Source organism: Salvelinus namaycush, chromosome 11, assembly GCF_016432855.1.
Source record: "Salvelinus namaycush isolate Seneca chromosome 11, SaNama_1.0, whole genome shotgun sequence".
Classification (NCBI taxonomy): Eukaryota; Metazoa; Chordata; class Actinopteri; order Salmoniformes; family Salmonidae; genus Salvelinus; species Salvelinus namaycush.
In genome coordinates this window covers 7,147,501-7,199,614 of record NC_052317.1, presented here as the reverse complement: position 1 = coordinate 7,199,614, position 52,114 = coordinate 7,147,501, and the positions used below count along the sequence as shown (strand labels likewise).

Here is a 52,114-nt window from a genome sequence, read left to right as displayed (position 1 = left end):
CACAGGGTCCCCCTATGTCAGCGGTTGATGTTACTCTTCAATAACACAGACCCCAAAGCAAATCAAGGGGAGAAAAATAGGTTTATTCAAAAGAGGACAAATCATGGATGTTATGCTGGGAAGTAGATGGTTCATTCTCCCGTCATTAGTGACTTTTTCCCTCAGTGATTCTCTCCAAAGAAGAAAGGGACAGGATGTAGTTTTATAACCCAACCCTTGTGTCACGTTCCTGACCTGTTTTCTGTTAGTTTTTGTATGTGTTAGTTGGTCAGGATGTGAGTTTGGGTGGGCAGTCTATGTTTTCTGTTTCTATGTTGGTTTTGGGTACCTGATGTGGTTCTCAATTAGAGGCAGGTGGTTTTCATCTCCTCTGATTGAGAATCATATTAAGGTAGGTGTTTTCACTTTGTTTGTCGTGGGTGGTTGTCTCCTGTGTCTGTGTATGTTACGCCACACGGGACTGTTTTCGGTTTTGTTTGTTCGTTCGTTTTGTAGTCAGTTTTCCTGTTCATGCGTTCTTCGTGTTTCATGTAAGTTCGTCGTCCAGGTCTGTCTACGTCGTTTATTGTTTTATAGTTTGTTAAAGTGTTGTCGAGTTTTTCCGTTTTGTAAATACATATTATGTCAAATCGAAACGCTGCATTTTGGTTCAATCCCTGCTCCTCCTCTTCGGATGAAGAGGAGGAGGAACGCCGTTACACCTTGCCTGTGGTTTGACCAATTAGAATTCCTTGCAATAAAACTGCGCCAATGTCCAAATAACAAGTATCATATTTCAGGCTCAACGTATAAACAATTTGGACCAATGAGAACTTGCCATGTAGCTATGAGTCCCGGTCTGAAATTCTTCCCATGTCTCTGACCCATTGATCATTAATCCCATTACAGAAAAAACACTTTCCACTGATCGTTATTACTCTATTGACCTCTCGTCCTCTGCGTTGTGTATTTCTCTTTGAAATATCCTTACACCTGCATGGATCCTACCACTGCCACCAAATGATTGCAGGTCTGGAGCCCACTGCTGCCACCAAATGATTTCATAGTAGGTGAAAGGAAGGTTTCTATTGGCTTATGTTCCTTTCACCCATCAAATCATGTCAGATCAGTGATTACGTCAAGGATGGAAGGTAGGAAGGATACATTGTGATAGTTTTGGAATGCAACCAGAGGCTTTTGAGTAGACTAGAGCAGCCTTTTTCAAACCTCTCCTCGGGGACCCCTAGACATTCTGTGTATTTGAACTATTCCAGAACTATCACACCTGGTTCAACTTATCAACTAATCATCAAGCCCTTGACTACTTGAATCAGGTGCGCTAGTTCAGGGCTACAACAAAATTGTGAAACGTTTGGGGGTCCCTGAGGAGAGGTTTGAAAAAGGCTGGACTAGAGGCTATTACCACAGTATACTTAATTTGAATTTACTGTATGTTGTTCCTTTAAAACTAAAGTGGACTGACATCCTATATGACACTAGAATTACAGAAAGGTAAGACATGAAACAATGCATAGTGTAAATTCATGCTCATTTTAATAATTTCATAAAAAAGATTTGTTGAACACAATATACAATACCTTACCATGCATTGTGTGAGACTTCTGAGAAACACATGGGAAATATCGGTACATCTTAAACAATGTAATATTTCAATAAACATACAGCTAGCTGTACAATGACCCGTCACCATACATCATATAGGTTCAATGCAGCCTTCATATGGCTCCAGATAACAGGAAAACAATGGAAACCGAGGAATTACGTTTCTGCCAACCACCTCAGTTTTCTGCCAAGTAACACAGATGTTTAAGAATGTTCTGTGGAAATCTGCAAAAACTTGAGTATTATACATTATTACAAATATTTCACTTGTTTCGACAGGTAATGGTAGTGCATATAAATTATACCAAACATACTTTTTGTGAATATGATTCTATTTACAGATCAAAGTCATAAATACACTGTTTCAAACAGTTCATGGATTGACATAGGACTAGGTGCATGGACGAGGAGATTGTGCAGCTAAATTATCCTCATACACACACACACACACACACACACACACACACACACACACACACACACACACACACACACACACACACAGTCAACAAGGGAAGTATTGTCATCTAGTGATGTTATGCTGATCTCCCCACACTGTAGAAGCTGAGTGGTGCAGCTTCCATGGCAGTACCATTTAGATGTATTGTTGACAGAGAGCAATTAGGTGCTGAGCTATCCAGCTCGTCAAAGTGCTGGACAGAAATCGTGGCTTTTTTTATTATTTTTTAAACATTTCACTTCAGTATCTCCACTTCCTACAGGGGACCTTTTAGGTGACATTAAATTAACATTGAATCAACTTTTAAAAAGATGCTATTTGTTTTTGGTTTAGTTTTATTGTGTTTGCTGCTCTGTGATTCAATGATTCAAGGTCCGTGGGGCGACGCACAATTGGCATAGCGTCGTCCGGGTTAGGGAGGGTTTGGCCGGTAGGGATATCCTTGTCTCAGTATGTAAAATGTAATGAAATGTAAAAAAAAAAATAATAAAATGTATGCACTCTACTGTAAGTCGCTCTGGATAAGAGCGTCTGCTAAATGACTAAAATGTAAAAAAAATGTAAAAATGTGATTTCTGCCAAACCTCGAGAGATGTGTTTGTTGGCGGTGGACACCTCAAGAGGGACCTGGCAACCAAAAGTATAACATCAGCTGATGTCAAATATTGTTGTATGGAGGTTTGTTTTTTGACATTGGTTGACCGTCACAAGGCTAGTCTAGGGCTTCAAAATATCATGTGACGTGGGATTTTTCTCTTTCTCTTTGGAAAGAAACCACTCAATGGTTAATTTGATGGGCCTTAATTGTCTTTAATACTGTGCATGAATTAGATTAGGAGATTCCATCTACTGGACTTCCATTCATGGAAGGAAGATACTCAAAATTAGATGTTTTTGCGAAAGAATATTAAGATATTTAATTAAGTGCTAATCAGATGTGGCACAACACCTGGACTGAGTTCCATCTGGCTGTTAAAGTGCTTTTATCAGGTCATCTTTGGAGCTTATTGGTTAGGATAGTTTACATTGACTTTCATTGGTTTTTCCCACTGGGAAAATTTGAACGATGGAGATAATTGCTTTATGGTAGGCAAATACGTAAAATAATAAGGAGCAGGTTTGCCACAGCTTTGCTGTGAATATCGAACTTATGTGGCGTTTGTTAACATTGACTTGAGATTTAAGAGATAACACGTAACGTATAACGTTGAGCGCATAGTGCTATGAGTTGGGCGTTGAAAGAATAACCTGACTCTTTAGTTGAAACACTGTTCTAACTCTCAACCCTTGCAAAAAAAAGTGCAACTTGTGCTGGGAAGTCCCACGATTTTGGAAAGTCCACAAAGCACAATTCGGGAATACACTATTGCTGAGAAGACATAAGGAAGACCGGAAGAATTTTCCTCTCATTCGAGAGACAAATAGATTAGTTGTGGGTAGAAAACAAACATTTTATAATAACGACTTAAAACTGTTAAATAAATTATAAAATGACATACAAAAGACACGGTCATAAAAAAAGGCACACAAAAGTCTTTAGACACCTGTTACAAATGGGTAAACCTTCTGTGTTACAAATACCTGTGGACCACTAGCTTGAACTTTGAACGCTACCCGGCAACATCCCATCCAATCCCGTTACAAAACAGAACATATACCCGAAAATAGTCACGAAGAACAACAATCGTTCTGAAGTGCAAGTGTTTCTCATCTTGTCCCAATTGAACACCATTGTCTCTTAGCGTAAATTAGCTTCATTTTATTTGTCAGAGCAAAGATTGTAGTATCTGGCTAAGGACCAAGATATGGTACTTCTGCCACACAGCAGTTCAACAGCACTCCTTCAAGGCATCACTCTCTTCAACTCATCATAATCTTCTTTCTGAGGGTTCCCAAAACAAGTGTTGGGGTCCCCCACCCTCTTCTGCAGGGGCCCTAAGTCAGTCAGGCCCTCGCGCACAAGCAGAGCAGCTCCAAAGAGCCAGATTGCAGGATTCCTCCACTGCAATAAAACAAGATGCCAAACACAGCGTAAAACTGGTGCTTTTATAAAGATCACGGTCAAGGCTTGTTATGTGGGGGAAGCCCCACGCATCTCCATCTCTACTCCACCCTGGTCCATTGGCGACCGTCCCCCTTCTGTCCCCCTCTCGCCCTCCTCCCTTCCTATCTGTCCATCCTCATCCTGTCCGTCATCTAGCGTCAGCTCAAACTGGAACTTGTGACCTCCTTCTCCGCCCTCTCCCTCCCCCTCTCCGTCTCCGGTGCAGAAGGGGGGAGAGGGGCTCTGGGGGATCATGCTCTGGTACCAGTTCCTGTTGTCTTCCAGGGTATCCAGGATATCCTGGGCGTCAGGGTGCACCAGGTCAGCCCACGTCTCCCACAGAGGGTGGACGATGTAGTCTATGAAGCCCACCTGGAGAGAGGGAGAAGAGAGAGGAGGGTGTAAGATTTCAGGATAGAATAGTGCGTATGAATACTGTATTAACAGCAGTAGAGAGAGTTGAGAGAGCGTGTGTGTGTGTATGCAAACAGTATGTGCACGTGTTAGATGTGTATACACGTGTGTATGTGAGCAGTGTGGGTACTGTACGTATGGGTGTGTGCGGACATACCTGTATATGTGTACATGCATTAGTAACCTACCTGGCTCTTCTCCACTGAAGCCGTATGCTTATCACACATGGGGCTGATCTCGATGCCTCTCTCCCTCTCCCGGTCTCCCTGGTGGGAGAACTCGTTCATGATGCGGTCGGTCCACTGGCGGTACAGGTCCAGGGACTTGGTCGGATTGCTCAGGTCTGCGCAGTGAACCATGTTACGCATCACCTGGAAGAGACGGGACGGAGAGAGGATTGTGTGAGTTTGTGTGTGCATGTACCTACATGCCTGTATGTGCACCTGTATGCATGCCTGTGTCCCTGTGTGTGTGTGTGTGTGTCTTTACTGCATGCGTTCCTATGCAGGAGTGTGATCTCCTACCTGTATTTTGTCTGTGTAGTTGTCCAGCAGCAACACTCCAGAGCTGGTCACCTTCTTGGTCTCCACCATGGTCTTCAGGTCAGCCAGTAGGCTCATGTGTTTGGACATGTCAGTAGCCAGTACCTGGAGGGAGAGAGAGAGCGAGCGAGATCGTTGTTAGTGATTTAGACATGTTTATGCTTCAGCAATATAGGATATAGTATAGTAAAATATACAGTATACGGAATTGAGAACTGAGACAGGGATAGAAAGATGGACCGTCGGACGGACCGGCGCACGGTCGGAGACTCATACGAATGGGACATCAGAAACAAACGACTTTGGTCAGAACCGGGACGTTCTCTCACCATGTCTATGACCATTCTCCTGAGGGACTGGCGTTGTTTTTTGGTCAGATTCTGGAAGATGTCACAGTTGTCCTCCTGCAGCAGCTTGAAGCCCACGGCCAGGTGGTGGTTCTCCAGGACCGACTCGTCGTTATACATCAGGGCTAGCTCTGAGTCTGGACAGACAGAGTGACAGAGAGACGGACTGATTAGAAGCAAAATGTCAAAAAGCATTTTCTTATGTGGTTTTTGTGACGATGGATTTCAAACTTCAATATTTTCAAATATGCCAAGAAATTATAAACGATAAGATGATAAGATAGTGTACCAAAGCAGCAGAGATTATGAATTCGGCGCTGTTGTTAAGATTTTGATGGAGAAAGTACTCACTGGTGTTAATGAGGAACTGGTTGGAGACACCAGGATGGTCCACGTCATGGATGGCTGCCGCAAAGATGGCCGCCAAGATCTCCAGATCTGTGAAGACGGCCTGTGATTGGACAGGAGAGATTTGATGAGTTTTCAACAGTGGGAGTGACGGTTTCACTGCAGTAAAAATCCTGCTTGACAAGACACAGTAACACACATTCATCTGATAATAACTCATTCTGACATAACTAGGTGGAGTGACAGTGACATATTTAGGTGAAGTGGTGTGACATTGTACATGCGTGTTTACTGATAATACTTGCTGGTATACATGATTTATAATTACTTGGGGCAGGGCCCTCCAACCCTGTTCCTGGAGAGCTACCGTCCTGTAGGTTGTCGCTCCAAACCTAAACTAGCACACCTGATTTGAATACTTAGCTGGTTGATAAGCCGAATTAAGTTACAATTAGGGTTGAAGCGAAAACCTACAGGAGGGTAGCTCTCCAGGAACATGGTTGGAGAGCCCTGACTTAGGGGTTTGCTATGTGACAGTGTTGTTAGTCACTCCTCAGAATATTCAACACGAATCAAGAAGACAAAGCAGGGGGAAATTAAGTCGAGCTGGGTCAGATCACTTACGTCCAGAGCGGGTGTGGCGAGCAGGATGTGTGTGGACTGGGCCACGTCTGCAGCGTGGAGGCTGTTGTGGTATTCTACGTCTGAGTGGTAGTGCGCTTCCAGGGTCAACATGAAGGTCACGAATGTGTCCGCAGGGATCTTGAACGTCTTCATCAAGTCTCGCTCCTGCACGGGACGCACAAAGAAACACAATGCCGTTAGCTTGATGGAAATAACGTAACCCATAACGTCTTCATTGGGTCTCGGCTCCTGCACGGGACACGCACAAACACAAGGCACCACACCGCCACTCATTAACTTAAGGAGAAATGTAACCCATTTACATGTCATACTGTATGTAACACAACAACCCATAAACACTCTCTGATGATCCTTTTAAATTTACTTCAAATTAAAATGACTTTGGTTTTTACCATTGAATTTGTCTGTTTAAATTGCAATGACTGCGTCCCCAAAAAATGCAATCACACTGCAAAAACTGCTAAGAAAAATGAATTGCTTGACTTGGCTGGCACTGTGTGTTAATGTCCACTTATCCATATAACTAGATTAGTTCCTAGACTAGTTCCTACTACAGTAGCATAAGTAATCATTCAACTACTGACCCAGAAGATGAGGACACATTATTGAGAACACCCGAGTGCTGATGTACAGTACTTTAGGCTGTGCGCTGGTGACTCACCCTGTGTGTGTGTGTGTGTGTGTGTGTGTGTGTGTGTGTGTGTGTGTGTGTGTGTGTGTGTGTGTGTCTGCAAGGCACCTCAGTCAGAGAAAACACAGCAATCTGACAGGAACGAAAGAGGAGGAAGAGGAGAATGAGGAAGAGCACTGACCTGGAAGATGGTGTACATGGTGCAAGTGAGCGGGCGGTTGTGGGAGTGCTCGGCCACCCTGAAGATGTTCAGACCCCACTTGTTGATATCCTCGAGGTCCTGAGAAAGAGAGAGACATTGTCAGGGTACGCTCTTGCAGACAGATGGCCGGAAGGTCACAATGCGTTGTAATCAGATCAGACAAATTAAATATCCAGATATTTGGATTGGAATTTAAGTTAAACAATCAGAAAGTGACGTTTGTTCGACGCTTCCATCGGTGTCCTTGTGCAGAATATGTGCGCCTTAGGTTTGGGGACATCTACGTTATAATGTTATCCGTTACCAGTTTGTCACATTAATAAAAACAAATAAGCTCATCATAAAAATGTGTTTGTCACAAGGTGATAGCCTACGTTATGGGTTTGTCTTCCTTACATTTATATTTGAGTCATTTAGCAGACTCGCTTATCCAGAGCTACTTACAGGAGCAATTAGGGGTACGTGCCTTGCTCGAGGGCACATCGGCAGATTTCGCACCTAGTCAGCTCTGGGATTCAAACCAGCAACCTTTCAGTTACTGGCCCAACGCTCTTAACCGCTAAGCTACCTGTCGCCCTGTCTTAAACCTGAATTTACCCCAACCCCTGAGAAATCAGGATCAATGAGTTAGCCAGCTAACTTGCCTAAATGTTCAGAAAAATTACTTTTACATTTTTTTAAAAATAAGATAAGCTTTAAAATGGGCATGGTCTATAGTTGACTCAACAACCAAAAACATATTTAGCTAAAAAAATAAAATAATTCTGGTTGTTTATCAAAGTTTGCTGGCGTTGTAGTATACCCTTATAAAGTAGAGACTTCCCCAGTACCTTAGACAGCAGGTCCTCCTGGTCTGTTTTGACCCCGAAGCGGCTGACGCTGCAGCCTTGGAGCACGGGGGTTTGGCTGACCTTCCTGACCCCACTGATCTGGGTCATCGTCCCTTGACCCGGAGTCTGACCCCCCTGCTGGGTCTGGTGGTGGGTTCTCTTCTTCCTCTCCCTGGTCTTGGCCATAGGGCACGGCAACTCCAACTCATTCTGCTTGTCTGGATGGAGAGAGAGATGGAGTGAGGGAGGGAGAGAGGGATGGAGAGAGAGATGGAGTGAGAGAAAAGAAAAAGGGTTAAAACTACTGCACCATAGAATGAAAACACTGAGTCGGAAAGACAGACTCACAAACAACATTTGTGGTCATTTCAATCACAGAGCAATACATACAGAATGTACATGGACACTACTCCATTTTTTTTTTTTTTTACAGTACATAACATTAATTTACATGGTAAAATGATAATTACACCGCATTGGGAGAAGAGGCTATATTGACTTGAGTGGACAATCATTCAGTCAGATGTGTATATGAGTAACTGGTCTGAACTGGTTCTCTGACCTGACCACTCAGTCCTCCTATCTACTGACAGTCATTCAACTACTCTCTCAATCTTTCAAACAATCAAGCCCTTCTCTTGTTCTCTTCTTCTTCTTCCGTCTCCTCCAGTTACAATTCACCAGGAAAGAGCCAACTGACATTGAGCATAATAAACTATTTCAATATTCAATGTAGAGGGAACACATCAAGCCATAGAAATAACACGTTAAAAACAAATATATGGCAAAAACATGCTAACGAAAAACAATGGCGGAACATTTAGGATTTATTCGTAGAAAGAGAGAAATTCCATAACATTCAATGAGGCATGAATTCTCAGTGGAGAGATTAATAGTGTTTGCAGATCAATAAAAGCTTGTCGCCAAACCATAACAACACATAGCAATGTTGGCTGCTGCTTTGTTGTTGTATTAAGGAGAAGTGTTTGGCGGATGGCTTGTGGCAGTGGAGCTGAAGCGACCTCTCTCGAGGCGCTACATGTTAGCGTCGCGGGGTGTGTGCCGCTGACCGCGTGTATCTGCAGCTAACCGTGTGTTTTTCACACACTGCCTCAGCTCTGTTCTCTATGAGGCGTAGGAAGATGATTTGCCTCGACCTGACAGGTACTAGCCGCAATGCACAACACAAACCTTAAATCACTATCCGTTCTCTCTCACTTCACCCCTCATTTCTCCACCCCGCTTCGCTTTATTCTATCAACCTTAACATCACCGTCTCTTTATATCTTATCAATTTTCCTCCCTTCTACCATCTCCCTCTCTCCATCTGCTTTTTCATCCGTGAAGAGAAAGATGGAGGCTTGTTTACGAGTCGGTGCACTGCGCAGTTTTCTCAGAGTGGCAGTTTTCTCCGTGCTGGCGGAGAAGGTGGTGGTGTGAGCTTGCTAATTGGCAGGGAGCCATGGAACGTGTCACTATTAAAAATATTTATTTTTTATTTAAGAGATGAGGCAACACCATATACAGGTAACAAACGCACTCTTTCGTTCTCTCTCCCTCGCTCTGCAGAACGACAGAGTCCAAGGGAAGAGTAGAATCGCCCTTCCCTTTTCTCCCTCTCTCTGCAGCGAGACAGAGGGAGCACTCTTGAAACTATCGCAACTATCGCACTCTTGAAACTATCGCAACCCCACTCCGCAGCGTCTCATTCTCTCTGACCCTCAACCTCTTTTCTCCTCCTGCTTAATCATTTACGATTACTATATTATTATGATTTGTTTATCTTTGTGTAAAAAACAATAATAGTTCAAACATCACCATTCAGGCAAAGGTATAGTCCATTAGCACAGCGAAAGGCAATACATGAGATTAGTTATTTTGTTTGTTTGTGAGTGTGTGTGTGTGTGTGTGTGTGTGTGTGTTTTGCGTGGAGGCGTGTATGACTTGACTTACCAAGGAAGGTGTTGGAGATGAACTCTGACACCTGGTTGCCGGAGCGACTCATCTCTGACAGGTGGGTCAGCTCCCGGTTCAACATCCTCTTGAACTGGGGAGACACAAAATGACACAACACCATGTTAGGTCGCCATTAGATAGACACTTTAGCTCACTTGGTAGAGCATGGTGCTTGCGATGCCAGGATAACGGGTTTGATTCCCGGGGACCACCCATATGTAGAACGTACTAAGTTGCTTTGGATAAAATTGTTAACCTCAGGTCAGCCATTTCCTGTTGCCAATTAGCAGTGTGAAGCATATAAACGGTTTTGTGTTGAATTGCAGTAACAGAAAATGACAACACTGTGTTAGATACACTGGGTTTGATATACTGTGTTAGATATACTGTGTTAGATACACTGTGTTAGATACACTGCATGGAGACCAACAAGACATTGAACTGGGGAAATACAAAATTACACAACACCTTACTAGATTTACTGCACGGAGACCAACAGGAAATGGCTTCCCTGGGGTAGTGGTATAACTCGTTTCCAGGGACTTTCCGTTGACGTTTAGTGATGAGCGGGTTGACTCATAAACCACATTCCCCCGCGGTGCCGGTGGGTTTAGGGTCATGAAATATTGTGTGGATAAAGGGCGGGTGGCGGGCGGGTTGAAACAATATATATATATATTTTTTTAAATCGATAAATGTATAATTCTTGTGCAATTTATATCTATAGGCTACATAGGTTTTTTTCTCTTAATTTGTAGGCTATCTGGCATTAGCGCGTACACCTCAGCTTTAGGGCCTAACATTACACGCGCTAAATAGCCTACACGCCAATCGCCAAACCCTTTTGGAAACATGCAGAAAAAATGTGTCTATTCACTGAGAAAAAAGCTGTGAAATGGAGAGTTGAAAATAAAGAAAAAGGAGGGCCAGAAAAGTAATTTTTGGGAAAGATTTGGTGAAGTGGTACAAGAGGAAGATAGCAGTGACTATGTCACGTGTGTTGATTGTGAGGCGCTATACAAATTCGACATTCACACGACAGGGATTTCAAATAGGCCTATGGCACGTCAAGAGAAAAACTGAAGCTTACTGTTCAGATGGGTTAAATGGAAACTGAAATCTGGAAACTGACTGTAGGTCTATAACTTCTCACAGTCTTAATATTAACTCCTGCAGAATTAAGCATTTCTTGCAGTAAAATGTTACACCAAATGTATATTTTGACTCGGGAACAAAATAATTATTCCTTCTTTCAGCATCTTGAGAGAATGTGAATGCGCACCTAGGGACTTCTTGTAGCAGTGCTACCTTTATCAACATCATAAAAGCTGATAGTATTTCAACCACATCAAATATGAATACAAGCTGAACTGAAATCTTATTATAAACATGTTGGGTTGTTTTCACAGCTTTCTCTTTCCTTACAGGCCTATTGCACTTTCTCCCCAGTCCCTAAACTTCTTTCCCCCAAGCAGAGATGACAGAGAGAACTTTTACCTATGTCAACTAGATTGAAGCATTAATTTATGACATTCTGGTGAGCATGGGTTAATTTAGTCTTCTTGGGCAACATATAATGAGAGAAGAGAAGCTGCATGTATCTAATTATAGGCAAGTTGACTAACAAATAGCCTACCAAAATGTCGGAAATTATAAGCAGAAACATATCTAAATTAGGCAACAAAATAAATTCCTGTAACCTCTGTCAAAAAATCATTCCTCCGTCTCTGTAGCCTACAGGGCATTTGCTACTGTATATTTGCGGATTAGGGTCGGATGCAGTCCTCAGATTTCCCCTTTATCACATAGTCGGGTGATTGCGGATGGGTTTTTAGCGATTGCGGATGGGTTTTTAGCGATTGTGGGCGGGTGCAGGCGAACAAACAGCTGACCCGCACACCACTAATGTGGAGTATTGGAGCCCAAGGGAATAGGCTTGTTTGTTTGATACCATATAAGGAGTTTGCGTGTCTTTATACAGTATAGGCTATTTGAGTGTCCTGTTTTGAGATATTTAGTAAACTAATCAAAGATGTCTGTATTTCTGGATAAATATGTACAGCATAGGGTCAGAATCAACCAAATTTCTGCAGTAGCTTTTCAACCAAACATTTACCCGCACACACATCTTATTCTGTTTAGAAGCTCATGCATAACATCTTTGTTGTGAGATGGATTCAGTTGCGATCATGGGCTGTAGTGCCCAATCAATCTGATGCAATACTCAAATAAATACTAGAACGTGCTACAAGTATACACATATGACCCCCCCCCCCCCCCCCCCCCCCCCCCCCCCCCCGACAAAACAACCTTTCTCTCCCCACGAACACACATTTGCCCCCAGTCCCCCACAGACCTTGATGTACCCCCAGGAGACACAGAGCATGGTGTTGGCTTCAGGCATGGTGCTGTACTGTAGCTGTATATCCTGTAGCTGTCACCCCTGGCTGTCCTCAGCAGAAGCCCTGTCTGAATAGGCAAAACCAAGGCTTTCTTTCCTCAACAACCAACGACCATGTCTCCATCTCTTCTATCTTGGTCTTTTAGCCTCTTTGGTGGTTCTTCACAGAGTCACAGATGACAGATCAACGATAACCCCCACCAAGACGAGCACCTAGACCCCCGCCGTGGGCTCTTCCTCATTTCTGTAATCTCCCAGTGATATCTTCCCCAGTCACAGCAGCTAGTTTGATAGCGACTGTATTTCCTTCAGCAGTAGACGGTATTCCCCTGAACAGCAGTATATATATATATATATATATGTAGGTAGGAAGCTTGTAGCTACGTAGGTAGAAACTATCTCTTAGGTACTGTAGGTGCCTCCCTTTAACCACAGTATCTCTATCTATCTCTATACAGCCAATGGAAGACAAATGGTTCTCAAAGAGGAGATCCCAGTCCTATTACATTGCTATCATATCTCTATCCATCCCAGAGGTAGCCAATGGAGGCGGGTTGCGGAGGGGATTCCAGTGCTATATCCATCCATCCGATGAGAGACTAAAAGGAGAGGCAGAGAGGCTAAGTGGCTTGAACGAGGGAAGGAAGAGGGGGAAGGGGGTTCCAACGGTGGCTAGGGATCCCCGGTGACTGGCTAGAACTGGCTGGCTGATAGGCCAGTGGAGGATGCCTCTCTCTCTCTGTTTAGTCTCCCGCCAATGCCAGATGTCGCCCCCCTCTCGCTCTCCTCTTTCTCTCTCCCTCAGCCCCCTCTGTCTCTGCCTGCAACACGCACATCAACACAAACCACTGCAGACATCAACACGTAGATCACGCCATGGCAACAGAGTCACGTGTACTGCATAGACGCTCTCACGGAGGTCTCTCTTCCAAACGCGCGCGCGCACACACACACACACACACTGCTGCGCATTACTCAGCTGAGTGAAGGGAGGCAGCTGTGCATCGTCCTGACTCTGGCCACTGCTTCATCTCAATGTGTATGTCTGTGTCTGTATACATATGTGTCTTATTGCAATGATGCTGCCCCTGTGTGTCTTATCTCAATGATGCTGCCTCTGTGTGTCTTATCGCAATGGGGCAGTATTTGAAGGTTATTTCAATGGCACAACTTAATTTCAAATGGGCTTGCTTTTCCTTTTTCACTAAATTAATATTTTACTTGTTTTATATTTTACAAGATTTTCATTTAATTTAGCAAAAATCATTAATATAACTCAGACATCCACTGCCCACTCTTGAAAACTGATGCATGAAATCAAAGGTATCCTATTCATCTATATTTGCGACTTTACTTGTCAATTTTTATCTTGATCCAAATATAAAAATGTATGCGTTGTAATGTGGTAATCTGAGAAATAGCCAATCAAATATCCTGCAGCTAATTTACAGAATCACTTGGATTTGTTTTGTCGTTTCTAGCCAAACTTGTTTCAAACAGGTGCCTTTTCAGTGAACCATTAAATCGCACCCTCTCTAGCAGTGAATGGCTCTCATATGGCAGACCGGTCTGTTATTTCCCATTGACTGCAACCTGAACACAACTTTGAAAGTTCCGTCTTTCAAAGCTTTGGCTGCACTCAACTCTACAAACCCAACTGCTAGAGACAGTCTTATAAATCCCCCTCCAAAAAAACATAAAACTTCCCGAACTGGAAATGTCCAAATCCACTACGGATATTCTGTTCAAGCGTATTTGTAATATATTCTTACTGAAGGCGTAAAGGTACTACGCGTACTGCATAGTACTTCGTGACCTCTGTAAATTGACTCATATGAGTCATACACTATGTCTTCTGTGTTTCCCCGCTAGTCATACCGAGCTATGCCAACACCATATGGTAGTCATACCGACGTTCAGTAGGCTAGCATACGCCAGCACCATATGGTAGTCATACAACATCCGTAAACCATGTGTTAATGCAGGATGACGGAAACATGAGTGTGTTCGGGTAGGACACATTACTCAACGCGCACCGTTACTCACACAGTTACGTCAGACTTGGGGAAACACACTTGTGACAACAGGTTGTTATTTGGCGCTCCCGAAAGCGAGTGTACATTTGTGTGGTGAATGAGCTCCAGAGTATTGAAGTGTTAAGTGTTCACAATGTTGAAGTGAACACATTCAAAGTAGGTAGTGATAAGATGAGCGCCACCACAGGCTATGAAAGATGTCAACGGCGCTTTCAACAGGCTCCTTGTTGCATAATGTCACTGCATTCTGTATTCAGATAACCACTATCCGACCCACTAACCATGCATTATATTGTGTGCATGAATACACATGGATAGTGGAGGAGGTGAGGTTCCCCCTTATATTGTAGGCTAAAGCGTTTTGAGCGCATGCAAAAGAGCTATAGAAAAAATCCAATACGTTATTACACTGTATTATTATCATTAACTGGTGAACTAGTTTTTTCAAGTCTGAAACAACATATCAGATTATGTTTCTACTGGCCCTAGTTTGAACAACTCAAACATTGTCTGAATGACCCTCATCTCTAAAATAGACACAACATCGGAAATGCAGAAAGTAAATTCCTGGACATACAGCATAATACTGAACCACTGTGAGGTTATTAGGTCATTAATAGAGTTATGTTTAGTTATTATGCTATCTATTACAATATAATCCATGAATACTACTGTACTTTGAATGGAATTCAAAAGACCAACACGTAGCCCTTTCCTGCAGTCAATGACGAAGTGCCCTCTTTGGCCTCATGGGTGGAATGTTCTTCATATTTTTCATCATTTCATCATTAATAAAGATTATTTTTAAAAACCAGATGAAAATCCAGTGTTTCTATGTCCAACAGTTTTTTTTATTTCAGTCTTCTGTGATGTATATAAAAGTGTAATATTGGGATGCATACTCAAAATGTAGTACATTTCAACTCTATATCTGACATGGTACAAGTGTCGTCTTCTTTTTAAGCCCATAACCATGTGTGTGAGGTGTATACTTTTGTTTCAAAGTAGATTTGTTTTAGACTACCAAGAATCACTCTGTGACCCTGATTTAGTCCAATGCAGTAAAAGGTTAAAGTGAAGTGAAAGTTTTTTGTAAATAAATTACAATGCCAGTGCAAGTGTATGATCCAAACCCATACAATCTGACTAAGTCCCTACATTCAGATAAAAACAAATGTTTTTAAGTAAAACCATTTCCCTTAGACAAGAGAGTAGATACTCACTCTAGCAAAACAAGTAGTGTACAAACTCACCTGTTTCCAACTTGTAAGTATCCCAAATGTTTTCTTGTTCGTCTCAGAGCAGCATAGTCCCATTATTGCAAAGGCAATGCCACACGTACAATATAAATTTTCCAAAACTTGTGTTAAAACTTCTCTCAAATGTGTTAGCGTGTCGCTGTTTCTCTCGCTCTCTGGGTCTGCTTCCTCTCTGTATTCAAGTCTACTCTCTTCTGGCGACAGTCAGGAAACTTAAAACAATAAAACATGACTGATTGGCTGGCTGGTTGACTGGCCCACACAGAGACTAAGCTAAACAACTCCTCCTCTATCATAATGTAGCTCCGTGCCTGTCGCCACCCTCCCTTCCTTCCCCACCAGCTTCCTCCTTCTGACAAAATGTACTGTGGTAATTTACTGGTAAGAGCCTCCTGACAATGCCCCCGGCACTGACCTGTAATGTAGGCAAAGTCCCTCATTACAAAATACCAGGCAATCACACTGACGCAGTGTACCGTCAACTATTGGGGAGGAAAGTGAAAGATAAAAGATTACATTTGTGTCTATTTCGCAAGGCACCACCCAGGGCACACTTGAAACATGTATTTAAATCACAATGTGACGTCCCTGGTTAAATAAAAGATAAAGCAGTGGAGGTCGATTTCCTTGTCCTACTCTCTGAGCAGATTTGCAATGTTGGCACAGTGAAACTAGATTGGCGGTTTGGCCTTGGTTGATTTAAAGCAAAGAGATACAGCAGATTGCAACGTTAGCATAGTGCAATTCTGACCCAAGCAGACAAAGCCTAATATGACTCGAACCTGTGCCAGTCCCTGTGTCCTAATTTGGGCTGTTTGCAGGGTAAACAGCTGTAGTGGCCACGGACACACACACACACAGTATTGTATAACTAACCTTATGGGGACACAGAATTCAGTTTCATTCAAAATTCAATTTTCCCTAACGTGAACCCAAAAACCTAACCTTAAACATAACCCTAGCTCCTAACCCTAAAACTAACCCTAGTTCCTAAACATAATTCTAACCTTAACCCTAAAACCCCTAGAATTAGCATTTTACCTTGTGGGGACTAACAAAATGTCCCAAGTTGGTCAAATTTTCTGGTCCCCACAAGTATAGTTAAACACGTCCACTTCCACTTCCACACACACACAAACGACTACAGCCTGAGACAGACCTGTTTCCCGCAGGGCTTGTGGGGAATTGTGTCTAGTAAGAAAATCTTATAAAAATCAAGGCCACCGTTTAATAGAAACATTTGTAGGTTATTTTGGATAAATCTTTGTGGTCTGCAAAGCAGTTTGTAGATACAAAGCCAATATCTGTGCAGGCATAAAAAAGTGAAAGGACCTGCAACTATAGAAAAATAAGTCTCATCTCATTAGTACAACTACTAGTCAAACACTATTATTATCAAACAGTCATTTAAAAAGCATTACCCTCCCTACTTCCACATCTGTTTCAATAATTCCGTCACTCTGGTCTAAAGACTGCAGCACTTTAAAGTGTAATGACCACACGCGAGTTAAAGTTTCCTACTAGCACTCAATGCTAGGCTAGCACGCTAGCCCGTAAAGCCGCTCTCGCTAACTGGATTCAGATGGCTGTGTTTGTCTAAGGCCCAGAGCTAACGTCAGTATGGACGTGTGAGGAACTTAATGACAGTGGCGCTAGAACAGCAGCTATAGGAGCTCGCTCCTCTGAGATCATTGGCACTTTGGAGTGGCCTAACAGGACAGTGTGTGTGTGTGTGTGTGTGTGTGTGTGTGGTCCAAGCCCGGGATACACCTGTGGAAACCTCCCCCCGGGGAAATAATTAACCCATAGGGTTAATTAGTTCCACCCCGAAAACATTGGATTCGATGGGGCCATTCCACATTGCTCCTTATGCTGGTCTGAAACAAAAGCCTCCACACTCAGTGGACCAGGGTTAGGACCAACCAATGGAATAGTCTCCTATTTGAAAGAGAACAAGTACTGTTTGCCCTTCAGCTCTGGTTCATGCTGTGAGATTTCCCACTTCGCAAAGTGCAAACGCATGCCGTGAGCAGCATTTGGGGATTTTGCACCATTCTCAATATTATAGATCAATAAATGCCACGTCTCACACGCCACTGCACAAGAGGAGTCATCTGACTGGGGATTTGAACCTGCGACCTTCTAGCCTCCACTCCCCAGTCCTATTCCCAACACACTGGACTTGGGTTAACCGTCAACCATCCATCTTAGAGGCCTATGACTCATGGTCAACAATGGCTCCAGTTCAGTCTGAACGCTGAGTACTGAATGTTGTACTTGCGTGTCTTCAGGGTCTCCGGACTCATTGTGTCGAGTCCCCGTGACGTTGATAACAATAAAGGGAGGCCTTGACCTTAGGGGCCATTGTAGTCTGGTGGCCCGGGAAAGGGTGAAGAGGAGGCTGTGTGGTGGTCAGGAAAAGAGACAGGAAACGCATGTCATGGTCACCGGTCAACACAGTTAGGGTTGGCGCTTCCTTTTGACCGCAACTCCACTGTAATGTCACTGTGTAGGACAGGGGAAGAAGGGTGACCTCCCAAGCTGAATCCTTAGCGTATTTTGGTCACCATACGGTCTACTCTCTATCTGAGTTTGCTGTGCAGTTATACATTATTTTACAGTAGGCTAATTGTAGAAAAGAGTGGAGGTGAGTTTCCCCTCGTAAGAGTGTTGAGAACATAAAAAAAAAGTCACTACATAAATCAAATTCATTATCATTATTCATTATTAAAGTGCCATAAGGCTAACCAACGTTGCCACCAACATTATCAGCTAGCCTAGCCTAGTACGCTAGTGTCAAATTAGACTGACTTCATAATAGTTCATCTAAAACCGTTATAAAACCAGAGTTATAGCAAGAAACGTCAGGTTTTGGTCATGGTTTCCGAAAACTGTTTGAGACATTGAATAATGTCTGGCTAATATGAGCTATCCCAGACGCGATGACGTCATCAGACAAAAAGACCTATCAGGCACGATGGCAACTATTATTTGTATTGTGTATATAATTCATTAATATCACAGTCTTACACAGAAAAGACAACAAATGGATAGATTGGTATTCAGATAGGCGTCTTATTCAGCGAGAGCAGTAGTCTATGGTCCTCTATGCAAACTCTCCACTGTTTGTGCATTTTACAGCAGAGCCATGAAAGAGCAGTAGCCGTTCACGCACACACAACCGCAGGATGCTAACCACTTGGCAAGTACGTCAATGGGTCGTTCCACGAAGTGAGTCCCTTTCGGATAGTGTAACTTGGCGAGAAATAAACATGTTTTATTTCTCCTCCTTTTAACATTCTGTCATAAAGAGCACATGTTCAACTTAATAAAACACACATTTTCCCATCACAAGAGGTTAAATAAAAAAATGACTATAGTAAGTGTATTAAACGTGCCAAATAAAGACGATTTCATCTTAAATCAGCCATGGATTTAATCTTAAATCAGCCATAGATTCCCATTGTGACAGGAGGAATGGAAGCCTGTGTTCAACAGGGAGGGGCATTTGAATGCAATCTTCACAAACAAAATAAAAATGTTTAAAAAAATTCTAGCCTGTCTATCTATGAGTAACAGAGTTGACGTGTTATACCTGGACTGCTGAGTTGTCCACCACAAAACACCAGACAATGGCCAAACACAGTAGAACCATCTCACCTGCTTTACAGTACTATGATTTAACTATTAGATGTTCAATGTTTCTTCAGAAAAAAATATTTTCAAAGGAATACTTTCACTATATTAAAATGAGTTCAGTTCACATAACAGGGTTTACCTTAAAATGAGGGTCCGTTTTTTTTTTATTCCTTAAAATCAATCACATGAAATAAACAATCTTCAGAAATGACTTTGTCAAAGCAAGAAAATAACTAGGGCTTCACAATGACGGTGAAAACTTGAGGAATTTATAGGTTAAGAAGTCCTAGAAGTCACAGAGGGTGCACAGAGGTCATATACAAATCAGATTTATAGAATTTTACATGTGGTCTATATTAATAAAGGGCACTTCATTTAATACAACAGGCTTTTAAAATGCAAATATTGGTGCACAGTTTCTACTTAAAATATCAAAGGGATGCAAAAGGGACTCATTTTGTGGAACAACCCCAAAGTTAATCAAAGCATTCTTCATATTGCACAGTAAAGACTCAAAGAGCTCTTGTGCTGACACCAAGCAGCCTTAACATAAGTCCAATATTATCTCAATCGAGTTCAAGCCAAATCTAGTTTCTGTGTACTATCATGCCGACGAGCTACTAACCAGATCATACAACAAAATATCATCACAGCAATAGTCTCAATGCACTGAAGTGGTTCGTTTCAGGTTGTGTTATAGTAAGTTTGTGTGGTTGTTGTTGCATTATGGTCATGATGAGTTGCAGTTGTGTTGTGGTTACACTACAGTGGTGAGGTGTTGCAATTGCAATACTGTTGTGTTGGTTCTGTTGCATTTGTGTTGTTGTTGCATTACTGTCATGTTGTGGTTATGTTATAGTTGTGTTGTGGTTGCGTTATGGTCATATAAACAACAGTCCAGCTCAGTTTTACCTTGTTGGAAGCCATGTCGCTGACGGAACGGTAGGTCTGGATGGTCTCCAGCTGGTCCAGACACCAGTCCAGCTCCTCCATCGTCTCCATGGCCAGCTTCTGGTACGACTCGTCTGTCAACAGACACACAGCAGATACAAACTCAGGACGCAGCGGCTCCATGTCCGACACAGAGCGCGGTGGGGGTCCCAGGGCAGTGTGGCCATGCCGTATGGGGGTCCCGGGATGTCCGGGTGGGGAGGCGTGAAGAGGCGAGCAGTGATCCTTCATCATACGTGGTGGTCCGGTGAACTCAAATGCACTCTCAGTCAAGGAAAGAGTTGCAGTAGTGTCACCCTCTCTCTCTGTGTCAATGTGTCTATGCCCCCGCATTCCTTCTCTCTCCCTCTCTCGCTCTCTCGCTCTCTCCCTCTCTTGCTCTCCCGCTTGCCCTCTCTCACTCGCTCTCTCTTGCTCTCCTTCTCTTGCTCTCCTTCTCTTGCTCTCCCTCCCTCTCTCTTGCTCTCCCTCCCTCTTGCTCTCCCTCCCTCTTGCTCTCCCTCCCTCTTGCTCTCCCTCCCTCTCTCTCTTGCTCTCCCTCCCTCTCTCTCTTGCTCTCCCTCCCTCTCTCTCTTGCTCTCCCTCCCTCTCTCTCTTGCTCTCCCTCCCTCTCTCTCTTGCTCTCCCGCTCTCTCTCTCCTTAACCAAGTCGTGCGAGGTGGTTACGTCTGCTACTCTGCTCGCCTTGTGGTGTTGATGTGTCAGTGAGCCCCCCCGGCCTGAGGAGGGTTTGAGGGGGAAGGGGGAGGCGGAGCCCTGCCAGCGCACTCACTCACCCTCCACGCACGAGACGTTTCACTTCAGAGTAGCAGGGCAGACACACACCAGGGCTACACTGTTGTTTATAATGTACTGTATAGCCTCAATGGCTAATGGGGTTGGCTTGAGGAGAGGGACAGATCCTTAATACTTACGTGTTAATGGTTGCATGGTGTATGTCTAGGAGGCTTACACTGGGAAAACTATTCTGTTGCCCTTGGATAGAGAGCAGAGTCATAGAAAGAGAGAGGCAGGAGAAAGAGGGAGATATAGAGTGGAAAAAAGTGGGTACCAAAGAAATTAGGATACAAAAATGGAGAAAGACAAAGAGAAGAGAGCGATTGATGGATAGATAGACTAAAAGAGAGAGTGAGAAACCCGGCTGAAACATATCGGTCAGCAACTGAAAGCCTCAAAGAGGGACTTCAGAGAGCTGCAGAAGCTCACACCACCGTGCTAGACCAACAAGCTCTCTTCACTCTGATCCTCCTGAAAGAGAGACACCCAGCTAACAACAAATGTTCCCACAACTTTAGAGAACGCTCCCTTAATTGTCTCATTAGGTTACGTGTTCATAGGAATGTTCCAGTGATGTGCAAGGACTGTTTCAAAGAGACCATTAACTTAATGTCCAACAGAACTTACCCAGAACCATGTTCTCAGAATATTCAATATTAATGTTCTAGACGACACATTTCATTGGAACGTTGCAGGAATATTCCAGTGTCCCGTTTTTGGAGTGTTAGGAGAATATTCTATCAACGTCATGCCAAATATATACAGGACATGGTTGCCATGTTCTCAGAAGTGTGACATGAGTGATTTTTGGTCGACCAAATTCACATGGAAATGTGAGTTGTAGATTTGTCATTCTCATTGAAAGCAAGTCTAAGAAGCGGTAGATACTGTACGTTCTATGTGCGCTATTTCTATGCTTTCCGTTCTTAAGTTTAGTTTTTGCGTCTTTTACTTTAGGTTTTGTACACCATATTCAAACAGCTGAAATTACAATATTTTTGGTTATGGAAAATATGCTGTATGTCACAGCAGTTTAGATGGTACAATGATTCCCTACACAATGACTGCTTGTTTTGTCGCGTAAACTGAAATTAGGCAAACTATTAGAATTTCAGCAACCAGGAAATGGAGGAGCAATTTCTGCATATTGCACCTTTAAAATACTGTAGAATGAATGTGACTTAACCCCTACAAATATCACCAGGTGATGGGATTGCTCCCCTCTCCAGCATGGCCACATGGTAAGTAGTCTGTTTGCAAACAATTTGGAGAAAATGAGTGAGCAAGTTGGTAAATAATCATGTATTTTTTTTGTCACTACCGAACATCTATATGTAAAGTAAGGTTTTGGGACTAAAATAGATGCTTGCTTGGATGTACATAAGTCCAAAACAAATATATTTAGCTATGGGGATTCTTTAAAGTCCAAAATTGTCCAAACCCAAAACGGTCACAACCGACACAATTGACACCATAGAGATATCTAGCGGTCTCATCTTTGTATCTGTGCCATAATGGTCTGTGACAGCATGGGCAGCAGCATTGAGGATATCTCTATTATAAAGTTGCATGAGCCATGCTCTATCAACTGTGCTACAGAGAACCACCATGTGGGTAGTGGACAAGTGCTCACTTCAGTGTAATGTACTGAGATGAATAGCCATAAGGAGGGCTCTAACCGGTGGGACAGTAATTGAAAGGTTGCTTGTTCAAATCCTCAACACGGCAAGGTGGAAAAATCTGCCGTTTTGCCCTTGAGCAAGGCAGTTAACCAACGTCCAGCGGCGCCTGGGGAGCAGTTGTTGTGGTGGTTAAGGTAGCCCCTCGGACCTCTCTGATTCAGAGGGTTTTGGGTTAAATAACGAATCCAAATTTAGGTTAAATGCATTCAGTTGTGCAACTAACTAGATATCAAAATCAAATCAAATTGTATTTTTCACGTGCCAAATACAACCGGTGTAGACCTTACAGTGAAATGCTTACTTACAAGCCCTTAACCTAAAAATAGTAAGAAATAAAAGTAACAAATAATTAAAGAGCATCAGTTAAATAACAATAGACCCATGGACTATTGGCCTGGTGGTCTTGGTCTTGAGAACACTCAAGACCACATAAATTTGGTCTTTAACTTGTCATGGGGGAATCTCCATTGCTTACTTCTCGTGTCCTTTCTCCTCGCCTCCTCCTCAAAACCCATTGGATGGGAAAGCCAGAGGTTCTCTCCCCTGACCTCCAATGTGTTTTGAGAAGGAGGCGAGGAGAGGCGTGAGGAGTATGCAATTGAGATTCTTCCCTGGTTTCAACACACTGGGTCTGGATCTTGGGGCCAATGTCCTCGTATGAATCTTGGTCTTGGCTCCTGGATATTACCATAGTCTTTGGTATACAAACCATAGGCAACCCAATTTGAAGAAGACAATGCGCTCTGATCATTGACTGATCACTCCCAACCCATAGGAATCCCCACCTAATTGACTACTTTAGTGGTTAGAGCGTTGGGCCAGTAACCGAAAGGTTGCTGGATCGAATCCCCGATATGAAAAGGGTAAAAATATGTCGTTCTCCCCCTGAGCAAGGCAGTTAACCCACTGTTCCCCGAGCGCTGAAGACGTGGATGTCGATTATGGCCCCCCACACATCTCTGATTCAAGTTATATTCAAAACAAGTTAGATCCATCAACAGTCCTCCATTTATCTCTACGATTGACACTTGTTAAGCACGTTATTTTGCCAAAATAAAGAGAGGTAATGTGATAATTTATACATCTAACCACATAATTAATTAGATGCATACGTAATTCAATCAATCAACAAGTTTTAGATTCATACAATCAACATTGACCATTTTACAAAGACTATATTTCTCTAAATTCAATTTAAAGATTTTGAAAATCTGGTTAAAAATCTTTTTTTTTACTGTTTTGTTAATTTGGTATGCAAATACAATTTCTACAATTAATCTGTAATCAAAATGTGCATGGTTCTCCCTTTATTGCAACTTTTTCACTATGTTTCGGTAGTGACAAATTTAGTGGGGTGGTAAAGGAACTCAGATAACTATTTCAAATTTGCAATATTTGCTCCCAAGACTAAGGCACTGCATCTCAGTGCTAGAGGCCTCACTACAGACACCCTGGTTCGAATCCAGGCTGTATCACAACCAGCCGTGATTGGGAGTACCATAGGGTGGCGCACAATTGGCCCAGCGTTGTCCGGGTTTGGCCGGTGTAGGCCGTCATTGTAAATAAGAATTGGCCCAGCGTTGTCCGGGTTTGGCCGGTGTAGGCCGTCATTGTAAATAAGAATTGGCCCAGCGTTGTCCGGGTTTGGCCGGTGTAGGCTGTCATTGTAAATAAGAATTTGCCCAGCGTTGTCCGGGTTTGGCCGGTGTAGGCCGTCATTGTAAATAAGAATTTGTTCTTAAAAACTTCTTGCGGATCAGTGGAACGCTAGCGTCCCATTTCGACAACTTCCGGTGAAATTGCAGAGCGCCAAATTTAAATTAAATGACTATAAATATTCAACTTTCGTTAAATCACAAATGCAATACATCAAAATAAAACTTAACTTGTTGTTAATCCAGCCGCCGTGTCAGATTTCAAAAAGGCTTTATGGCGAAAGCAAACCATGCGATTATCTGAGGACAGCGCCCAGCACACAAATGAATAACAAATCATTTTCAACCAGGGAGTTTGCGACACGAAAGTCAAAAATAGTGATATAATACATACGCCTTACCTTTGAAGATCTTCTTCTGTTGGCACTCCAAAAGGCCCCAGTTACATCAAAAATGGTCCATTTGTTCGATAATGTCCTTCTTTATATCCATAGACACTCAGTTTTTAAAATGCATACAAAATGAATCCCAAACGTTACCAATAAACTTATCCAAACAAGTCAATCAACGTCTATAATCAAACATTAGGTACCGTAATACGCAAATAAACAATACAATTTAAGACGGAGAATCGTTATTGTCTTTACCAGAGAAAAATACCAAAGAACGCGCTCTCATTCACACGCTTGGAAACACTACAGCAAAAATGGGAGCCACCTAGAAAACTACAATTTCTGGATAATTTTTCCAAAAACCAGCCTGAAACTCTTTCTAAAGACTGTTGACATCTAGTGGAAGCCCTAGGAACTGCAATCGGGCAGCCATTGAAATCAGTGGTAGGATGATTTTTTTTGGGAGGGGAATGGTTTGTCCTCGGGGTTTCGCCTGCCATTTCAGTTCTGTTATACTCACAGACATTATTTAAACAGTTTTAGAAACTTTAGAGTGTTTTCTATCCAAATCTACCATGCTTATGCATATCCTAGCTTCTGGGCCTGAGTAGCAGGCAGTTTACTTTGGGCACGCTTTTCATCCGGACGTCAAAATACCGCCCCCATCCCAAAGAAGTTTTATCTGACTTGCCTAGTTAAACAAAGGTTAAATTTAAGTGTGTGAGTAAAATATATATATATATATATACACAGTTGAAGTCGGAATTTTACATACACCTTAGCCAAATACATTTAAACTCAGTTTCACAATTCCTGACATTTAATCCTAGTAAAAATTCCCTGTTTTAGGTCAGTTAGGATCACCACTTTTTTAAAAGAATGTTAAATGTCCGAATAATAGTAGAGAGAATGATTTTTCAGCTTTTATTTCTTTCATCACATTCCCAGTGGGTCAGAAGTTTACATACACTCAATTAGTATTTGGTAGCATTGCCTTTAAATTGTTTAACTTGGGTCAAACATTTCGGGCCTTCCACAAGCTTCCCACAATAAGTTGGGTGAATTTTGGCCCATTCCTCCTGACAGAGCTGGTGTAACTGAATCAGGTTTGTAGGACTCTTGCTCGCACACGCTTTCTCAGTTCTGCCCACAGATTTTCTATAGGATTGAGGTCAGGGCTTTGTGATGGGCACTACAATACCTTGACTTTTGTTGCCATTTTGCCACAACTTTGGAAGTATGCTTGGGGTCATTGTTCATTTGGAAGACCCATTTGCGACCAAGCTTTAACTCCTGACTGATGTCTTGAGATGTTGCTTCAATATATCCACATAATTTTCCTTCTTCATCATGATGCCATCTATTTTGTGAAGTGCACCAGTCCCTCCTGCAGCAAAGCACCCCCACAACATGATGCTGCCACTCCTGTGCTTCACCGTTGAGATGGTGTTCTTCGGCTTGCAAGCCTCCCCCTTTTTTCTCCAAACATAACGATGGTCATTATGGCCAAACAGTTATATTTTTGTTTCATCAGACCAGAGGACATTTCTCCAAAAAGTGTGTTCTTTGTCCCCATGTGCAGTTGCAAACCGTAGTCTGGCTTTTTTATGGCGGTTTTGGAGCAGTGGCTTCTTCCTTGCTGAGCGGCATTTCAGGTTATGTCGATATAGGACTTGTTTTAGTGTGGATATAGATACTTTTGTACCTGTTTCCTCCAGCACTTTTCGCACCAAAGTACATTCATTTCTAGGAGACAGAACGCGTCTCCTTCCTGAGCGGTATGACGGCTGCATGGTCCCATGGTGTTTATACTTGCATACTATTGTTTGTACAGATGAACATGGTACCTTCAGGCATTTGGAAATTGCTCCCAAGGATGAACCAGACTTGTCTATAATTTCTTTCTGAGGTCTTGGCTAATTTCTTTTGATTTTCCCATGAGGTCAAGCAAAGACTCCTGTGTGGCGCAGTGGTCTAGGGCACTGCATCGCAGAGCTAGCTGTGCCACCAGAGACTCTGGGTTCGCGCCCAGGCTCTGTCGGGTTGGATGCGCGTTGTGTTAAGAAGCAGTGCGGCTGGTTGGGTTGTGTTTCGCAGGACGCATGGCTTTCGACCTTCGTCTCTCCCGAGCCCGTACGGGAGTTGTAGCGATGAGACAAGATAGTAACTACTAACAAATTGGATACCATGAAAAAAGGGGGTAAAAAAAAAAAAGCAAAGAGGCACTGAGTTTGAAGGTAGGCCTTGAAATACATCTGCAGGTACACCTCCAATTATGTCAATTAGCCCATCAGAAGCTTCTAAAGCCATGACATAATTTCCTGGAATTTTCCAAGCTGTTTAAAGGCACAGTCAAATTACTGTATGTAAACTTCTGGCCCACTGGAATTGTGATACAGTGAATTACAAGCTAAATAATCTGTCTGTAAGCAATTGTTAGAAAAATTATTTGTGTCATGCACAAAGTAGATGTCCTAACCGACTTGCCAAACCTATAGTTTGTTAACAAGACATTTGTGGAGTGGTTGAAAAACAAGTTTTAATGACTCCAACCTAAGTGTATGTAAACTTCCGACTTCGACTGTGTGTGTATATATATGTGTGTGTATATATATATATATATATATATGTGTGTGTATGTAATATATGTAGCTCCCTCCAGTAACCACGAGCACAACCGTTCCTTGATTTTAACTGGCGGCTTTATTCTGTAGATTTAGTCAGAATTATCACCTTCCGTGAGAACTATAAAGTAAATGAAAAATACAGTTAAGCATACTCTTACAACCTTATCTTACGAGTGACTTATTAGCTTGGTATAACTCTGAAGTGCTTACATACATAAACAGTTTAGCCGGCGCTATAACAGTATTAGATTAAACACATGAATAAAGGAAAAATACCTCATTGGCTGCTTATTACAGAAGGGAGGAAATCAAACTTCACACTTATTATTCCTGGCATGAATTCACGCTTCATCCTTAATTATTATAACGTTATTATAACATCCTAACATATACGCTTCAAACTTTATGAACTACACCCGATGACATGAAAACTTAGCTAACACAGCGCGGGATTGCCTTCCCTCCAAAATTGTGTTGCTACAATAAGAATCCCCGTTACAACAGTTATTAGCTACGTAGTTCCGCTTGTCTTATCATTTCCCCGCACAGCGGACACGTAAACAATTCAAACACAAAACAACGACATAACCTGTAAGTCTAACTGTCAGTTACACAATTCAAACACAAAACAACGACAACCTGTAAGTCTAACTGTCAGTTACAATATATATTTACCTGACATATGTTGGAAGACGTGTGCTGAAAGTTTTGGGAAAATAGGATACAAATTAGATTTTTTTTTTTTATTCCCCAATTTGTATCACTTCTGTAAAATGACCCATATACGATATTCTGAGAACATGGTAACCACATTCTGGCTAAGTTCTGTTTGACATTAAGGGAATGTTCTCCTAAATCTAATGCCAGAACATGCTAAATAGGTTCTCAGGAGGCTTTCGCTAACATACATAGAATGTTCCCCTAACTAATGGAAAACTGGACACAAACATCAGGGGAACATTACGGGTAACATTACAAAAACGTTCGCTCTCCCTAGAATTGTTAGCTGGGGAGAGAGAGAAAGAGAGATTGAAAAAAAAACATATCTAAAGGCAAGGCACATGCAACACGAGAGGCAAACTTTTACTCCCTAAGCTGGGGGGAGACCAGACCCAGGGTTTGAGACACCAAGGCAGCTTCCTCCCACAAAAAGCCTGGAGTGGATTTCTGGGAGGATGGATCACTGGACTGGAGTGGTTGGAGAGTCGTGGTTGACTATAACTGACATTTGACCTGGAGAGGAATTTTTCTTTGACACAAAAGCATGTGAGCCCCAGATCAGTCATACTTGGGGCTAGGAGTTTTCCTTGGACCAAGTGACCTGATCAAGAAGAAAGATGTATAGTTATTGCCAATAATGTATGGGTCTAGTTATAGCCTATCTGGCCAAGAGTTTTTCCTATTCAAGTAACATGGTCAGGGGACAACTACTTGTCCTCATCATACAGTGCTGTATCACTCACTGTGAATGCAGTACCTTATGGAAAGGCTGCTCTGCCTTTGAACATTGTTTCTGTGGGAAACCCTGATCTCCACTTTGAAGGAATCACATATGGAACGGATTGGACCCATATGCTTCGCACAATGGGACAAACCAGTGTGTGTTACAGCAATTTGCGTCAATAACTTGGGTAAAAGCACATCAAAGCGCTTTGACATCACAATGACGTCACCCTCGCGAAACCTATGACTTGTGTTCTGTCAAAATGAGCAACCATGAAATCTGAGTTCCTCCTCAAAAAAACCTAGTAGCAGAAGGCGAGTTACTGCAGAGGCACCTATTTTCTCTCAACAACTTTTATGAATACTCTGGATTATATCCATGTATAACAGGGTTGGTTAGGTGAATTATGCTTGAGTGATGAATAAACTTGCATAAGACCTGAAGACTTATGTTAGCTCCTCAAGCGAATGCTTTAGTTAAGAGGGGTAACAGTCTTGTGGCACGCAGGAGAGCCGGGTTCGAATCCTGGTCCGTCACACACAGGTGATGTAGTGGTGGACCTGAAAGTGACACTGAGTGACACAGCTTCATCAAAGGTGATGAACAACCTTGAATATGATGTGAAGACTTATGTTAGCTCCCCAAGTTAATGCTAAGTCTTGTGGCACGCAGGAAACGGTGGAGGTCCATCAAAGGGGAGCCTTCATAAAGGGGTGTGCTGCTGAAATCCGGCATGCACCACAAAGCAGCTGCCTGGCCCGAGCCATCGGGGTGCGAGACATGCCAAGAAGGTGGAACCACATCCTGCCTTTTCCCTCCATGGAGGATGTATAAAGGGACATTAGAGGGTTTCATAGTGCAGTCAGTGCGCCAACATCAAAGACCACTAACTGAATCATTAAAACCGGCTGTAATGTGATTCCCTTCATAGGAGAAATAAATGGTGCTTGGTTCATTCTGTTCAAACACACAAGTTATTAGGGAGGTGTTCCTGAACACGTCACCTGACCAGGACAAACTCTGGTAAGCTAATTACATAGGGCCCAAAGTATTTCTGAGTCAGGTCATGTGGTTAGGAAAAACTTCTGTCCCTAAGGTATGTTTGGATGAACCAAAAAGTTGCCAACAGGCTTGTCTTGTTTAAAAAAAAAAAAGTGCTGCACAATCTAGTGTCGTGAGTTGTGACAATACTGTATGTGCATTGAGGTTTCGAAACATATGATGTCCTACTTGCTGTAGTGTTTCAACTCAACCGAGACACAACAAGAATCGATAGGGCCCTAGTCCCTAGTTGATTATAAATGCACCGCTATATAGGTCAGGAGACATTTCACAATGTCACCAGTCAACGGTGGCGGGGGTGATGAATTTCTCAGGTCGGAAAGTGAACTCAAGAGAGACAGATCGCAACATACTTTTCCAGACAACAGGCCTTTTTTTCAGGCAGACGGAGGTCTTCCTTTATTCGCAGCCAGACGTTGTTGGTCTTAATGCTTCAGCCATATGCTGGGAGCCTGGGAGGAAAACAGGCCTCAGTGTGGACTTAGCCTTCCGTCCTCTCTCTCACTCTCTTTCCCTCTCCTTCGCTCTCTGTTGGCTCTCTGTCCTCTCTCCATCTCTCTCTGTCGTCTCTCTCCTCTCTCTGTCCTCTCCATCTCTCTCGGTCCTCTCCATCTCTCGTTTCCTCTCTCCAGCCCACAAACCAGCCTCTGTCAGAGGCCCATCAGCAGCACCCACTAAGGCATGCCTGGGTATCCGCCCCCCCACACCCCACCTCCGTCCACCCATCCACCTCACACTGCCCCTTTCTCTCTCCTCAACCCCCCCTCTCCACCCCTACTTCATGCCTGGATGAAGACCAGTGCTGACATGACACTATACATTAGAACAAACTGAGCGAAGCAAGCTAACTGGAACGCTGGCTAGGCACAGTAATCCTATGAATCAGTTACTATATATGTCATTTTATGGCCCATGCTACAGTATGTACTAGTTCATTTACAGGAAAGTGCAGCAGCTACGGGCCAAAACTCCGTTCCCTTTCTGTCGGTCAACTCGGTTAAACACAGCTATTGCAGAGTTCGTGCGCTAGAGCCCTCTACTGAAGAACATTGGCCTTGTCAGGCTTCATTCTAATGAACACCGTGCCTCACCGGAAGACACATTCCTTAAATTCTTACGCTCTTGATCTCAAGCTGAGCTATGCAATTCCTTCGCATTTCTTAAAAATGAACATTAGAACGCATCATTTATCAGGCTCTACTCCAACGTAACTGTCCCACTTATAAGGAGGGTGTTCTCATCCTTCTGGACTTAGTGTCTTAAAGTTTGGTAACTAGTTTCTTGAAGTTCCCTACCAATTTGTTAGTTATTCTTCTGCTTGTTTAGCCTCGCCAACTGGTTGTAAGTAAGATGAATAGCACAAACGAGTCGAAGGCGGCTGTTAACCCCTTACACACGTGAAAATGGGCCTATATGAAATGTATGGCCAAATTGAAATGCTTATAAACAGAAGAACTATAAAAAGCATATTCATGACCATGGTATCTATTGAAAGAGAACACATTGGACCTGATGGGGAAAGGATCAGACCAAAGGTGAGGGCACAAGACTGAATCTAAACATTACTGCTGTCATTTATGTGCATTTCACATCTACTGTACTTTTCACAGCATTTTGTCAATAACGAAATCTGACAAAACTCTGGATTCAGTAACATAATAAGAATATTCATAGAAATTTGGAGTAGGTGAAAGATAAGAAAAAACGATGACAAGGGTTTGAGTGAGATGTCTAACAGGTGTCGCCAAGTGGCCACACACACACCTCTCCAAACTGCACAGTTTGCACTTTTATGCACTTTTATGACTTAAGGTGCTTTTATGAGCTCTCCTAGGTTTGCCATTGAGGAACTGAAGCAAGCACACTTGTAGTTTTTGTTTGGAACACAGCCCTGCGTAGCCCACCATCACACAATTACTGTTGTTGTTTACGCAATCCAAAAACGTTCCATTATAAAACGCAATCTGGGTCAGCTGGGCATCATTTGAAAGCTTATTCTATTGCCAACATGGCTAGCTAAATTATAAAATACGATCTTAACAGTGTTAGACTTTCAAAAGGCAATTCAGACAAACAGATTGTAATTTTGGTGCGTGTGGAGTGCATGTGGAGTGCATATAGGTGCGTGTTCTGCAGCAAATTTTTCTTCACAATACAACAAACAGGCTCATTCTGTTCAGGACAACCCAGGATATAACGCAGTTCATGCTTGTAAAACACAGCGATCATCAACGTTGACACTGTAAATGACATGAGTTTTCCAATACGGAAATGTGATCTGCACATTTGGACTCGTGGGTGTGTGGTTTGCTTGTATGACATCAACGCTGTATTTATTATCATCCTCAGCGTCTCATCTTTCAGAACACATCGGCTCCTCTCGTTTTACAGAATTTCCCTCACTCAGACAACAAGAAATGTGCAAAAGTAGCCCAATTAGTGGGAGGGATAGGGGCATCTTCTCTTGTGGACTTGTGGTGCTCAAGCTTATAATGGCTGTCAGTCAAAACCGATACAGAGCTTTAAAGAGGAGAACCTGAGCTCTGACGTCATGTATAGCATGTTACTGGACAGCCACTGAGTTCCTATTTAGGCACCTATCAATGACAAAATCGTACATTTTCAACCCGTATACAGGATGACAGTGGCTGTGAGTGAAAAGGGCTACGCTGGGTTCGAGTTCACAACCTTGCCCGCAGTCATGTGGTTTCAGCATGTCTTTGAATGATACTCACAAGTGTTGTCTTCTACGTCTCGGGCTGGGTGCATGTTCAGGCTGCCCTGGATCGAACCAGCTCATGCGACCACTTTCGCTTGGTGGGAAGCTAGCTGGCTACCTAGACCATTGGCTAACAAAAGGATGCTAACCCTAACCCGTAGCTCCCGATTAAGCACGGACCTGGCCACGGTTCTGGCTGCGGGGGAGCCCCATGCAGAGCTCCTACAGTAGATGAGATTTGTGCTATGGATGATTTCATCTTGCGCATGTCGCACCGTCTCAGCAGTCTGGAGAAGCATGGGGGCTACCGTGGTGGTGTGGGCAGTTGTACATGGACGAGTTTCTCCTACGGGGTTGTTTGTCTCGTTTTGAGGATAAAAAGAGGTAGGAAGCCGCACTTTTTCCTTCCTCTGAGGACCTTTGCTGCTGCAGCGGCATTGTCTTCTAGAGCAGGGATTGACAGTCCTCGGGGGCCTGATTGGTGTCAATCTTTAGCCCCAGCTAACACACCTGACTCCAATAATCAACTAATCATGATCTTCAGTTTAGAATGCAATTACTTAAATTATTTTGCTAGGGATGGGGGAAAAGTGTGACAGCACTCTGGCCCCCGAGAGTTGCCCATCTCTGTTCTAGAGGGTCTGCAGACAGAGTGGCTAAGCGAGCTGCCCTGGCTTCCGGGTCCACCCCCAAGTCTGCTCCTGCTTGTCCTGTTCCACAATAGCAGTGCCAGTCTGCTTGGCACACGCGACATTTTACTCCCAAGGGTGAAGTGAAAAGCTGGTCCCTCCGCGGCGAACCTAGCACGATGAGTGGGGAGGTGGCATGGCCAATCGGGTTACATCACTGGTAGCCGAAGCCCCCGAACCCAAAGTGGGCCGGGCCTCAGGCAAACATCAGCACTTAAACACATTGTTTCTACCCCAAATTCCACGGTGGTAAGAATGTTGTGTCCTCCTCGTGTGAGCTGAATAAAAATTGTATTTTCCCCACAGTCAGACACTCAGTTGTTGAGAATGGTGTAAATGAAAAGAGGGATCCTCCTCTGGGTACCTTTACCTCAGCGGAGTCTGAGTTGCAGGATACTGGGGTGGATCTGGGTCTGTGGTCAGATCACACGGAGCTATCCTTCCAGCATGGCGATATAGAGCTTGCTAATATCGCAGTCTCCTTCGGTGTGACACAGGACTCACATTCGGTTGACAACCAGGTTTCTCTGGCCAGTTCCAAGGTTTCTTGGGGGGCAGCAGGTAGCCTAGTGGTTAGAGAGTTGGGCCAGTAACCCAAAAGGTTGTTAGATCGAATCCCCGATCTGACAATGTAAAAATCTGTTGTTCTGCCCCTGAACAAGGCAGTTAACCCCACTAGGCTGTCATTGTAAATAAGAACTTATTCTTAACTGACTTGCCTAGTTAAATAAAGGTTAAATAATAGAAAAATGTATAACAAAAAATATGAGACAGAGATGGAGGTTTTGACTATAGAAGGGGAATCTCGGATCTATGTTGCCGAATGGCTGCCTGCTTGTCAGTAGAGTGGCCGTCCTCCCCTCCAAAATGGAAGGCATCAAGGTTTGGTGGCCAATACCTGCCACCACTGTTAGCCGCAGTCAAGTACTAGCTCGTCCCAGGCGCACAGGCAGGTCTGGCACCAGCGGCCAGAGATTTGGAGTCTGGGCTTGGCCCCTGAAAAGGTCCAATCTGACGGCAAGGGGTTTACCTCTGAACGTTATTGCTACTATACCGTCCGCAAGGGCACCGTCCCGACAGGGTTGTATAGGTATAAGTAGCGGGTATTCCAGCTTTGGTGACAAAATAAAGGAATGGTTCCTTTTCAGAACTCTCTGGTGGACATTTTAATGTTCCTGTCACGATCGTCTTCGGGAGAAAGAGAGGAGGACCAAGGCGCAGCATGATAACAATACATCTTCTATTTATTAATGACGAAATGAAGAACACTTAAACAAACTACAAAACAACAAACGAACGAACGTGACGCTATAAACAAATAGTGCAGACACAGGCAACTAACATAGACAATAACCCACAAACTACCCAATGAATATGGCTGCCTAAATATGGTTCCCAATCAGAGACAACGATAGACATCTGTCTCTAATTGAGAACCAATCTAGGCAAACATAGACATACATCACACCTATACTAGCAAACACCCATAGACATACAAAAACCCCAAGACTAACAAAAACACCTGCATCCCCCATGTCACACCCTGACCTAACTAAAATAATAAAGAGAACAAAGATAACTAAGGCCAGGGCGTGACAGTACCCCCCCCAAAGGTGCGGACTCCGGCCGCAAAACCTGACACTGAAGGGGAGGGTCCGGGTGGGCCTTCTTACGGCGGCGGCTCGGGTGCGGGACGTGGACCCCACTCCACCATAGTCATTACCCGCTTTGGTGGCGCCTCTGGAGCGTGGACCCTTGCAGCGAGTCCCGGACTGAAGACCCTCGTAAAGGGCGTCACTGGACGGAGGGGCAGCTCCGGACTGAATGGGAGCTCCGGACTGAGGGGCGGCTCCGGACTGAGGGGCGGCTCCGGACTGAGGGGCGGCTCCGGACTGAGGGGCGGCTCCGGACTGAGGGGCGGCTCCGGACTGAGGGGCGGCTCCGGACTGAGGGGCGGCTCCGGACTGACGGGCGGCTCCGGACTGGCGGGCGGCTCCGGACTGGCGGGCGGCTCTGGCGGCTCCGGACTGGCGGGCGGCTCTGGCGGCTCCTGACTGGCGGGCGGCTCTGGCGGCTCCTGACTGGCGGGCGGCTCTGGCGGCTCCTGACTGGCGGGCGGCTCTGGCGGCTCCTGACTGGCGGGCGGCTCTGGCGGCTCCTGACTGGCGGGCGGCTCTGGCGGCTCCTGACTGGCGGGCGGCTCTGGCGGCTCCTGACTGGCGGGCGGCTCTGGCGGCTCCTGACTGGCGGGCGGCTCTGGCGGCTCCTGACTGGCGGGCGGCTCTGGCGGCTCCTGACTGGCGGGCGGCTCTGGCGGCTCCTGACTGGCGGGCGGCTCTGGCGGCTCCTGACTGGCGGGCGGCTCTGGCGGCTCCTGACTGGCGGGCGGCTCTGGCGGCTCCTGACAGACGGGCGGCTCTGGCGGCTCAGGACAGACGGGCGGCTCTGGCGGCTCAGGACAGACGGGCGGCTCTGGACTGACGGGCGGCTCTGGCGGCTCTGGACAGACGGGCGGCTCTGGCGGCTCAGGACAGACGGGCGGCTCTGGCGGCTCAGGACAGACGGGCGGCTCTGGCGGCTCAGGACAGACGGGCGGCTCTGGCGGCTCAGGACCGACGGGCGGCTCTGGCGGCTCAGGACAGACGGGCGGCTCTGGCGGCTCCTGACTGGCGGGCGGCTCTGGCGGCTCCTGACTGGCGGGCGGCTCTGGCGGCTCCTGACTGGCGGGCGGCTCTGGCGGCTCCTGACTGGCGGGCGGCTCTGGCGGCTCCTGACTGGCGGGCGGCTCTGGCGGCTCCTGACTGGCGGGCGGCTCTGGCGGCTCCTGACTGGCGGGCGGCTCTGGCGGCTCCTGACTGGCGGGCGGCTCTGGCGGCTCCTGACTGGCGGGCGGCTCTGGCGGCTCCTGACAGACGGGCGGCTCTGGCGGCTCAGGACAGACGGGCGGCTCAGGACAGACGGGCGGCTCTGGACAGACGGGCGGCTCTGGACAGACGGGCGGCTCTGGCGGCTCTGGACAGACGGGCGGCTCTGGCGGCTCTGGACAGACGGGCGGCTCTGGCGGCTCAGGACAGACGGGCGGCTCTGGCGGCTCAGGACCGACGGGCGGCTCTGGCGGCTCAGGACCGACGGGCGTCTCTGGCGGCTCAGGACAGACGGGCGGCTCTGGCGGCTCCTGACTGGCGGGCGGCTCTGGCGGCTCCTGACTGGCGGGCGGCTCTGGCGGCTCCTGACTGGCGGGCGGCTCTGGCGGCTCCTGACTGGCGGGCGGCTCTGGCGGCTCCTGACTGGCGGGCGGCTCTGGCGGCTCCTGACTGGCGGGCGGCTCTGGCGGCTCCTGACTGGCGGGCAGCTCTGGCGGCTCCTGACAGACGGGCGGCTCTGGCGGCTCAGGACAGACGGGCGGCTCAGGACAGACGGGCGGCTCTGGACAGACGGGCGGCTCTGGACAGACGGGCGGCTCTGGACAGACGGGCGGCTCTGGCGGCTCTGGACAGACGGGCGGCTCTGGCGGCTCAGGACAGACGGGCGGCTCTGGCGGCTCAGGACCGACGGGCGGCTCTGGCGGCTCAGGACAGACGGGCGGCTCTGGCGGCTCAGGACAGACGGGCGGCTCTGGCGGCTCAGGACAGACGGGCGGCTCTGGCGGCTCAGGACAGACTGGCGGCTCAGACGACGCTGGGCAGACAGGCGGCTCAGGCTTGCCGAGGCGCACTGTAGGCCTGGTGCGTGGTGCCGGAACTGGTGGTACCGGGCTGGGGACACGCACCTCCGGGCGAGTGCGGGGAGAAGGAACAGGGCGTACAGGGCTCTGGAGACGCACAGGAAGCCTGGTGCGTGGTGTAGGCACTGGTGGTACTGGGCTGGTGCGAGGGGCTGTCACAGGCGGACTGGTGCGTGGAGAAGGCACCGGATAAACCGGACCGTGGAGGCGCACTACAGGTCTAGAGCACCGAGCCTGCCCAACCCTACCTGGCTGAATGCTCCCCGTAGCCAGGCCAGTGCGGCGAGGTGGAATAGCCCGCACTGGGCTGTGCTGGCGAACCGGAGACACCATGGGTAGGGCTGGTGCCATGTACCCCGGCCCAAGGAGACGCACTGGTGACCAGATGCGTAGAGCCGGTTTCATGGCACCTGGCTCGATGCCCAATCTAGCCCGGCCGATACGAGGTGCTGTTATGTACCGCACCGGGGACACCGTGCGCATCTCTGCATAACACGGTGCCTGCCCGATACGATGCTCTCCACAGTAAGCACGGGGAGTTGGCTCAGGTCTCCTACCTGGCTTAACACCACTCCCCGTGTTCTCCCCCAATACATTTTTGGGGCTGCCTCTCTGGCTTCCAGCCGCGCTTACGTGCAGCCTCCTCATACCGCCGCCTCTCCGCTTTCGCTGCCTCCAGCTCAGCTTTAGGGCGGCGATATTCACCAGCCTGTGCCCATGGTCCCTTACCGTCCAGAATCTCCTCCCAAGTCCATTTTTCTACAACGCGCTGTTCCTCTCTTTCACGCTGCTTGGTCCGATTTTGGTGGGTTATTCTGTCACGATCGTCTTCGGGAGAAAGAGAGGAGGACCAAGGCGCAGCGTGATAACAATACATCTTCTATTTATTAATGACGAAATGAAGAACACTTAAACAAACTACAAAACAACAAACGAACAAACGTGACGCTATAAACAAATAGTGCAGACACAGGCAACTAACATAGACAATAACCCACGAACTACCCAATGAATATGGCTGCCTAAATATGGTTCCCAATCAGAGACAACGATAGACAGCTGTCTCTAATTGAGAACCAATCTAGGCAAACATAGACATACATCACACCTATACTAGCAAACACCCATAGACATACAAAAACCCCAAGACTAACAAAAACACCTGCATCCCCCATGTCACAGCCTGACCTAACTAAAATAATAAAGAGAACAAAGATAACTAAGGCCAGGGCGTGACAGTTCCTACAGGTGCTTTTCGACCAGGGCCGTCCATTCTCCACCCGAAGGTGTATATGGCAGCTATTTCAGCAAGTCATGTTGGAATTGATGGTGCAACTCCAGGGGCTCATCCCCTGGCGGTGCGGTAAAAAAAGAAAAAGTGGGCTGTCTCAGGCCAGTTTCGAAACCTATTGCGCAGATCTGAAGATCCTCTCCTACAAGACGGCCCTGCTCGTGGCTTTGGCCTTGGCTAAACGCGTTGAAGATCTCCACGCATTATCCGTTCGCCCCATCCTGTATGAAGTCCGTCCTTGGTGACTTTAAGGTGACGTTGTGTCTTAATGCGGCCTTCGCCCCTAAGATCATGACTATCACCTACAGGTCTCTAGCTTTTGAGCTTTTTCCCTTTTCGCCTCCTCTGGGCGTTGTTTAAAGGTTTACCTGTAGGACATGTTTCAAACTCATTCCATGGAGGGCTGAGTGTCTGCAGGTTTTCGCTCTACCCTTGTACTTGATTGATGAATTAAGGTCACGGATTAGTTAGGAACTCCTCTCCCCTAGTTGTATAAGTTTTAATTGGACACAAATTGAAAGGAGCAATCAAAAACGGCCCGCCATGGAATGAGTTTGACACCCCTGCTGTAAGAGATATTTGTGCTGCGGCGAGTAGGGCATCTCCACACACTTTTGTGAGGTTTTATTGCTTGGAAGTCACTGCCGCCAGTGTAGCCCACAGTGTGCTTACGGCTGGACAGGAGAAGGTCAATAGGCAGCATGCAGATTGCACAATACCCAGGTGCCGCAGGTTTTCCTGTCGGGTTGGAACTCTAGGTGGTCTGCCGTGGGCCATTACATTTGGTGTACACTGGGGTCGGCTTGGGGCATGATTTCATGTACCCATAGCTGTGTTGTACCCGAGTTGACCGACTGAAAAGGAACTTACAGTTATGACTATAACTACTGTTCCCTGAAGGAGGGAAACGAGATACAACCCGGAAACACACACCCAACAAATATTTTCTCACGTTCATCATCAGTTCATAAACTAAGACTAATTTGACGGGAGAATTTGATAAGTCATTAAGTTGATATGCACAGTATGTTTTACAATATCACATTGCAGTTGGTATAAGATTTAATGATCCAAAAGTCTCTTGGGAACCAGTGGAATAGGTGGACTTTTCTGGCCCGCCCAGAAACCACATCATGACTTTTTTTGTAGTCCCGTCAACTCACAACCACCAGCATTGTTGATTGTGTCTCTTGAGAGTTTATAAGTGCGGCTCAATCTCTTTAAACTATCAACACAACAGTCAAGTTTGATTGACGCCCTCCCCACCACACACACACTCTCTCTCACCCACCACACACACACACACACACACACACACACACACACACACACACACACACACACACACACACACACACACACACACACACACACCCACCCACCCACCCCAGCCTGAGGCCCTGACAATGCATTAGGGAGACTTTTCCTGCAGGGCTGCTGGCACGGGCTGACTCTAGGGATGGGCCGCAGTCAGCTTTATGGGTGTGCTGACGTCAATAACATAATTCAAATACTAAACCAGACTGCATGCTTCCAGCCCTCAGGATCCCTCTACTCTGGGCCAGACACAGGGAAAACACGACAAGGATTTAACATTACACGATAGGACTGAGTAACACTGAAAAGAACTGCTGTAGACTAGCACCCAGTGACAGAGTGATGCTACTGATCTGATTTGGATTGGTTTGAATTCTTGGGCCTCCTCCTTCTCTCTTCCACTCTTTAACCTAGCGAGACCGGACCGGTGTGGCACATACACAATTAGTTCCATTGTTTGTATTTAGTTGTTGTATTGTTTGGGGGGGGGGGGGGTTGACCCCAGGGAGAGAAAATGCTGCTTCTGCAAAAGCTAATGGGGATCCAAATAAACAAATATGTCTGGTTTCAACGTTGCAAGGTTAAACCTTTATATGTGTCTTTTCATTTTCATGCTGTTATATTATGTATCTGGCTGTTCTGACAGCTTTGCCAGTGCAAATAGCACAAAGATGGTGGACTATCCATTTAAAAACCTCTTAAGGATCAGACCCTTTTTTTAAATTTTCACCTAAAATGACATACCCAAATCTAACTGCCTGTAGCAAGGATATGCATATTCTCCATTTTAAAAGGAAGCACTTTGAATTTTGTGGAAATGTGAAATTAATGCAGGAGAATAACACATTAGATCTGGTAAAAGATAATACAAAGAAAGAAATGTGTGAGAAAAAAAAAGTTGTCCCATCTTTGAAATGCAAGAGAAAGGCCGTAATGTATTATTCTAGTTTAGGCACAATTTAGATTTTGGCAACTAGATGGCAGCAGTGTATGTGCAAAGTTTTAGATGAACCATTGCATTTCTGTTCAAAATGTTTTATCAAGTCTGCCCAAATGTGACTAATTGGTTTATTAATACATTTTCAAGTTCATAACTGCACTCTCCTCAAACAATAGCATGGTATTATTTCACTGTAATAGCTACTGTAAATTGGACAGTGCACTTAGATTAACAAGAATTTAAGCTTTCTGCCCATATCAGATATGTCTATGTCCTGGGAAATGTTCTTGTTACTTACAACCTCATGCTAATCACATAAGCACACGTTAGCTCAACCATCCCGCGGAGGGGACACCGGTTCTGTAGAGGTTAAAATGGTGAAAGCATGCTGGAAGCCCTCAATGGTTCTGCCCATGCTAAAACAGCATTTTGGCCACTATCATTCTCTACGACAACTGCAAAAACCTGCAGTCAAAACTTCATGACCTTTGTTCATGCAGTCGACATGTTGGCGCAAGTCAGATTTTTCTCGGCTCGTACAGGACCAATAAAAGCCAAGTACACTCATTTGGTGGGGGGGGAAAACGTAAAAACAAATAATGATTCTAGAATTTTGTTGTTGTGATTTATCAGGAAGTAGTGCAGCACCCTCAGCCCCCCACTTCCTGCAGCTACGGGAATACACCTCTCTGTTTCAGTAACCTGTCTGTATAACCTGTTTTACATTCCACTATGCAATAATCTACCTCTCATGACGTAGTTTACAATATGCAACAAAAGGTGGATGAGCAATGTTTTGTGGGGCCCACACCCATGGCGAACTACGCACACAGTCACGTGTGTGTTTGGTTTTTTGGGCTAGGAATGTGGTTGTTCGTAAAGTTTTGGCTCATTGAGTCATCTCATTTTACAGAGTAATGTGTGTTGAGGCTGACCAACTTTGGTGGGAAAGGGCCTACTGACACAAACAATTACACACACAAGCATACAGAGTATGCAGAGATATAAACACAGATTCCTGCAAGGGTTCAACACTGGAGGAAAAAACAACAGTGAAAGGAAATAATAATAACCCTCATAAAATAATCCTACATTAGTATGGACATTGGAAGGACAGAGACACTGTATAAACATCCATAAAGGTCCCATTCATACATTCACTGGTACAGTAAACATACATTTTCTGAGAGGCTGCTCAAAGGGAGTCAGTTAAAACGTTACATCCCCTCTAAAGAAGATTAACAAGCCATCTAGCCACAATCCCCTTTCATGCTTTCAGACCAAACCACCAGCCATGTATCCCCCTACTAGTTTACATGTTGTGACGCCCAGTGATAGCCTTTAAAGATGAATTACCGAATACCGATCGGTGACCGCCAAAAGATGACAGAACTGCGTATTTCCCTGAAAAAAAAGGCATTTATCAAGACGTCAATGCACTAATACACACGAAAAGCCTTTAATCTAATACAGTGTTGTTGATGTGAGCGGCTTGGTGGGATGGGGCAAAGATTCGGCGTGAAGCATCCACTCAGAAATCACGTGCGGACATGAAAGATTGTTTTGAATGTTTTCACAATCGACTCGCATTACCTTGTAATGGCAACATTGTAAACAAGCACCCAGTGACGCAGTGATGCTACTGATCTAATTTGGATTGGTTTGAAAACTTGGGCCTCCTCCATCTCTCTTCCACTCTTTAACCTAGTGACACCGGACCGGTCATGTTCTCTCTCGCTCCTGTTTATTTCATTTGGCATGGTTCTCTTTCTTTCTGGCTGTCCACTTGTTTATTGTGGGGAGAGCCTGGTTTCCGTTGGCCTCATGCAGTCTCAGGAAGGTCACATTTCTGTTGTCATTCTCGATTATTTTCTCTCTCCCTCTCGGTCTCACCATCTTTCTTTTCTACTCCAGCTCTCTTTCAACACATGCTCATCTATTCATTACTCCATCTTTACTCCAGCACCTGCTCCCGCTCTCTCTTGAGGGTTCCTTTAATGCATCATGCAGTGATATGCACTGAGCAAATACCGGAAAAACGCAGGTATCCTTTTCCACCATGACGTTGATCTTAAATGAAAGACTAGTCTCGTCTAACAAAACACAGACGCAAAACAGGAAAAATCTGTTCTCCCTTCCTTCTCCGTTTCCTGTCATGGAAATTCTATTGGCTTTGACAAACAGAAGACAAAGAGCTGGATAGCAATGGGAGGATGTGAGGTTCTCTTTCCTATTGGCACGTTTGTTCATTGTTATGGTTCAAATCAGTATTAACAATGATTCGTTATTTAGGTTGATGTCATCTGTTGAGTACTTAAAAAGGCATTTAAGTAGAGGTTTGAAGAGTGACGGATGCAGATTTAATGGAGTGTAAAATGTGCCAATCACCAATATTTGGAGAGGAGCACATCAGTGACTGTATTCTAAACGCAACTAGATTTGATTGTGTCCTTACTAGTCTTAAACAGTGTTGGTGTGCATGTGTGTGTCATACATACAGTAAGCTTTCATGTTTGTATGTGCACAGTATCTGTACTTACATCGTTGTATTTCTTTTATTTACTGTATGCTCTTTTAGTCCATTTCCCACAAAGTTGGGGTGTTTGTATGTGTTCCTGCCTCTGCATGTGCACGTGCGGGAAGGACAATGCAAAACTCCTCAATCGTCTTGTATTTTTCCCCTGCAAGTCTACACTTGTGGTGATAGGAAGTGCCGAGGGCCCTATGCGGCCATCCTGACGTCAGTGAACTTGGACGGACCCACGAAACAGGAATCCACCCCTTCTCCTTCACTCCTTCCACCCTCCACCTGATATCAATCTGGGATGGCTGGAGAAGCCTCGTCGCCTATCTTTTTCAGACTCTTTCTATCTCATCGTTCTCTGATTGTGACATCAGTGAAAAGGACGTTTTTTGCGTTTGTTGTTTAGTTGTCACGGTTCATTTCCTGTGATGATGATAATGGCATCATTGCACCCTTCAGCTGTGAGGGGAGCACACCTGGGTTCAAATAGTTTTGTTTTCTTTCAAATTAACATTTGCTTAAACCAGTCTGGAGTGTCAGATGGGCAGAGTTTGCACTTTTGGAATAATTCAATTGGTTCTATTGAGCCAGGGAAGCTAAATAAATTGCACAAAATCTTTGAAAGGAAAACAAATACAATTTGAACCCGGGTCTGGAGGGGCGCTTGTTTTTATGCCCAGTGTCTACTTAAGTGATAATGCCCGTTAAACCTGTTTTTGGAGGACAGATTGGCAAGGGGCCTCCAAACACTGGCTTCAAGGGAATTATCACTTTTATACAACGGTTACCATCATATTCAAATAATGATTTCCATATTTTCATAAATGTTATTTTGATAAATGTATTCATACTATTTTATCCTTCCACAAGATATAGTCCCTGCACAAATTTAGGGTTGCTGTCACGCCCTGACCTTAGAGATCCTTTTTATGTCTCGGTCAGGGTGTGATTTGGGGTGGGCATTCTATGTTTTGTTTTTCTATGATTTTCTATTTCTATGTTTTGGCCGGGTATGGTTCTCAATCAGGGACAGCTGTCAATCGTTGTCTTTGATTGGGAACCATACTTAGGTAGCCTTTTTTCCCACCTGTCTTTGTGGGAAGTTGACTTTTGTTTAGGGCACTTAGCCTGTAGCTTCACGGTTTGTTTTTGTAGGGTTTGTTGTTTTTGTTCGGCGTCATTTTTATGAAATAAAGAGAAAATGCACACTGACCACGCTGCACCTTGGTCCACTCCTTTCAACAGCCGTGACAGTTGCTCCCCAAGCCGGCTGGTCGTTTGTTCTATCGGTTCAGTTTCCAGAGACGTGACCCAGAGTTCTTATCCCTTGTTTGCTAGCTAGCCAACTACGGCTAACTTACAATCATGTCAAAAAGTGCAGCAAGAATAACAGCAAAATAGCTGCATTTGCATTTAAGCTGTTTTCTAGTGACATCTATTTGGATACATCCATAACAATGAGCTAATGATGCACAATTTCGACTGGCATAGAAAATGTGCTCTCTCGTCAGGACACTCGTCAGAGCCAACAACACGGCTAACACAATCACTTCAAACTGAAGCTGGAAAGAAAGCAAACTAGTTGCACTTCGTTCCGTTTGACCTGTTTTCTATTTATAGTTCTTTGTACAGTGGTTGCTCCACTAAAAGTTTTGTGATTATGCTGCGGGACTTAGAAGTAATTTGTGGTTTAGTGCGGTACCCTGCGTCACCACTTCATTGCTCCAGACCAGCACAAGGGGGAGTTAGAGCACTGATTATGCTTTTGGGTCCTACTGTGTCTCTAATTGACAATGAATGGGCGACATAAACCTAAGTAGAAACTGATAATTGTGCACGACTTCAGTATTACTTACTAAAACTGTTGTTACACTAAGGTTTTTATTCTAAGAGAAGCTTAGACTACAATTAGGGTGTGGAAATGTTAGTATTATTTTGCTCTTACTGTAGTACTGTAGCCTACTCCCGACCGGTCACGTTGTACAGCGCCTGAGTGACGCAGAGGTCTAAGACACTGCATCGCAGTGCAAGCTGTGTTGATACAGATGCTGGTTCAATACCCGTGCCGGCCTCGACTGGGAGACCCATGACATGACTGTAGGCTTTTGGTTTCTCTCCCTCTAAAAACAATCTGGCTTTATTTACAAATTATTAACAATGTCTCACCCCATGTTCAAGAATGGCCTTTTTCTCACTCATTTTACATTATTTGAAAATGAAATCATCTCCAAAATATTGTTATTTTTTAAACAAAGCGATTATTATTAATTTAGAATTATATACAATCCCCTTGCATATTCTCAAATCAAATCAAAGTTTATTTGTCACGTGCGCCGAATACAACAGGTGTAGACCTTACAGTGAAATGCTTACTTACAGGCTCAAACCAATAGTGCAAAAAAGGTATTAGGTGAACAATAGGTAAGTAAAGAAATAAAAACAACAGTAAAAAGACAGTGAAAAATAACAGTAGCGAGGCTATATACAGTACCGGTTAGTTGGGCTGATTGAGGTAGTATGTACATATAGATATGGTTAAAGTGACTACGCATATATGATGAACAGAGAGTAGCAGTAGCGTAAAAGAGGGGTTGGCGGGTGGCGGGACACAATGCAGATAGTCCGGGTAGCCATTTGATTACCTGTTCAGGAGTCTTATGGCTTGGGGGTTAAAACTGTTGAGAAGCCTTTTTGTCCTAGACTTGGCACTCCGGTTCCGCTTGCCATGCGGTAGTAGAGAGAACAGTCTATGACTGGGGTGGCTGGGGTCATGACAATTTTTAGGGCCTTCCTCTGACACCGCCTGGTGTCGAGGTCCTCACAGATATTATTAACCCTGTTATTAGCAGGACAATATATATTGGTCATATTGGTCATGGCTCCCGAGTGGCGCACAACGGGATTGCCTTGCAGTTCTCCAGCTGTATCCACTGAAATAGCGGTGGGCGCGCAAGGTTCAAGGCACTTGGTCAGGGGGCACGGCATGGGCCGCAGAGCTGTGCACAGAAGACGGACCTAGCCCATGGGGAAAGGAATAGGGAATTGTCCCCACCGTTCTTAGTGCCAGTCTGCACGTTCAAACTAAAACAATGTAACTAATAATGGCGTGAAAAATGCCCCATGGATATGAATTTGGAGGGCAGATATTATTAAATATTAAACCTCTCACTAAAGGCGTCAGTCAAAAGTTAAACTTAAATCCGAACTGGATTTAACGAAAAGCACACATTTGTAAATCCCAAACTCTAAAAGTAATTGGAAAGGTAGATACAAATGATTTGACATTGTGGTTACAATAAAGAATGTAAACAAGATGTAAACAAGATGCTGAGTTTTTATTTACAGTAGTGATGGATAGCTAGTTTGAAAACAGGTTTTCAAACACTTGTAGCCTGATTAGCAGGACAATAGACTCTTTATAGGCCAGCTACTGTAGGTGTGAACATCCCCCTACTTGCAATGTATTCGATGCTTAAGTACTCTAAAGTGTTACATTTGCGAATAGTACGGTCCGTGACAAAAATCCCCAAGTCTAGCAGTATTTTTGAAATGTCTCCAGTAGATTTTTCCGTTCCTCCTGAAAGCCCTAATCTGCTCACTTAAATGAATAGAGATCCTGGTCATGGTGCTACAGTATGTTGTTACAGCATAATCAAAGTGAGGACAATTGGCGATCTGCTGTATACTTGTGGACTATTGTAAGCTGAAAGTCACACCTTTCCAGTACTCCTCACCCTGCCCCAAACTCCACCCTTAACACAGTTACCATTCAAAAACAAGCTGTTTATCTAAAACAAAATGATATTGTGACCAAAGAGAACAGACAAAATGGACATTGTTTTCATCAAGCCAGCTTCTTTCTATGGTGCTGCCCATTCCAGGGTTAAGACCATAACTACGAGAGGACTTGAAAATGAGCCGGAGCCGAGAGGAAAGTACTTTCACCAAAAGTATTTGTTACAGTGCATTTTTTTTTATTTTTATGATATAGCCTAACTCCACCTCCGACATTCAGAGTCAACATACCTGGCGGGTTCGTCAGGTCGTCGTTTCACCCTGACATTTACATTCCTCTTCTGACAACAGAACTTGACCAACTGCTCACCAGGCACAGCAAGGGCCGTTCGGACCGTTATGCTGTTCTGCTATTCCAAGTATGTGTAACCGAAGAGCGATACCATCAGTGGGCACAGAATACAAACTGGGATGGATCTCGAGGCAAATGTTGCTTACTAGTGAACCTCCGGGTGTTCATCATTAATACTGTGTCTCAGAAGTTTCTGTCCATGACTGAAGCAACCCGAAAAAACATTAAAGACAGAGTTAATGAGTACTTCAGGTCACCGAGAAAGTCTGGACATGGCTTGCCCTCCCTTATGTAAGGAATTAGGCACTTTCCCATGTTTACGACAGTATGTACTGTAGGCTATGTTTACTTGTCAGACTGCACAGTAGCCTAATAAACATGCTTTATTATCCAAATGTAAAAGCATATACTATACAGTACTGTATTTCAACATCAGCATCGTAATGCTTTCGTTAATAAAATAATGATAAAAATACTCTTTCAAAATGCAGATGTTTATTTAGTTATGTATCCATAACGAATTAATATGTGAATCAATATCACTGAATTACAGAAATATTGGAAAAAAGCAGTCTAATAAAGGTAAAATAGTTGCTTACTGGAAAATACTCTTTCAAACACACACGGTCACGTTGTACAGCGCCATTATGGCTATAAGCAGGTAGCTGGACAATAGACTTGCCTAGAAGGAGGGTAGGGGGAGAATTCTGTCGTCAAATGTATTTCTTAGTTAGGTTGGCTGTATTACAACTGGCCGTGATTGGTTGCAATTTAAATTGCAATTTAAAACTCACTGCCTTCCTGCAGACAAACAATGTATACGAAATGCTTCAGTCTGGTTTTAGACCCCATCATAGCACTGAGACTGCACTTGTGAAGGTGGTAAATGACCTTTTAATGGCGTCAGACCGAGGCTCTGCATCTGTACTCGTGCTCCTAGACCTTAGTGCTGCTTTTGATACCATTGATCACCACATTCTTTTGGAGAGATTGGAAACCCATATTGGTCTACACGGACAAGTTCTGGCCTGGTTTAGATCTTATCTGTCGGAAAGATATCAGTTTGTCTCTGTGAATGGTTTGTCCTCTGACAAATCAACTGTACATTTTGGTGTTCCTCAAGGTTCCGTTTTAGGACCACTATTGTTTTCACTATATATTTTACCTCTTGGGGATGTCATTCGAAAACATAATGTTAACTTTCACTGCTATGTGGATGACACACAGCTGTACATTTCAATGAAACATGGTGAAGCCCCAAAATTGCCCTCGCTAGAAGCCTGTGTTTCAGACATAAGGAAGTGGATGGCTGCAAACTTTCTACTTTTAAACTCGGACAAAACAGAGATGCTTGTTCTCGGTCCCAAGAAACAAAGAGATCTTCTGTTGAATCTGACAATTAATCTTGATGGTTGTACAGTCGTCTCAAATAAAACTGTGAAGGACCTTGGCGTTACTCTGGACCCTGATCTCTCTTTTGACGAACATATCAAGACTGTTTCAAGGACAGCTTTTTTCCATCTACGTAACATTGCAAAAATCTGAAACTGTCTGTCCAAAAATGATGCAGAAAAATTAATCCATGCTTTTGTTACTTCTATGTTAGACTACTGCAATGCTCTACTTTCCGGCTACCCGGATAACGCACTAAATAAACTTCAGTTAGTGCTAAATACGGCTGCTAGAATCCTGACTAGAACCAAAACATTTGATCATATTACTCCAGTGCTAGCCTCCCTACACTGGCTTCCTGTTAAGGCAAGGGCTGATTTTCAAGGTTTTACTGCTAACCTACAAAGCATTACATGGGCTTGCTCCTACCTATCTTTCCGATTTGGTCCTGCCGTACATACCTACACGTACGCTACGGTCACAAGACACAGGCCTCCTAATTGTCCCTAGAATTTCTAAGCAAACAGCTGGAGGCAGGGCTTTCTCCTATAGAGCTCCATTTTTATGGAATGGTCTGCCTACCCACGTGAGAGACGCAGACTCGGTCTCAACCTTTAAGTCTTTACTGAAGACTCATCTCTTCATATGATTGAGTGTAGTCTGGCCCAGGAGTGTGAAGGTGAACGGAAAGGCTCTGGAGCAACGAACCGCCCTTGCTGTCTCTGCCTGGCCGGTTCCCCTCTCTCCACTGGGAAACTCTGCCTCTAACCCTATTACAGGGGCTGAGTCACTGGCTTGCTGGTGCTCTTCCATGCCGTCCCTAGGAGGGGTGCGTCTCTTGAGTGGGTTGAGTCACTGACGTGATCTTCCTGTCTGGGTTTGCCATGGCGGAGATCTTTGTGGGCTATACTCGGGCCTTGTCTCAGGATGGTAAGTTGGTGGTTGAAGATTTCCCCCTAGTGGTGTGGGGGCTGTGCTTTGGCAAAGGGGGTGGGGTTATATCCTGCCTGTTTGGCCCTGTCCGGGGGTGTCATCTGATGGGGCCACAGTGTCTCCTGACTCCTCCTGTCTCAGCCTCCGGTATTTATGCTGCAGTAGTTTATGTGTCGGGAGGCTAGGGTCAGTCTGTTATATCTGGAGCACTTCTCCTGTCTTATCCGGTGTTCTGTGTGAATTTAAGTATGCTCTCTCTAATTCTCTCTCTCTTTCTTTCTCTCTCTCGGAGGACCTGAGCCCTAGGACCATGCCTCAGGACTACCTGGCTTGATGACTCCTTGCTGTCCCCAGTCCACCTGGCCGTGCTGCTGCTCCAGTTTCAACTGTTCTGTCTGCGGCTATGAAACCCTGACCTGTTCACCGGACGTGCTACCTGTCCCAGACCTGATCGGCTATGAAAAGCCAACTGACATTTACTCCTGAGGTGCTGACTTGTTGCACCCTCGACAACTACTGTGATTATTATTATTTGACCATGCTGGTCATTTATGAACATTTGAACATCTTGGCCATGTTCTGTTATAATCTCCACCTGGCACAGACAGAAGAGGACTGGCCACCCCTCATAGCCTGGTTCCTCTCTAGGTTTCTTTTTAGGTTTTGGCCTTTCTAGGGAGTTTTTCCTAGCCACCGTGCTTCTACACCTGCATTGCTTGCTGTTTGGGGTTTTAGGCTGTGTTTCTGTACAGCACTTTGAGATATCAGCTGATGTAAGAAGGGCTATATAATTAAATTAGATTTTATTTTTATTTGAAATTTAATCCACCAGAAGAGACAAAATAAATTATACAACAAAAAGTATTATTATTATGTATCCCATCCGACCGTGATTGAGAGTCCCATAGGGCGACACACACACACACAGGCCCAGCGTTTCTCTCCCTCTAAAAACAGAAATAAATGTTTTTGCATTTACAAATATTATTTTGGCATTTATTCAGATTACAATCGCTCACTTTAGTTTTTTGGGGGGAAAATGAAATAACCTCAAATATCGTTATATATTATCAAGTTGATGGCACAATCATATAGCCTGGCACCTACATAAAGCTGAGTGACTCACTAAATAAGTACCAATATTCTTTCTGATAGTCTTTAATAAAGAAATGTTTTCGTTATCCTGACCTGGACTGTCACGCCCTGATCTGTTTCACCTGTCCTTGTGCTTGTCTCCACCCCCCTCCAGGTGTCGCACATCTTCCCCATTATCCCCTGGGTACTTAGACATATGTTCTCTGTTTGTCTGTTGCCAGTTCGTCTTGTTTGTCAAGTCAACCAGCATTTTGTCTCAGCTCCTGCTTTTCCCTAGTCTCTCTTTTTCTCGCCCTCCTGGTTTTGACCCTTGCCTGTCCTGACTCTGAGCCCGCCTGTCTGACCACTCTGCCTGCCCCTGACCTTGAGCCTGCCTGCCATCCTGTACCTTGCCCTTCTCTGGATTATCGACCCCTGCCTGCCATGACATGCCCGTTGCCTGCCCCTGTTTCTGTAATAAACATTGTTACTTCAACACAGTCTGCATTTGGGTCTTACCTGAAACATGATATGGACACCATGTACAGTATTATAATAGCCCTCCCAATTGGCGCAGCAGTCTAAGAAACTGCAACGCAGTGCAAAATGCGTTGATACAGATGCAGGTTTGATACCCATGCCGGCCGCCAATGGGAGACCCATATGTAATTATTGGCAGTCAAGTCATTGAAAAAAATATTTTGCGATATACTGTAGGCCTACCGTTGGCGACATGAGTCTCACTAGTGTTGAGTAATGTGCTGTTAGAAGTGGTGTAGGTCTTATTTATTTAAAGAGCATATAGAAGTTAGAAGCAGTAGGATTTGAAGCAATACCCGCTGTGGTCAACTATTTTAGCACCGTTTCGCTCTGCTCTGAGACAAGCATGGGGACTGGTCTTGGATAAATCAATGAGATTTATATTTTCACTGAATCTCCATTTGGGTATTGGTTAGACTACAATTATACAATTAGGGTGTAGTAATGTTATGCTCTTAGTACTGTAGCCTACTCCCGACCGTCACGTTGTACAGCGGGTTTTTTGTTTTTCTTGGAATAGAAACACCATAATATAAAGCAAAATTTCTTGGAATCAGTCCCTTATACTATGTTCTTACAAAAAAGGTTTTAAATTCTCTAGTACAGCCACTATTGAAGGCTATCAAATGCTTCTCAAATATGCCCTTTGGTGGTCAAACTAGCACTAACTAGCTTTAATGGTTACAATGGCTGACACTTAAATAACGTGCCATAGAATTCTGCGGCACCATGCAAGCTATGCTGCAGTACGCTGCAACTTTTAAAGGATGAATCACTGTATATATCCATAAAAATGATGCTGATTCTTGATTTGGACTGGCTGAGAAAAGCTGCCAGCCTGTCTATCTCATCCCGACTCCCAACTCCTGACACGTTTATTACTATGGGACAGCTGGTGAAATATTGAAACAATGTTCCAATGTTGGAGAGACAGAGAG

General features: G+C 44.7%; 2 protein-coding genes across 2 annotated transcripts; both read right to left on the bottom strand.

Annotated features, from left to right (window-relative positions):
• Window positions 1-2,546: 2,546 nt before the first annotated feature.
• On the bottom strand, window positions 2,547-16,098 carry LOC120055745 (cAMP-specific 3',5'-cyclic phosphodiesterase 4B-like). Its single transcript, XM_039003683.1, has 10 exons — window positions 15,712-16,098; window positions 10,019-10,112; window positions 8,066-8,283; window positions 7,215-7,313; window positions 6,382-6,546; window positions 5,761-5,860; window positions 5,392-5,546; window positions 5,045-5,167; window positions 4,709-4,891; window positions 2,547-4,478 (listed from the first exon to the last, which is right to left on the bottom strand). Exons 1-10 carry the CDS (start codon window positions 15,772-15,774, stop codon window positions 4,134-4,136), a joined length of 1,545 nt encoding a protein of 514 aa, XP_038859611.1. The 5' UTR covers window positions 15,775-16,098; the 3' UTR covers window positions 2,547-4,133.
• Window positions 16,099-19,597: 3,499 nt separating this feature from the next.
• On the bottom strand, window positions 19,598-20,621 carry LOC120056248 (cAMP-specific 3',5'-cyclic phosphodiesterase 4A-like). Its single transcript, XM_039004498.1, has 2 exons — window positions 20,269-20,621; window positions 19,598-19,642 (listed from the first exon to the last, which is right to left on the bottom strand). Exons 1-2 carry the CDS (start codon window positions 20,539-20,541, stop codon window positions 19,598-19,600), a joined length of 318 nt encoding a protein of 105 aa, XP_038860426.1. The 5' UTR covers window positions 20,542-20,621.
• Window positions 20,622-52,114: the final 31,493 nt, after the last annotated feature.

What these genes read in the sequence shown, in the direction of transcription:
- LOC120056248 (XM_039004498.1), bottom strand. Translation starts at nt 20,541, where the DNA reads ATGATGAAGGATCACTGCTCGCCTCTTCACGCCTCCCCACCCGGACAT. An exon ending in GCGACATGGCTTCCAACAAG is followed by an intron (nt 19,643 to 20,268) that starts GTAAAACTGAGC and finishes TGTGACTTCTAG; the next exon opens with GACTTCTTAACCTATAAATT.
- LOC120055745 (XM_039003683.1), bottom strand. Translation starts at nt 15,774, where the DNA reads ATGGGACTATGCTGCTCTGAGACGAACAAGAAAACATTTGGGATACTT. An exon ending in CCAGTTCCTCATTAACACCA is followed by an intron (nt 5,547 to 5,760) that starts GTGAGTACTTTC and finishes CTGTCTGTCCAG; the next exon opens with ACTCAGAGCTAGCCCTGATG. An exon ending in GGAGAATGGTCATAGACATG is followed by an intron (nt 5,168 to 5,391) that starts GTGAGAGAACGT and finishes CTCTCCCTCCAG; the next exon opens with GTACTGGCTACTGACATGTC.